Below are 72,089 nucleotides of genomic sequence, written 5' to 3' on the forward strand. Positions count from 1 at the left end.
AACTTGTTTTTCTTTTTTTTTTTTTCCTACTTTTCCCCCTTCTCTCTTAAGTTCTCTATAATTATTAATGTGAAAATTAGAAATTGTTCTTTTCTCTTTGAAACTATTAAGATGATAATTTATATGGTTCTTATTTTAAGAATATTTAAATAGAAATAGTACTTAAATTTAACAAAAGTTCAAATAATTAACTTGCAACACCAATAGATTTTAGAATCATCTCATTCATAGAATTTTTATAACATGGTAAGGTAAAAATCTTTTCTAAAGATAGTATTAACTGAGATAACCTTGTTTGCAAAACCAAACCTGATCTCAACTATTCCCAGCTGTTCCTTTGTTATCATTATATATTATGTACTATTTTTAGTTTTTTGAACTTTTTTATAGTTGTGATTATATACAATCATTGGATTTTAAGAAAAATAAAAACTATTGCTTTATAAATATGCAAACACATTCTAACCATCAGATTTAAAGAAAAAAATCCATTCATACTCAAATCCTGAGTGCAAATTTCTGAGATATAGAAAATTCAAAATGACCCTTACAAATGAAAACTGTGGTTCAAAGTTATTTTTAATTAGCCATTAAGTAATAGATTATATTAATATGTGAATAGTTCAATAGCAGTGTGTACTATTTATTGGCTTCAGTTTTTGCTCTATCATCATCACATTGGACTAGGAAACTTAGAAACAATTGAAAAGAAAAACTTTCTTTAAATATACTCATGTGGGTGCACATACACACTCAACAAGTGAGAAAAGTATTAGCAAATTCACCTAACTAAAATAATTTACAAGATTAAAAATCTCATTTACCCCCTTACTTTTATGGATGGGGTAAATAACGCTTCTCCTCACCTCCTGAGACCTCCTGCCAAAGTTTACATTTATTACTCAAACATTCTGTGAAGTTCAGACCAACTGACCTCCAAGGAGATCCTCTTATTAAAACGTCATGTAGCTACACAGGCTACATATTTATCAACACCACTGTTGCTTTAGGTGCATGTAGAAATGTGTGGCAAAACTATACAATGAATAGAGAAATAATAATTTTCATCAATTTAACACTAAAAAACCCAATTCTGTTACTAAGTCAGACTAAAGCAGTCTGACTTAGTAACAGTAAAAATAGAATAATTGTTGAAAATTTTGCAAATGAAGTTTAGCCTGATGAATTAGAAAAATCAATATAAAACTTCCCCAAAGCTGTACTTTTTTTTTTAGCATTTGATATAAAAAATGTTATTTCCACTGCTAAGATATCATATTTTACATGCATTATCCTTTTTAATTAAAAATATCCATGTTGATTTTTGTTTAAATGGCTGGTGATGAACACATATCAAAGTAGTTAACAAATTATGATCAGAAAGTATAAAGCCTGGAATGATAATTAAATACCTTAATTAAAATATGAAAGACAGTGTATAAATAAGGTGACTAAAATATAATGTATCATGATACTGGAATTTAGATATCATCCCGCTAAGGAACAGATAATGAATGTGTTTTTAGTGGAGGATTTTTAAAAATCTTCTCAGTCAATAAATCCTCGATTGCATGAGACTTGGAGAATAGTATAAAATAAAAACACATTTAATGTAATTAAACAATATTCAATTAATGAACATTTATTCAGTATGCAGAATCCTGCATTAGACATAAAAAGAAATAACAGCATGTGAGCTTCAAGTATCTCACATTTTATCTTTCTTCTTCCCTTACACAAAAATGAATATGCTTGTGAACCATGGCATATGAAGCGAACAGCTTAAGAGAAGATAGAATAGCCAAAAAAAACAGGTTCCCAGAATAACCATGTGGAACAAAGCCATTCACCAACCAAGACTATCACCATAGGTTTGTTACCTAAGTAAGTGAATAAACATTTATTTTTGCTAAGCCACTAAATTTTGGAACCTCTGTTAACTCAGTTTTTCCTTCACTTTATAATGGTTTGCACACACTTGGAAGAAAACTAATATTATAAATTTCTTAGTATTTTACTAACATGTTGTACATTCATATAACAGCTCATGAAGTAATTTCATAATAGATACTGTATAGTTACAGCAAAAACTCATTTTTATATTGCAAAAGAAAGGGTATATGTTCAGCGAGAGTTATCAAGTAAATGAACTTGGCTTAAGTGAAAATAAATTCTTGCTTTTCATTCTAGCATATATATTGTAAGGATAATTTTCTTCAAAGGATAATCAGACAACTGATTCTCTAGTTACAGGTTCAATTATAGATGTTTCAACCAAAAAACTATATAAATGGGATAAATTTCCTTTTGTATTATCTGTACTAATTCATATACTGCAATAAAACCATGTTTATTTTTATCTGTAGATGCTAAATATATTTACATATTCTGACATCATAATTAAGAACATCATTTGAATAGAAAGGTGTGACTAATGACCCACCAAGAGATATCCATGTCCTAATTTCTAAAGCCTGTGAATGCCACCTTTTATGACAAAAAAAGGACTATGCATTGTGATTAAATGTAAGGTTTTGAGATGGAAAATTACTCTGGATTTTCTGGATGGACCTTAAAATGCAATCACATGTATCCTTACAAAAAGAAAAAAATAGAGATTAGACACACAGGAGGAGGGAGGGAAAGTAATAGGATCAGACAAGCAAAGACGGGAGTTTTGTGTCCACAAGCCAAGGAATGCTGGAAGAGGCAAGGAATTGGTTCTGCCTAGAGTCTCTAAAGATATTGTGGCCCTACTGACACCTTGTTTGCAGCTGAGTGAAACTGATTTTGAACTTCTTGCCTCTAGTACCTAAGGTAATAGTACATATAATACATTTATATATTTATATTTTATGCTATAAATGTAATAAAAGTAATGTGAAAATACTAACAACAATTGTAAATTTAGAGATAAAATGACAGCAAATATAGATTCACTAAAATTAATTTTAGAAGTTACTAGTGTATGTGACTGTTCATAATTTTCCCATACCTTGGATTAGTCTTCATATTAGAAATTCTGAATAGGTATTATCTTAATTTTTGGCACACCTAAAACAGGGCAATTATAGGATACTGAAAATTTTCAGGGCACTCAGCTGTTAGAATGCAAGAGAACTGGTGCCTGAGGAATTTAAGGTCTCAGAATTGATTAGTCCAATATAATAAGCATTTAATACATTTTGGGATAGCTAAAGCATGTGCCCCCTTATATAAACTCTTTGGAATATGGCTCCTGCTTACCCAGATTTATCATATACTGCAGGAAGGATTAACTGGATTCTTTTCCCAGGCCAGCAAATTCACTTTCTTAGTCCTACTTGGGCATGGAAACTAATTGTACTCATCAGTGAATTATGAGTATCTCAGCCCAGTATTTATTTGTTGGAGAAGTTTGTAAATAAAATATCCTACTCCTTACAAAATCCCTTTTATGGTTTTCATATAAAAAATCTATAAAGCACTATGCAGAGGTATAAAGAGATAAAATAATTTAAAGACCAGCATCATGGGAAAGATTTTATAAGTATGTATGAAGTACAGCCAAATTCTTGGGAATAGGAGAGTGATAGGTACTGGCTGCATGCTGAGTTGGAACAATTTTAAGTGACTAGAACTAGGTAGTTGTGACCAAATTGTAGACAAGGTAAAGAGAAGACCCACCCAGAGAAAGATAAGAGGTACCTGGATTATGAAAAAAAAAAAAAGAAAATGGTTTCCAAAAATGGAAAGAACACACATTATATTCCAAAAAAAGTTGGAGGGAAGAATAATATGATGTAAAAAAACCTTATCTGTAAAGTTAGAAGCTGAAGAAATAATGAAAACAAAGATATAAACCCTTATTTTAGGTCAATGGTTTTTAAACCTATATGCACATTAAAATCGTCCCAGAGTTTTAAAAGACAGTAACAATGTGTCTAACCCCAGAGCAAATATATTAGGATCTCTATAAGTAGATCAGTGGGCAATACTATTTAGAATCTCTCTGGGTGATTCTAACGTGCAATCAGGTTTCAAAACAACTTCCCAGAGATTATTTGAGAAAAAGAACTGCAAACCAACAATTCCACACCCAGCCAAGATACATTTCATGAGAAAGGATTGTAACTAAACAATACTTTACAAATTATTTCTTATACCAGGGAGAGTGGAAGTGGAGAGGAAGCTGGTGAACACTGAGACTTGCACAGAAAATGTTGTATGTGAGCAGATAATGATAGAAGGACTAAGAATGTGAAATATTGTGGTAAATGACTCAGGATGAAAGTGACAGAGTAAAGGAATACTCATTTAAAAAAAAAGAACCAAAGAAAGTATAAAATGTCAGAAAAACCTGGAATTTAAGCTAGGGAGAATAAAGAAGTAAAATTATAAACTTTTTATCCTACTGGATGTAGGCTACAGTAGTTTGGGAAGCAAGCTTGATGGATTATGTTTAATATTTCCTGAAATATTTCAGGAGAAAAAGATGAAGCTTTTACCAACTAAGCAAAAAATTATCAGGTACTATATTATTTACAGATTTAAACTTCTGCGATTGACATAAAATCACTCTCGATTTTGTGAAGAATATGAAAAGACTCAAGTGATGATGAGAATGAATATTCTGACAAGAAAGATTCTTATACCTTAATTTAGCTCTGGGACTGCTTGTTCTATAATCAAATTTCAATGTTTTATACAAGATTAGAACAAGAGTTTTAAGTGTTACTTCCCAGCCTCACCCCCACTTTAAGCTCAGTGTTTGTATCATGGAACCAGCAAATTAGTGAATAAATATGCCAATCCTTTTCTTCCTTCCCTTTGTCATTAGTTTTCTGCAGTGTGCCAACAAAAACTAATCTCAAAAAATAAAGCCAGGGCTTCCCTGGTGGCGCAGTGGTTGAGAGTCCACCTGCCGATGCAGGGGACACGGGTTCGTGCCCCAGTCCGGGAAGATCCCACATGCCGCGGAGCGGCTGGGCCCGTGAGCCATGGCCGCTGAGCCTGCGCGTCCAGAGCCTGTGTTCTGTAATGGGAGAGGCTACAATAGTGAGAGGCCCGCGTACCGCAAAATAATAATAATAATAAAATAAAATAAAGCCAATCTACGAAAGAAGTACAAAATTTTATTCGAGCTAAATTTGAGGATTATAGCACAGGAAAGAGCATCTCATCTCAGAAGGTTCTGAGAAGTGTTCCACGTGTTAGAAATCAAGGTACATTTATTTAAGTTTTTTTGAGACAGGGGACTGTACATTAAATGACCTATCACTGACAGTTTACACAATCCAGCTCTAAGTGTCATCTGGTCCCTTACAAGATCAAGAAAGCATGTTATCTTTTAAGGATTTGTCTCGTTGATCTAGAGGAATGTTGCTCGTTATGGTTGAGCAAGTATTTCTGCTGATGGGGAAGGTTTGGCTGATGCATAATGCAAATACACAGTGCACAGTAGTGCGGAGAAAGGAGGCCAAAGGGCAGAGAAAATTTTTATGTGTAAAACTTTCTTGTCTTGCCAAAAACATGAATTCTATTTCACAAATGAAAAACTTTGAAACTTTCTCTCACCTATGTTTCCCTCTTAAGCCATTCTAGTGCTTATTGAGTGGTCCCATTTTGTCAATTCACCACAGATATTTCTTACCCAAGCCCTTTTGAACATACTCAAACCTGTTTTCCTTATTAAGTAGCTTATACGTAGTATTTTCTCCATTGAAATACAAAAAGTAATAAGCAATTTTGATGCAAGACACTGTTTCTTCCACCTTCCCTCCCTTCTTTCCTTCCTTCCTTCCTTCCCCACCCCACCCCCACCTTCTTCCTTCCTTTCGTAATTTTCTTTCTTTCTCCTCTTTCTTTTTTTTCTCCTACTCCTCCTTCTCTGTCCTCTTCTTTTATTTTATAATTGCCCATCTTTCTTCCCTGGAAATATTTATAAAACTATAATTTAAAATATTTACTTTTTTTTTTTTTTTGTGGTACGTGGGCCTCTCACTGTTGTGGCCTCTCCCTTTGCGGAGCACAGGCTCTGGATGCGCAGGCTCAGCGGCCATGGCTCACGGGCCCAGCCGCTCCGCGGCATGTGGGATCTTCCTGGACCGGGGCACGAACCCGTGTCCCCTGAATCGGCAGGCGGACTCTCAACCACTGCGCCACCAGGGAAGCCCAATATTTACTTTTTTGATAAAGAAAAGAAAGAAGATGGAGAAATAAGATTGTTATATAGTTTGGGGAACTATACTGACAAACTAAAAGCTATAAACGCCAAACTATTCTAACATTTAGATGCTTCCTACTGCAAAGAATAATCTCCTACATTACATGATTAAGTCATTTTGTGAAGGCTATGCACTGCTAGCAACTATAGCATAAGAAGATAATTCTAGTAAAGAACATGTAAACATTTGGGCCATGACAAAGTGGCAAAGTTTTATTAACTATATTTCAAAGTCAACTGCATAAAATTTAGTAGTATTAAAGGACCCTTTTAACATCCACATCAAAAAATCTACTCTACAACTGGTTTTAAATCATGGACATCAGCATTTCGATCTGGGAGTGTTAATTCACTAATCAATAAAATAGGAAAGCTTTCTTTCCAAAGGTAATGTTTATGTCAATCTCAACAAGTACAAAACAAAACTGAACTTATCTTCTCAAATAAGCATACTGCTTTTTATATATTGCTTTAATTTTCTCCCTGAGAAGCTAAGGTACAACGTTTTTGCTTTTGTTTTACTTGTTTAATTAGATAAGGAGCATAAAAGAGAGTCATTATAGGTTTCTTCCATCATAAATCTCATCCAAAGAGAAGCATTACCTAAAGTAGAAAAAACTACCATATCAATTTCTTTTCACAAACAATGGATATGGTGTGTCTATGGGACTTACAGTGTCAGTAATTAAGATGTTTTCTTCATTTATTTTGGTTCATCACATATTTTAATGTGATGTGCATAAAATATATGTGCAGAGTTTCCAGAATAATAAAAAGCAAGCATTGATGTATTTACTGCCATCATAGCAGAAGCCCCAAAAGTGCCCCTTCCTGAACATGAATCCCCACATTTCCCAGAGGAACTACTTTGCTCTGATTTCTATTGTCATCTTACCATGCTAATAATCCTAAATTTATGCATTTATAAACTTTGTATGCATACTGTTGCTTCTTTCCAAACTTTATATAAATTTAATCATATTGCATGTATTTTCACTCAATATTGTTTGAGTTTCATATGCATTGCCTATAGCTGTATTGCATTTAATTGTTATATTTTGTTTCATTTTAGAATCTACCATAATCTGTTTATTACTGTTACTGTTTGCTTAAAATATTTGTCAGATTTGGGCAATAATAAACTATGTGTCTGTTCACATTCTTGTACATGATTCTGCACACATGTGCAAGAAATTTTCTAAGGTTTGTACCTAAGAGTGGAATTGCTGATCTGTAGAGTTTGTGCATCTTACACTTTACTGGGCAATGCCAAATAGTTTTCCAAAGTTCTTAGACCAATTTTACTCCCTCATGCAGTATGTGAGAGTGTGTGTGCCCCACTCCACTCCTATGCTTAGAATTTCATAATTAAGTATTTTTGCCAATATATAGGGAGTGTAATAATACCTAATTGTGGTTTTAGTATACTTGTCTCTTAAGACTAACACATCTTCAGATATTTTATTGGATATTTGTATTCTTCATAGTATGATATTCCTACTAAATTAATTTGCTGTGTGGTATTTGTATTTTTTTCTATTTTTATTAATTTTTAAGAACTTAAATTTTTTTTGTTAGTTATAGTCCCTGAAAATATATTCTACCACTTTGTGGCTTGTCTTTTCACTCTCATTTTAGTGTTATTTAATGAACAGATGTCTTTTTTTTTTAATGTAGTTAAACTTATTTTGATGTTTATGCTTTTAATGTTTTGTTTCATATATTCTTCCCTATCTCAAGATTTTTTTAAAGTTACTTACATTTTGTCCTAAAATTTAGTAGCTTTGCTTTTACATTCTTTACCTGCATTTTTTGTATGTTGGGAAATAGTAATTCAATTTTATATTTTTCTATTTAGCTACTTGATTTTCTCAGCACTGTTATTAAAACAAAAAAATTTGATGCACTGATCTGAAAAACAATATCCTTGTGTATCAAATTAAGATATATACGTGGGCCTTCTGAGGTTTTTATTCTATCAATTTATCTATATGTTGATTCTTGCAAAGCAAGCCCCACCTTTTTCCTTTTTGTCCAGAGAGAATTGGCTATTTACACACACACACACACACACACACACACACACACACACACACACACACACATCTGGTGAGACTGATTTAAATTGCATTGAAATATAAACAGTGGACATCTATTATATTTGATTCTTGCAGTTCTTGAATATGGAGAATCTGATGTATCTCTCCACTTATTAGCTTTCTTTTATGTCTCTCAATAAACTTATACAATTTTCTTCATAGAGGTCCTTACATTATTTGTCAGATTTATTACTGTTAGTTTTGTGTTATTTCCTGGTTGTTTCTGTAATCTAGAAATAAAAATAAATTCTATTAGAATTAAAATAGTAATTAGAAAATTTCCTAAGCCCTCATTACGATAATTTGTATGAAGATTCTTTGAAATATCTATGTATATATATAAATATAATCATATCAGCCAATAATAAGGATTTTGTTGTAGACTTTTAATCTTGACACTGTTTATCACTTTTCTCTTTTTTATATTGTGCATTTACAATTGCAGTGTGATACATAGAAGTTATGTTAGCGAGCATTAATGTCTTGTTCTTGTTATCAAAAGGTAAACTTTCAATGATCCCCTAATAAGTACGCTTGCTTTGATTTTTTGAAGGTACTCTTTATTAGAAAAAGGAGTTTCTCCATATCAATACTTAGCTTAGAGACATTTTTTAATCAAGAAAGGATAATGACTGGCAGTTTGTACCTTGTGTTCAAACTTCCAGTTATAAAATAAGTAAGTCCTAGGGATGTAATGTACAGTATGGTGACTATAATTAATAATACTGTATTGCACATTTGAAAGTTGTTGAAAGTAAATTTTTAAAGTTCTTAGCACAAGGAAAAAAAAGTTTGTAACTATGTATGGTGACAGATGTTAACTAGACTTATTGTGGTGATCATTTTGCAGTGTTTACAATTATCGAATCATTATTTTGTACACCTGAAACTAATATAATGTTATATGTCACTTGTACTTCAATAAATAACAAACAAAAATAGCCACAGGACATAGTACTCAATATTTTCATTGCCTAATATGTATGTAAGTGACCTTAATACTGTCTTAGGAAAATGTGTAGACAGTAGAACCTGCCCAGTTGTCCTATTGGAAGGATGAATAAAATTGATTTCCATCATCTTCCTCCACCTAAAAAAAACGAATAATGGCTTTTATTACATATATTTTTTGCATCTATGAAAATTAATAAATATTTCTTTCTCCTTCACTCTATCAATGTTGTGGTTTACATCAATTGATGTCTTTGTGTGTGACCCAATCTTGAATCCCAGGGACAAACCCTATTATTTGATAAGTTATTATCTTCTTTATAAATTTCTGGGATTGATTTGATAATGTTTGTTTAGAATATTTGTACCTTTGTTCATGAACAAGAATGGCTATTATATTCCTTTCTCAGGCTGTCCAAGATGTTAGCATCAAATTTTTTCTATTAAAATTTTCTATAAATTTTCATCAAATGTGCTGAAGTGTTCTTTCATTAGTATTTTATTTAAAAATTTGTATTAGTTTTTTTTTTTTGAATGTTTGGACTAAATAATTTGCGAAGCCATATGTTACTGTAATTGAAATGTGAGAGGAAATTTTATTGCTGTGATACAACTTGGCAAGTTTGGAAAGTTATATTTTTCTAATATATATATTCTAATTTATAACTAATCCTCAAATTGGTTGTTCTTGCTTTTTCTTTTTTCTTTATCCTTCTCTCAAGAGGTTTACCAAGGTTATTAGTATTTTCAGAACTCTTTGGGATTTGTTGATCTCTTCTATTATTTGATCTTTTCTTATTGTACTAATTTCTATTCATACTTGTCCCTCCTTCCTTCCTACTCCTCTGTTCAAGTTTAGTTTGCTGCTTTTTATGCATTTTTACTGGATAGATGCTTAGCTCATTAACTGTTACCCTTTTTTTCTAACATTTGTATTTGAAGGTAAATAGTTCTCTCTGATAATTTTTAGATATAAGCCACAACTTAAGATATATATTATTTACCATAAGATCTATATGAAACTTTTATAATATACAATATTATTTCTTCTTTGCCCATGTATATTTTTTAAATTCAAGTATAGTTGATTTACAATATTGTGTTAATTTCAGGAGTACAGCAAAGCAAATTGGTTATATCTGCTCCTGAGTGGGCAACAGGGGGTCCACATACTTGCCACCACTGCTGTTTTTGTGATTTCCTCTCAATAAAAATTGTTCCGGCAAGTCTGGTATAGGATCTGCTTGGGCATTCACTTTTGGTTCCTGGATACTCTTTTGTCTTAAATACTGATTTCTAATACTAACATATTCCTAGCAATTTTTTCATACACATCGTTTGTTTACTTTCAACCTTTCTTCATCCTTATATTTTAGATATCATTCTTGTAAATGGCATATCAACATCTTTGTCTTTTAATTGAAAGATTTAACCAATTTAAATTTAATTAATATAAAAAGCACTGTGCTTCAAAACAAGTGTTCATCTTTCAGTGTTAGAGATTGCTAATTATTTTCTAATATCAATTCTTCCCTTCTTTATTAATAACATCCTAAGTAACATCTTGGTGTGTCACTCCCCATACACAGAATACATTTCTCATATGCCTTTACCTCTAGAGGTGGCCATATAATTTTTTTTTATTGATTTTATTTCTATTTTTATTTTGCCTTGCGGCATGTGGGATATTAGTTCCCTGACCAGGGATCGAACCCGCGTCCCCTGAATTGGAAGCACAGAGCCTTAACCACTGGACCTCCAGGGAAGTTATATTTTGACTGACAGATTGTGATGGCAATTGCTACACACAACTTTAGGTGTATTGCTTCAAATAACTTCTATTCTAGATTCTCCCATTATTTAAGAAGTTCCCTCTATATTCTTGGATGGACATTGGAAGCCAGCTAAATGGTAAAAAATGAGATTAAGACAATTACTCTTCCATCCAAGCCTACTATATCGAATGGCTTTAATAAGCCAAATGAAAGAATAAGGTAAAGAACACAGAAGGTAGTAACCAAAAGTCAGTGTTTTCTAAAAAATTTTGTCAAAATGTGACCTCTAACTGTGCTTATTTGCATTTGGAACTTCCTGTCTGCCAATAAACTGATAGTCTTCTTATTTTGCCCGGTAATTTATTGCAAGTGTTTGATCCTCTGAATCCCAAATTTGCCTGCAGGAAAAGATGGGTTGCAATATCTTACATCCCCAAGAGCTATATTCTCCAATGCCCACATTAAATACTTCCAGAATAAATGATGGGCAAGAAACATCCTTCAGAGGTCAAAGCCAGGGACCACAGAGAGCAATGGACAGAACAAGATCCAGGCTGTCACACGGGCTAATTCATTTTCAATGTTTAGGGCAAGAAATTCCCATAATTTCTGTAATATGATCATTATCATGGGTTGATGATTAATTTATGTTTCCCATTATCTCCTTTTTAGAGGAAGATTTTAATTGTGATCATCTGTCTGCTAGTCTACCATTTTATATCTGGTTTGGGGGGTGCAGGTAATTCCTCCTTTATGTAGAGGATCATTCATAAACTAAAGATCCTGACTTGGAGTAGGATAAAGTAACTTATTAAGACATGTTATTGTCATTGTCTCATTTGGAAAGTGAGGGAGTGAGAAAAGTATACTTGGGTGGCTAAACTGGTAAACCATGGAAGGAATTCAATACCCACTTTCCCCATTTCCCTTAAATAACAGAGGTTCTGTGAGTTTAATTGATCTCCTAGTAACTGAGATAGATACTGCATGTTGCAATGTCCTTTGCAGGTGGGTATATGTAATTATGTTTTGGGTGATGGAATGTTAGTGACATGATCACCTTCCTGACTCAGATTTAAAGGAAGGGATTATGATCTCTATTAGTTTCTCTCCTTCCTACCCCGTGGAATATGGATATGGTGGAAATATAACACCTTTATTATGCAAAGGGGTCAAGGCCACATGTGAAAAATGGCAGAGCAACAATATACAAAGTGCCTGTGTCCCAGATACAATACAACCACAATAACAACACTGGACTGTCCATAATAAAACTCTTACTTGACAGAAAAACTTCTATCTTGTTTAAGCCACTGCTGTTTTTGAACCTTTGTCACAGTAACTGAGCTTGTACCATAACTAATACAGAGTTCAGTACCTATGTATGGGTCCTGCTACAATGCATCCACAATACATATGCCATTGTCTTAATCTGTGTCCTAAGTAATACACCTTCTGCCAATCAAATTTTCTTCTGTAAGCCATTATCATATAAAAATTGTGGAGTGGTCTCTCTATATCTCCTAAATATCTTTCAATATGACTCTCCTCCCCATCAACAGCTGGTCATTGTGTTAAATCTTTTATATGTGCTATTTTATTTAATTTCCTCAAGAGCTCATTATGAAGATATCATTTCATCCCATTTTACAGATTAGGTAAAATGTGTAAGAAATTTTCCCAATATCTATAGGCAAAGCTAGTAAGTGCTGAGTCAGATACCACTTGGGATGAACTCACTCCAAAGCTCCCATTCTTTTTTTTTTGCGGTACGCGGGCCTCTCACTGTTGTGGTCTCGCCTCTCCCGTTGCGGAGCACAGGCTCCGGACGCGCAGGCTCAGTGGCCATGGCTCACGGGCCTAGCCGCTCCGCGGCATGTGGGATCTTCCCGGACCGGGGCACGAACCCGTGTCCCCTGCATTGGCAGGCGGACTCTCAACCACTGTGCCGCCAGGGAAGCCCAAAGCTCCCATTCTTAATCAATACTGTATCATATGCTAGGATATTTTACTTATCTAAATATTACATTGGAAGTAAAAAGAAGCTTATACTTAGCTACTAACCCAGAAATAAAGGTTTCTTCTTTTCCACTTATGACCACCTAGAGAGATGGGATAGGGAGGGTGGGAGGGAGGGATATGGGGATATATGTATACATATAGCTGATTCACTTTGTTATACAACAGCAACTAACACAACAATGTAAAGCAATTATACCTCAACAAAGACTAAAAAAAAAAAAAAGTAAAGTGACTCATTGAAATTGGCTTGTTCTATCCAAAAACGCTCCAGTGAATTGTTATCCTTAGGAGTATATTTTTAGCTGTATCCATTTATAGTTCCAGTCATTCATGATAGCATTTTCCTGAAGATATTGATTTCAGAAACAAAGACAAAATAAAGGTAATAAAAATCAGTGGATTTGATATACTATCTCAGCAACTAAAGCAATTGGGGAATGAAATGAGCAGTTAATATGTATAGTGTGCTGCCTAACAGAAACACGTTGATGACCATCTGTCAAAAATATTATAATTCTGTCCCACAGTGATAAACTGAACTACATAATTGCTAGAGATCTAGGGTCATTTAAAGTCCTTACATTTTGTGGTCTCTCTTGCTCTCTACATATATATATAGAGAGAGAGAAAGAGAGAGGTAAATACATAGATACATAGATAATAGATTTGAGCCGTGGATTCCGATGGTGGGGATTATGATCCTGGTAACACATAACTTCAGTTTAAACTATGTGAGGGCCATAGATCAAATCTCTGGACTCTTGTGAGGCAGAGGTTTCAATTGGGATCTTAGTTAAAGCTTGAAAAATTGTACTCAGAATTAAACATTAAGCTAAGCAAAATAGTTTTTATCATTGTAAAGAGACAATTTGAAATTATTACTGAACTCTGTTTGGGGTTCAGGTAGAAAAGATTTGTCTCAGAAGTAAATGTAATCAAAACCTGTGCTTCGTTTGAGATTTGCTTTGACTTTCCACTGCCACATAGTCCAGAAACTTCAAAGTTGTCTTCGTTATATAATGAGGAAAACTAAATAAAGAAGATTTGAAAAAATCTTATTTGTGATTATGTTCCTCCAGCCAAACCAACAAGGGGGTCTCCTTGTGAAAACAAGTTTACCCCAAAAAGCTTACAATTACTAATTATTTTTCTTTTTTTAATTGAGGAAAAATTGACATATAACATTATATTAGTTTCAGCTGTATGAAGTAATTATTTGATATTTGTATATATTGCAAAATTATCACCACAATAAATCTAGTTGACATCAGTCACCATACATGGTTTCAAAACAATTATTAATTATTAAGCACTTAAATAATGAACTGACCAAAAGCAGTTTCATGTCCTATTGTATTACAAGTAAAGAGTGAGACAAATACAAACATTTTTACATTGTCAAACTTGAAAATGTTATTCATTGCTATTCATGAAAAGTTAAATAAAGGATGTATTTTGGAAACCAGAAGAGAAAATAGATGAAAGAAGCATGTAATTTTTAAAAATATTGTGCCTGCAAATATTTTTTAGAAATTAAAAAGATTTGAAATCTTAATAAGAACTATTTGGCGGTTTAAAAACTTGTTCAAATAAAATAACTAGTACAATAGCATGCAACTGGAGAGCAGGTACGCGATGTTAAAGCTATCAGTCTCTTCTTTTACTTAGGAGTAGGATAGAACTCTTTATTAGCTTCAGACCTCCTATGGCAATTATGCATGCTACAATAGTAAAGAAAATTATTGAAAGTATATCCTTAAATATACATCTTCTAAGGAGGGAGTGGGGGGTTAGGGTAATAAGAACTTTAAAACACAAATAGAAGGACACAGTAAAAGAGAATGCTTTTTCCATATAAATAAAGGATAAAGCACAGTAAATGTAAGACACACAAATAAATTAAGAATACAAAATAAATTAAACAAATTCAAATATAAAATTAATCACATTATACTTTTGTTTCTGGTTATAATGGAGTAGCCTGAAGCAATACAACTCTCCTGAGAATAATTAGAAAACACAGACAAAACATTTAGAATCCATTTAAGGACATAAGAGGTCTTCTGGAGAAACTGGGACCACAGGGACCAAGACTCGGGAGCCAGGAAACGATGGGGAGGTGAGCTGATATTCTGTAGCCCCTTCATCCATCCTATATGCAGGATAGAGGTTGAGAACAGGAGCCTTTTGTGGGCAGAGGGAGGCTGCTCAAGAAGAAAATAGAGCTCTTTTGGTGGCCTCCTTGATTCACTAAGATAAAATTAGAGACTGAAGAACACAGGCTCAGTAAGAAGGGCGAGATGCAGAACTAAGCCTGATACACACTCATTTTCATTGCATGGGCAGAAGCTGAAATGTTTAATAACCTCCCACAAAATACTGCTTGGAATACTCTGCAGTCTCACAACGTTGAGTAGACAGGAATTAGAATTCAGATTGTGCCAGAGGGAGGGACCCTGTGAACACACACAACATTCCAGTTGGATGCTCTGGAATAGGGGAGATTCTGGGGCTGAGACTCACCAAAACTGAAAATAAGATTTCATTCCAAAATTTATGTTCAATAAACAGTCCTAGAAAAATAATTTACTTATACAGGTATAAAAACAAAAACCAACCTCATCTAGTCTCTGTCTTACCTATGAAGAAAATAAATTTGAGAGGAATAAAGGCCACATTATGAACATAAGAAAAGGAAAACATTTAGAGTACAACAAAGGAGAATATGTAACAATACAGCTTTCTTAAGAAAATAAAAGGACAAAATGTAAAAAAATTATGTTATCTATTATACAATTAAAACTTATCAATAACAAAAGCCATTAAGCAAAGTGAGTATACAAATGCCCCTCTAGGAAAACATATTTATAGGTAAATAATGAACAATTTTAGCAGCCATGACAGAAGCTGTTATAAGTTAATAAAAAATTAACAAACAAAGAAGAGTTCAAAGTACATGAACAGACAATTCACCTACAACAATTCTCTTACAACAGAGAAAATCAAAATTTGATTAACAATCAAACTGTTAATCAATAACAATTGGAGAAAATGTTTAAATTCCAGTGACATGTAAATGTAAATTAAAACAGTATGTTACTATTTCACAACCATCAGTGGAGCAAAAGATAAATAATAATAAAAAGCCATTATATAAAACTGTAGTGAGCTTATTGGGTAATGGACCATTTAAATTTTTTCACAGGCAGTTCATATTAGCACAATTACTTGGGAAAAGCATTTTAGTGATTGCAGAACTGTTGACTATGTAACCCAGCATTGATTAATCTAGATTTCTACTCTGGAGAGAAGGATCACATGTGGACAAAGAAATATATACAACAATATTCATTTCTAGTAATGTCATAAAATATTGCAAAAAATAATTTTCTCTGAAAGAACAGTACCTAGGAGTATGAATAAAGTATGTTTTAATCTTGCATTAAACTCTAATATTATAAATAAGAGGATAGACATAGAAAAAAAATCTCAAAAATATAATTGTGAGCCAAAAGGAAACTGAAAGTGACAGATAAGTATGATTCTACCATTTATATGAATTGTTAAAATGCCAAAAATAATTATTTATTTATTTATGTATCTATGTATTTATTGATTGGATATATAGATATGTAGAAAAAGTATACAATTACCATTGCAGAATTTTTATAAAAATTAAAACTAGTATAATAATGTTTAAATAAGGCATAATATACTTCATTAATGAGATTATATAGATTTATTTACTTAATATTCAATATACACATATATTATAAATACATTTGCATAAAATTTTATATACATCAAAGCAATATATTAACTTTTATAATTGTTTTATGTGTATATTATATATTATAAATTTCTATATTTATATAAATTATGTGTATTAAAAATTGATAATTGTGGGTAAATTACTTTTTTCTTTATACTTTTATATAGTAAGCTTGTGTTATTTTTATAATCAAACAAAATAATAAATTAGATTAAGTGCTATAGAATTAGTATAAATATCAAGTTGAATAGGGTTGTATCTAAGTCTTAGATTACATTTTTTTTTTGGACAGAGATTCAGTGTTTGCTCTCCATGATTTGTTTCCCAGTGGAGTACAGTTGCCAATTTAATTTAGAGGTGGGCCATGTGTGAGTCTATAAGATTAATTTAGAAAAGTTAGTTTACGAAGTCAACATGGTATAATGATAGATTTTGTTAAAATGTAGAGATGTTGCTGTTGTTGTTGTTTTTCCCTTTGGTTGTATAGCAGTAGCCTATGACAAAAGAGGAAAAAAGGGAGAAAGAAAAAGAGAAAAAAGAAAAAGCATTGTGGAACATACAAAATATTAGGTCAGTAACATATTACAGTGTAACTGTGTTATGTACAGTGTTGTAAGAAATGGAAAGCTTAAAAATATTTTGAAACCTACAAAATCAGAACCAACATGGGTTGAGATCAGGCAAAGTCATTTGAAAAAGATCTCAAGGTGATTCTACTCCACTGCTAGGGTTGTAAACCACTATACTAGAGCAATGGTTCTCAAACTTTCATGGCTTCAGAATCTGTTGGAGAAGTTAAAACACAGCTGGTGGGCTCTATAGCAACCCCGGAGTTTCTCATTCTTTAGGTCTGGGGTGAGGTCGAAGAATGTGTATTTCTAACACGTTCCCAGGTAATACTGATGCTGCTAGCACAGGGACCACACTTTGAAAAGCACTGTATTTAAGGTTTCCTTAAAACATTAGAATGATTATGGTAGAATAAATTTTGAATAACATTTTCACATAGATTTGTTCAACTATGTTTTAATTTATAGTGCATATTTCCCAATCAAAAATGAAAGTCTCATGTTACTGCCAGAAATAGTAAATTCAAAATATATGCTTTCTAGTAAAACCGATCAGTACACACGTGTCCTTTATTCTCCCCCTTAAATGAAAAGCTTATAGATCACGCGTTTTGATTAGAAAAAAAAATTGATTATAAAAAGTCTACTAAATGTTTTTCTGGGAAAAGTAAATCCCAAATGTAATTCCTTGGGTCATGTTAACTTTTCCAGCAAATATAAAATGAAACCAATGACAGGAAAATCACAGTATAAAAAACAAACAAAGAAAAATTTATGTCAAAGTACCCATGGGCCTTCTAAGTCCTGATGATATGTACACTTCCTTAGCTAATTCTCTTATCCTGCCATGCTGACACTGTCTTTGTCAACATCCTATCATATTTAGAATTCATATTTCATGTCATTCTTCAAGATCTTTTATAAAGTTTCCCAATAGATATGAGGAACCATTAACATTTATTTTCCTTGTATTAACTGCTTCAATTAAAATCTAGTCCATGGATTCAGTAAGTTAAATAAATATGATTTATTTTATACTATAAAATTGGCACAAAAATATTTTAGAAACATATATATGGATCTATTGATTATGTCTATTCAAGCTATAAAATAAATCGTATTACATATGTATATATATAAGCAAAATAAATATATAAAAATCATTAATTTCTAAAAAGTTTATTTTAATAAATTATACATAACTATCAACTATATTTATAAATTATATTTGCATATACTTTTATTATAATTATATATAATTTATAAAAAAACATGTTCTTTGAAAATTATTTGTATTGATTTTCTTATATTTATTATGCTATTTTATCATTTCTACACAGAAAATTTCTTGATATAGTTTATATGCATTATTGAATCTCTGTGTAGATGGTACCATATTTCTTTATACTTGAAAAAGATTCCCTTTAAATGAAATTGTACCCCCCTCCAACTGCTATGACCAAAATAATCAGTTAAACATCCACCAAACTGGGGCAACACTGCCATCTGCTGGATAGGTTTATCAAATTCTTAATGGTTGGTAATGAATGTGAGCATATATTTGCACTTAAAGTTTAACAAAATTATGCAATATCTTACATGCATTAATATCCATATATCTAGAGTTGCTTCTCAATTAATTCAAATAAAAATCAAGTATATTAATTTCCATGAGACAAAGTGATTCTATGATAGAGAGGTCTTCTGCCACAGAAAAAATTCTGAACAGTTTTAGAAATTGTGAGACAACAGTGACATCTGACTCACAAACAACATAAACATGGGTGTTCATCTTCCTTCTTATCCCACCAGACAGACACTAGATTTGTGACCAACATAAATAAAAATGTGGTGAAATCCATATCACTGCTTCAAACTCAAAAGGACATTTTATAAGACTTGTCACCAGGGATTTCTGCTAAGTGCACTCAAAAGAGTAACAGACACCTGACAGAAAAGGAAGACATTTGACTTCTTTTGCTTTGAAAATGGAATATCCTGTTTTGAGAAAGAATGCTATGCATTCACAGAGGAATCCTGATAAACCCAAAGGAATCCTGATAAACCCAAAGGGCAGTATTGGGCATGTTCTTAACTCCGTGAGGGCAGAGTACCTCTCCTTCTAAACAGTATTTCCTAGCCTAAAGCTATGTTCCTCAAGTGATATAGGGCATCACTAATTATTCAATGAATGATAAAAGGCAGCCCTAGGAGGCAGAGTATTTGAGAAGTAGGCATTACTTTTAGACTGGGTAGCCACAACAAATCAAAAGTCTTTTCATGTTTGACTGTCACAAATATGGTCCTTTTCCAGAATGAGCAGTTACTACAAGGAGAGAATTATTTCTAGGACTTTTACCTAAAAAGCCAGTCTTCTATTGTTAATCAAAGGAGATAGTACCATGAAAACACTTTCACTGCCATAAACAGAACAAAACTTCAGAACAATTTTTATTTTGTCCTCCAGATTCAAGAGAATATATCTTGGCTATAAAGCTAGAGCAATTGATCATAAAGAGAAAACAGTCTAAAAAGATGGAGAAGTTTTTTTTTTTTTAAAGTTTGATAGGCATGATTTTGTCCAGTAAGCATCAAACAACCTATTGGAAATTACAGAAAAATAATGACAACTGACAAATTAATGGGAAAAAAAAAGATAATTACAAGAAAATATAAGACCTTTGACAGATGAAGAAAATCCAACCTATAAACAAGATAAAACAGAAGAGGAAATTCAAGTTATTTATAACTCAAGTTAATAATAAAAACTCTTCAAAATGAAGACTAACATGAATCTATGAACAAAAGTAAAAGATGCTAATACAAAGTGTTATTTCATGGAAATGGTTTTATTCCAAATATTCAAAACTTGTGTAAGCATCCAAATTATGCAGAATGGAGATGAGCAAAATACACAGAAAAAACAAAACAGACTGGAAACCTTAAAGGACATTTCTAATGCAAATACAACTCAAGAGCTTTTGGGGGGTGGTAGCTGAGGAGTTATACAAAGAAGACTCCAAATTCAAGAATTCTCTACTCAGCCAAACTACCTGTCATGCACTAAGCAAACAGACTTCCCTGACTCATAGTAGGTGCTTATAAATTATTCACTGATTAAAATCATTAAAGCAAGACTTTAGTAAGTATATCACTCAAGTAAACTTCCTGAATAAATTACATAAATAAAATCTCTCTTTGAATGAAAGATGAATCAAAATGCAAACTGAAGAGGAAGAGAGTAAAAAGAGCTTAATGTTGGCAATAAAACCAACTAAATATAGAGTCATGTCTACATAACTATACAATAAGCCTATAAAATATATTCTAAAATGTAAAAGTAATCAATTATGAGTACCTTTTAAAAGAGAAGACAGATAATATAAAAATACAATTAATATTTACCAGCACTTAAATATCTCACATTTAATTTTAAAAAGCCTGTTGGGTATATGGGGAAATTTTGTAGAATTTTAGTATTCATGTTTTACACATGGAGTCAATGGATTACTCTTTCATCCTTCACATTATCAACAACAGCAACAAAAATAGTTTCTGTGTGTGTGTATACGTCTGTGTGTGTGGGTTTCTGGTTCACTGAAAAGGCACAATTCACACAACTCATTGATTGTAATGGTAAATCATTTTCTCACACTATCTCCTGGAATTTGTATTTAAGGCTTTGTTTGTTTTTTCCCTGCTCCTGGATGGAAAGCTGGTCAGTGTCCCTAACTTTATGATTACTTTTAGGCAATTTAAAACATTACAAGCACTTTAGACCATAAAATATATTTCTAATTCAAGAATTTAAATGTCTAGTACCAGGTAAAAATCAAACAACACAATATGATCTAAAGTTGAGACTGTTTCCTCATTTATATAAGCCACTCTCAAGAAAGTGGGGTTATGACCAAGTTGTTCTCTTTCTTTCCCCTACATAATGCTTCTTCTCCCCCAGAAAAATAACTGTGGTATCTGATAATGTTGACATAGGACCTAGAGTATAAAGGTGCAAAGGAAGGGCATCAGGAAAAATTTCACTTAAGAAATCTCACCATGATGCACACAAACAATCTCAGATTTAGCAGGTGACTAATTGGGTGTGTTGTCTTGAGAAAAGTTGCCTCGTTCTGGGGATCTCATACCTATAGTTTCCTGTAGAGCAAATTCCCACTGGATATTCCCTCAGTTCTCAGCACCCAGGAATCCTTTTAGATTCTCTCTGCTGAGCTCTATTTCCCTCTCTTGGGCAAAACCTAAAATGATGCCTTTCTGGCTCTCGTTCTTGAGTTGATTCATATGACTCAAGAGAAATGCTCTCAAATGCTTTGCCTCACAAACTATGAAATGTCAAACACCAAAAACTCACCTTTATTCTGCTTCAATAAACTACTTCATCAGTCTCTCCCCCTTTCTTAGTTGTAAATCAGACGAGCTCAAGGTGTTCCCTCAAGTGCAGAGAAACACAATTTAAGCACTTCATGCTGTCTCTTTAGAGCCTCTTTTTGTTGGTTTAGGGTTGGAATAAACACCACCACTCACGGTTCTGTTCCCCACTCCCTCCAAGGGACTCATGCACAGCTCCACAAGCCCTGAAGATACTTGGAAATCTCCAAATCTCAACCCAGGTGGTCTCTCAGTGTGAGTGATATGAGGAGCTGTGGAGTCATTTATATCAGTGCTACTACTTTTGTTTACTGACTCTTATACTAATTTTTTAGCGTGTGATTTTTACTACTAAAATGTAAGAGCCATATGACACAGATTCTTGGTAATTTTGCTCATGGGTATTTTCCTTGTGGTTAATGTTAATTGCCATTTTTAAATTGTGGTTAATGTTAAATGGTTAATTGCCATTTAATAGATAATATTTATTTGTTTGTTTTTGAATGGATGTAAAATAGAAAGATACCTGGCAATCTACTTATGTTATTGTCCTTTTAATATATGCCATATAAGCAGAAATCTTTACTGAAACTTAGACTACATAAAATACCTTTTTAAAGTAAACTTTGTTTTTTGGAGCAGTTTTAGGTTCACAGAAATATTGAGCAGAAGGCACAGTGATTTCCCGTATACCTCTTACCCTGACACATGTGTAACTTCCAGCATATCAGCATCCCTCATGAAAGTGCTGCGTTTGTTACAATTGATGAAACCTACATTGACACATCATTATTACCTAAAGTCCATAGTTTACATTAGGGTTCACTCTTAGTGTTGAGTATTCTAGGGATTTGGACAAATGTATAATGACATATATCTATCATCATAGTATCATACAGAATCATTTCACAGCCTTAAAAATCCTCTGTGCTCTGCCTATTCATATCTCTCTCTCTCTCTCCAAATGCCTGGTAATCACTAATCTTTTTACTGTCTTTACAGTTTTGCCTTTGTCATAAAATTGGAATCATACAGTATGTAGCCTTTTCAGATTGGCTTCTTTCACTTAGTAATATACATTTGAATTTCATTCATGTGTTTTCATGGCATGATAGCTCCTTTCTTTTTAGCACTGAATAATATTACATTGTCTGAAGTACCACAGTCATAAAATACCTTTTGATCCAGTGATAATATCTTTTTGTCTACTTTTTGTTCATTCACTCCCTAATTTAAATTAATAAGTATGTGCTTTTAACACTAAAATATATAAAACACCGAAATTTGCACCTACCATGTAAACCTCTTTTTTTTTACAATGTTAATTTTAAAAAAATCCATGTGGATTTTCAAATAGGTAGTCTAATACATATCTGAAAATAAGTTTTTCACTTTGTGTCAAACCTCTTCCTCTTGTTTCCCTTGCTCAACAAAGAGTATACCATACATGCAGTTACTAAAGCCATCAGCAAGAGCATTAACCATGACCTCTGTCTCCCATCCTCCCCATAACAAATAATTTACTAAATCATGTTAATTTTAGTTCCTCTCTATTGCTAGCACCTAACTTTTGGTTCTGGATCCTTTGGCACTTAGTTTATGTCACTCTCACTGATAAACTAGACTAATATAGTTTTCCAACTAATACCTCTTCTCTAATTTATTCAATTCTTTGGAGCTAGAGTAATCTTGGAAATACACAACATCGATATTTATGAATTCCTGTAATGGCTTCTTTTTGGCCATTTCCATCCTCTTAGTAAAAAAATACAAATCTCTTGGAAAAGTTGACAACACACTGAAAGAGCTGACTCCTGCTCTCCTGTCCAGCCTTATTTCTGAACACACTACCTCCTCCCATATTATTCTCAGGCCATACCGAATGTCTTTCAGTTTCTAGTTCTTCTCTTAGAGTTTTTGCATGTGCTATTTCCACTGCCTGGAACATACTTCCTTCTACCTAACAAACTTAAACTTGCTAAGAGCTGTTTACCATTCCTGCCTTAATGTGGAGGCTATTTTCTCCCAAGAGCCTTCGCTGGTCTTCCTTTGATTACACTAGACGGTAATTAGCAGTGTTCCAGGGCTTTACATATATTAACTTACTTAATCCTCATAACTAAGATTCCCACAAGGTAAGGTGACAGATTTGGTTTATTCAAAAGGAAGGTGACTTTGCCATGCAGGAGGTTTATTAGTGATTGCTCCTATGAACAACACCTGAGGAAGAGAAAAGAAGGAAGTCAGGTTGAACAGAAAAAGGAATCAAGCTGTGATGTAATCTCAAGACACTCCTTAGCCAACTAGATGGTGGTTGTGAAAATAGAATGATTGTGAGAACTGTCTGAGTTGAAGTGACAGAGACCTGGGACTTTATCACTTGTGTTGATCAGCGATTGGATGCCAGACACCCCAGGCTAGGGGGTTAGTGAGGCAGCTCTCTTCAGCTGAATTCCTCCCTAAAAGAAGTTGACAGATGAGGGCTACGTGTTGACAACAGTCCCAGCAGCTGTCATAACAAGTGTTAGACAGTATTCTTATCCCAACTTTACAGATGAAGAAATTTAGGGACAAATATGTTGAGTAACTTACCCTGTTTACACAGCAAAATTACTAGACTGAGGATTCAAACCAGGGAGTCTGGCCCCCACTTCGTAACATACACAAAATCAGTTCCTGATGGATTAGAGGTGTAAATACAAAGAGGAAAACAATAATGTTTTAAAATAAAATATAGGAAAACAACATATTGTACTTGGAATATTCCAATATTTAAAAAAATAGGACTCTAAAGCAATAATCATGAAGGAAATACTTGATAATTTGGACTATATCGTATAAGCCATCATCAAAGAGAAACATCAAATGATTAAAAAAGACAAGCCACAGACATAATCTTTAAAATAAATAGCTTACCAAAGTCCTTGCATCCAGAATACAAATAAAATTGCTAAGAAAAAATATTGAAAAATCAATTTTTTAAAAATTGACAAAAGATTTAACAGGTTCTTCACAAAAAGAAAGTCCAAATGGTCTATAAACGTCTTGAAAGGGCTCTACTAACATAATCATGAGTAAAATACATAATAAAACTGCATTGAAATGCTGAAATATACCCCCAGAATGGTTAAAGTGAAAACAAAACAAAACAAAGTAGAAATAAAACAAATAAGTTGTGGTCGTAGAGCAATTGCAACTCTTGTGCACCGCTGGCAGAGAGCAAAAATCATTAGAACTGCTTTGGAAAACTGTTCAGCAGTATCTACTAAAGATGAACATATTAAAATCAACAAATTTACTTCTAAGTAACCCAGCAAAAATGCATGTACATTCTCAAAAAAACATGTACGAGAATGCTATTAGCAGCGTTATTAGAAATGGGCCCAAATAGAAATCTATCTAATTGCTAATAGACAGTGGAATGGATGAATAAATCCTGGTGTATTTATACAATGATATTCTATTTGCCTGTGAGAACGTATGGATTGCTATTATATTAAGCAATATGAATTGAGCCATAAAATCCAGACAGAAAAGAATACATGTTCTGTGATTCCAGTATTATAAAATTTATAAACAGGCAAAACTAATCTATGGAATTAGAAGTAAAGATAGCAGTTATTCTGAAGGGATGGGAAAGTAATAGTGGAAAAGAACACAGGAAGAGACCCATGGGTGTTCGTAATTTGGGGGTTCTTGATCTAGGTGCTTGTTATAAAGATAGGTTCAATTTATGAGAATTCATCAAGTTGTGCACTTACATTTGTGTGGTTTTCTAAGTGTACTTCAGTTGTGCATTTTAGTTCAAAGGAAAAGTAATCCCAGGCAGTTTGGCTCCAATGTTCATGATCTTAAGGACAAAATCCATTTTTCATTTTCTATAATCTGGTAGGAAGGTAAATCATTATAATCACTTTGTATCACAAGGTAAAATCATATAATAAAGTTGATGGTTCAAATGTGATGCATTAGTTTTGTCCTAAGTGTGCATCTCAGAAAAATTCTTGAGCATATCCAACAAATGACATGTAAAAAAATGCCCAGATCTACATTATTTGCTAAAAAAAGGAAAAAAGATTAAAGACAAAATATGTCAACTATTCATCAACAGGTCAACAAGAAAATAAGTTGTGGTATGTTAACACGTTATATATCAGTGTCATACATCAGTGAACACAAATAAACTACATTCACACACAACAGTGTGGATTAATTTTAGCAATAAAATGTTGACTAAAAATCAAGTCCCAGAAGATTACACAAAGCATGATAAAATTTTAACAATCCCCAAAACAATAAAAACTAAACAGTATAATATTTAGGCATGTATATAAGTACAACTAATTTTTAAAAAACAAAGGGTAAACACTAATTCTAGTTAGAGGTTTTTGTACCTCAGGGGAGGCAAGAGTGCAGGACATGAAAAGAGCACCTGGTAAATAAAACATACCAGTAATGTTCTACTTCATGAGTTATGATACAGATTTACAATTGTTCATTTTCAATTATTCATTTAGCATTAACTTATAACTTACATATATGTTTCATATATTTTTGTATATATTTAATATTATATGTTGAAAATGTTGATGTAAAAAGTAGAATATCCCAAAACACCTTGGGCTGTGATGGGAAGGAGAGAGATGAAATAAGAAAATTTGAAAATAGACTTTAAGGGGGCTTATCTGCAATAAAAGAGCCAGTAGACAGGTAAAATAACAAAAGAGCCTTTTATATAAAAGTGGGACTAATTGTCAGAGGGAGATTTCTGGGTTTATCAGAGTGGGCTATTAAGAATCTCACATGAACAGGACCAGGAAGACACATTAGATTCCTTCTTCTCTGCATCCCACTTGCAGGCTTCTCTTATTGGACCATAAATTATCCTTTCCCTTTTTTGTGTGTGCTATATCTGAATATGTATGGAGTTATTACAATAATATAAATAATAATAAACTTAAAACCTTTTTAGCATTATGACTTTGTTTATAGGACCATGTGTTCTTACTTGTCACATGATTCTTTTTTTTACCATGGTGTTCTTAATATTTAGCAAAATTCTTGACAAATGCTACACATTTTTAAAAACCAGTTAAGCTGATGAATTCATAGATACAAGGAGTAGAATAGGGAGTGGTTGGTAAAAGGCTACCAACTTTCAGTTATAACATAAAGGAGGTCTGAGGATCTAATGTGTAACATAGTGACTATAACTGATAACACTGCACTGTATAATTGAAATTTGTTAAGAGAATAGAACTGCAATATCCTCCCCCACCCCAAAAAAAGCACACAATATATGAGGTGATGGATGTGTTAATTAACTTAATGGGGGGATCCTTTCACAATATATATGTATATCAAATTATCACATGTATACTTTAAATATTTTACAATTTTACTTGTCAATTGTACCTTAAAAAAGCTGAGAAAATTCTATTAAACTGATATAATTTAATTCATCAATCTCATATAGATCATTAGTTTGCACCATAAGAAATTATCAGGTTTAATAATTTTTGGTCCACAAAATGGCAATTTTTATATGAATCATCGATTATTAAGAGAATAGCATCTCTTCCTAAAAGAGTTGTTTAGCTTCCAAGGTAATGACTCCAGTTCTCTTACAATGAAGGGGAGAACTGATGATATTAAATAAATATAGAAAGAAAAAGTGTCCAATGATGAGAATGTAAGCTGTAGAGCTATATTACACTTTGGAATATTACAAATTAATCTTTCAAACACAATTTTGAACTCCTAACACTTAGCTATTATTGATACTCCTTCTTAGAGGGGAAACTTTTGGTGTAAGCTATGAAAAATTACCCAAATGAGTCAAAATCTGACCAGAAGTTGCACAGTAAAATTTAAAAATCATGATAGCATTTGAAGCATAATTTACTTGAAGAAAATATAGAAACATGAGGTTACTTTATTAATACATAGGCATAATTTCAACACAGAGGACCCTTGGATTCGAGTTCAAACTTCTACATTTTTACTATTAAACTGTGAGTAGAAGATCAATCGACCAATCAATTAATCAGTGGATACAGAAATGAGCCTATTATTGCAAAAATGTTAAATGATACAAGCACTAAAACTAATAAAATCTCCATATATAATGGCATCTTTTCTTTTTGCATCTCTATGACATTAACTCATAAGTAAAGTGATTGATATAATAGAAGTAACACAACTTAATGAGTGTCTTCTTTGGTTTAATAAATCAGGTTATAATGAAATAGAGTGACTTTATTAAATATTTTCCTCTTCAGATGCCATTGAATATTTCTAATTTCTATTTTGTTTAGAATTCAAGTTACCGTCCAGTGTCTGTGAAAGGGAATTGAAATCTTTTCGCAAAGATGTGTAGTTCAGGGGTTTCCTGGTGGCGCGGTGGTTGAGAGTCCGCCTGCTGATGCAGGGAACACAGGTTCGTGCCCCGGTCCGGGAAGATCCCGCATGCAGCGGAGCAGCTGGGCCCGTGAGCCATGGCCGCTGAGCCTGCGCGTCCAGAGCCTGTGCTCCGCAACGGGAGAGGCCACAACAGTGAGAGGCCCGTGTACCGCAAAAAAAAAAAAAAAAAAAAAAAAAGATGTGTAGTTCAGTAGCAGTATACCGAATTCTGATTAACAGTCAACTACTAAGCCAGGGACTCTAGCTGCACATCAACTTTGATGTTTTTAATTGCAACATTTATACCTAAATAGCTGCTTAATGATCTGTGACCTCAGCTTCAAAAGAGAAAACATTTCAGTGATAACTGACTTCTGGTACTCATGAAATTTTCACGGATTTATGAATTTTGACACCTTAGCTCAAACTCTGCTTGTTCTATGAGATTGATGCCACATATAACGTTTATTCAGAAAGTGCACATAGTGCTAGGCATTCAGATTTAGGCAGACAGATCATTTCTCTGATTATACTAGCTTGATTCCCTGCTATAGCCTTAGATATTTCACTTTAATTCATGATGGTTAGTAGTAAGATACTCTGTATTCTGTGTTTTTTACTCTTTTATTACATTAGAGAAGTTTTTTTTTTTTCATTCTTTTTTAAGTAAAGCTTCACTCCCTCACAAGTCAGTGTTTGAGTGCTTTTTTCCACTTCTATTTTATCTTGTGTCCAAATCAATGGTCCATGATCAAGAAGTTCTGTCTGGAGTTCTTTTAAAACTTTAGGAACTACATCAAGGTCTCTATGGAAATGTGGTACTCAAATGCCAACAAAAATTAGATTCCTCACTCTTTCTCTGCCTTTTTTCATGTCAATGCATGATTATTGAACTAAAGTAACAAAAAACAGCATGAAAGTTATTCAGATTTTGTTGATTCACTCCTGTATGTTAGATACAATTAATTAAGTGCAATTTGATAAATAATTATATATCATTTATCATGCAAATCACTGTTTATTCATTCAGAAGCTGTTCATTCATCATCAACAATGTACTAGATAACTTACTAAATGGCAAAACACAACAAATAAATTAGCATGCACCTGAATTATTTGGAGAAATTGTTAAAACACAGGTGTCTGGGACCCACCCCCAGAGTTTAGAATTCAGTAGGTCTCTTACCAGCTGATACTCATGCTGCTGGCCTGGGAACAACATTTGGTAAACCACCTATTAAATGAAGGCGTGTATCCCAAATGAATATTTGTCCATGGAATCCAGAGGCAACTTTGTCAAAGTATTCACTTCCTTTTTACCTTTATGGCTGCATTACCTAATCATACTTGCTGAAATGACTATGAAATCATACATACTTCACTTGCTGAAATGACTATGAGATGAGAGAATTCTTTCCAGGTTGCAATGTTCAGCACTTCCTTGGGGATTCATCTGTAACTAAGATTATTAAAAATGCTTGCAAATTCCAATACTATCCACTTGCTATGTACTGTCAGGTGTAGTGTGTATGTGTGTGTGTGTGTGTGTGTGTGTGTGTGTGTGTGTTTCTTGTAAACTTTTTTGAAGCATAACATACACACAGAAAGATATACAAATCACTGGTATATAGCTTGATAAAGTTTCATAAAGAGAGCACACATGTTCTAACCAGCATCCAGATGAAGAAAAACATTACCAGTATCCCAGAAACCTCCTTATGGTGCTTTCCCAGTATCTCCTCTGAGAGTAACCATCATCCTTACTTCTAACACTGTTTATGGAGGTCTGCTTCTACACATTAGATAGAATCACACTGAATGTACTTTTTGTGGCTGCTCCCCTTTTTGAGTTTTGGTTTTTGGTTTTTTGGTTTTTGCTGGGTTTTTTTCCTCGCTATCATCTCTGCAAGGTGTATCCTATCATGTGTTAAATGGTAGCTTGTTCTGTTTTCTATCTTCTGTTGTATTGTATGAATATACTGCAATATATCCATACTCTTATTAATGCACAGTTGAGTTGTTTCCAATGTTTGGCTAATGCTGTTATAGAAATAATTATTCATAATTTTCGGTAAACATGTATACAGATTTTGGTGAGGCATATACATATGCTGGAAATAGGAGGGTGCATTTGCAGCTTTAAGAGATGCTGCCAAGCAATTTTCCAGAGTGATTTTAACAATTTATACTCTCACCAGCAGTGCTCCAGGTTTCTGGCTGCTCTGAATTCTTGCCAACCCTTCTTTTAGTTTATTTGTTTTGTTTTGCTTGGTTTCTTTTTTTTTTCAATTGAGCTATTCTGACAGGTTTGTATGAAGGTTAGTATGTTCACATGTGTACTGCAGTGTAGATAATAGATATCCTCTTTTATATAAAGTCGCTCAAAATCTTTCTTTTGTTCTTCCTTTTTGCTATTAGGTTCCCTGCCTTCTTTTTTTATTGATTCATCCAACGGATCATTCATGATATTAAGATGTATATTCTACTATGTAACTTGCTTTTCTCTCTTACTTCTGTTTTGTTCAGAATTTTACTTTTGTTAAAATTTCTTAATTTCAATGTATTATATATTATCATTTTTTTCATTTTGGTTTATTGCTGTCTGGGTATTGCTTAAGAAAGTTTGGTCTAATCCAAGATCATGAATCTATTCAGTCAAATTTTTAAAAAGATTTATTATTTAACTTTTACATTTAGAGCTATATACAATTTATAAAGTTTTTGTGTGTATGTGTGAGGAAGAGTAAAAGATCCATTGTTTTTCCAAAGTAACATTTACTAAAAATGCTATCTTTTACCCACTGCACTATAATGTTTCTTTGATCATGTCAGGTGACTGTATATGTGTGATCTGCTTCTGGACATTCCCTTTTGTTCTATGAGTGTATTTTTATATACTTGTGCTAATACCACACATTATGATTGCTATAACTTGATAATAATCTATATCTACTAGTGTAAATCCTCCATCTTTATTCTTGTTCAAGGCAGCCTTGTCAGTTCTAAGTCCATTGGACTTGCATAAATATTTTAGGATCATCATATTCATTTCCACAAAGCAAATACAAACAACAAGCAAAAAACCTGCTGTGATTTTGACTGACAGAACAAACAAAAATGAAAATGGTTTCTATTCAAATATCCTTGTTCAACCAATCTTACAAAATTTTTTGGAGGTTAACAACTTATTATCAGTTTCCCTTGTTCTTAATTTAAATGAAAACATCCTGTACTTTATTTATATTTTTCCCACCAATATTAATATTTTTATATTGTTTCTTTTTTTTCTTAACACCTTTATTGGCATATAATTGTTTTACAATGTTATGTTAGTTTCTGCTCTATAACAAAGTGAATCAGCTATAAGTATACATATATCCACATATCCCTTCCCTCTTGCATCTCCCTCCCAACCTCCCTATCCCACCTCTCTAGGTGGTCACAAAGCACCGAGCTGATCTCCCTGTGCTATGCAGTTGCTTCCCACTAGCTATCTATTTTACATTTGGTAGTGTATATATGTCAATGTTACTCTCTCACTTCGTCCCAGCTTACTCTTCCCCACCCCCGTGTCCTCAAGTCCATTCTCTACTTCTGCTTCTTTATTCCTGTCCTGCCCCTAGGTTCATCAGAACCTTATTTTTCTAGATACTATATATATGTATTAGCATATGGTATTTGTCTTTCTCTTTCTGACTTCACTCTGTATGACAGATTCTAGGTCCATCCACCTCACAACAAATAGCTCAATTTCATTTCTTTTATGGCCGAGTAATATTCCATTGTATATATGTGCCACTTCTTCTTTTTCCATTCATCTGTAGATGGACACTTATGTTGCTTCCATGTCCTGGCTATTGTAACTAGTGCTGCAATGAGCATTGTGGTACATGACTCTTTTTGAATTATGGTTTTCTCAGGGTATATGCCCAGTAGTGGGATTGCTGGGTCATATGGTAGTTCTATTTTTAGTTTTTTAAGGAACCTCCATACTGTTCTCCATAGTGGCTGTATCAATTTACATTCCCATCAACAGTGCAAGAGGGTTATCTTTTCTCCACTCCCTCCCCAGCATTTATTGTTTGTAGATTTTTGATGATGGACATTCTGACTGGTGTGAGGTGATGCCTCATTGCAGTTTTGGTTTGCATTTCTCCAATGATTAATGATGTTGAGCATCCTTTCATGTATTTGTTGGCAATCATTATATCTTCTTTGGAGAAATGTCTACTGAGGTTTTCTGCCCATTTTTGGATTGTGTTGTTTGTATTTTTGATATTGAGCTGCATGAGCTGCTTGTAAATTTTGGAGATTAATCCTTTGTCAGTTGCTTCCTTTGCAAATATTTTCTCCCATTCTGAGGGTTGTCTTTTCATCTTGTTTATGGTTTCCTTTGTTGTGCATAAGCTTTTGTTTCATTAGGTCCCATTTGTTCATTTTAATTTTTCTTTCTATTTCTCTAGGAGGTGGGTCAAAAAGGATCTTGCTGTGATTTATGTCAAAGACTGTTCTTCCTATGTTTTCCTTTAAGAGTTTTATGGTCCGGTCTTACATTTAGGTCTTTAATCCACTTTGAGTTTATTTTTGTGTATGCTGTTAGGAAGTGTTCTAATTTCAATCTTTTACACATAGCTGTCCAGTTTTCCCAGCACCATTTATTGAAGACACTGTCTTTTCTCCATTGTATATTCTTGCCTCCTTTATCAAAGATAAGGTGACCATATGTGCATAGGTTTATCTCTGGGTTTTCTATCCTGTTCCACTGATCTATATTTCTGTTTTTCTGCCAGTACCATACTGTCTTGATTACTGTAGCTTTGTAGTATAGTCTGAAGTCTGGGAGCCTGATTCCTCCAGCTCCGTTTTTCTTTCTGAAGATTCCTTTTGCTATTCGAGGTCCTTTGTGTTTCCATACAAATTGTGAAATTCTTTTTACTAGTTCTGTGAAAAATGCCATTGGTAGCTTTACGGGGACTGCACTGAATCTATAGATTGCTTTGGGTAGTATAGTCATTTTCACAATGCTGATTCTTCCAATCCAAGAACATGGTATATCTCTCCATCTGTTTTTATCTTTTATAATATCTTTCATCAATGTCTTATAGTTTTCTGCATACAGGTCTTTTGTCTCCTTAGGTGAATTTATTCCTACGTATTTTATTCTTTGTGTTGCAATGGTAAATTGGGAGTATTTCCTTAATTTCTCCTTCTGATTTTTCACTGTTAGGGTGTAGGAATGCAAGAGATTTCTGTGCATTAATTTTGTATCCTGATACTTTACCAAATTCATTGATTAGCTCTAGTAGTTTTCTCATAGCATCTTTAGGATTCTGTATGTATAATATCATGTCATCTGCAAACAGTGACAGCTTTACTTCTTCTTTTCAGATTTGGATTCCTTTTATTTCTTTTTCCTCTCTGATTGCTGTGGCTAAAACTTCCAAAACTATGTTGAATAATAGTGGTGAGAGTGGGGAACCTTGTCTTGTTCCTGATCATAGTGGAAAGTGTTTCAGTTTTTCACCATTGAGAATGATGTTGGCTGTGGGTTTGTCATATATGGTCTTTATTATGTTGAGGTAAGTTCCCTCTATGCCTACTTTCTGGAGGGTTTTTATCATAAATGGGTGTCAAGTTTTGTCAAAAGCTTTTTCTGCATCTATTGAGATTATCATATGGTTTTTATCCTTCTGTTTGTTAATATGGTGTATCACATTGATAGATTTGCATATATTGAAGAATCCTTGCATTCCTGGGATAAACCTCACTTGATCATGATGTATGATCTTTTTACTGTACTGTTGGATTCTGTTTGCTAGAATTTTGTTGAGGAATTTTTCATCTATGTTCTTCAGTGATATTGGTCTGTAGTTTTCTTTTTTTGTGACATCTTTGTCTGGGTTTGGTATCAGGGTGATGGTAGCCTTGTAGAATGAGTTTGGGAGTGTTCCTCCCTCTGCTCTATTTTGGAAGTGTTGAGAAGGATAGGTGTTAGCTCTTCTCTAAATGTTTGATAGAATTAGCCTGTGAAGCCATCTGGTTCGGGGTTTTTTTTTGTTGGAAGATTTTTAATCACAGTTTCAATTTCAGTGCTTGTGATTAGTCTGTTTATATTTTCTATTTCTTCTTGGTTCAGTCTCAGAAGGTTGTGCTTTTCTAAGAATTTATCCATTTCTTCCAGGTTGTTCATTTTATTTGCATTTTGTTGCTTGTAGTAATCCTTCATTGAGCTTAGTGTATGGTACTCAGGGATGCCATAGATGCTACGCTTTTTGTTTATAAGCTGTGTGAATGTTAATATTAAGGATTTTTCCTAAATAATTCTTAAGACTCTTTATTGGGTCCATGATATTTTAAAAATCTGTTTTTTTGGAAAGAAGAGTTATTAAATTTTTCCTGTTATAAAGTTTTATGGCCCATTTTTTAAAATGAAAACATATCCTTTTTGAACCATAGTAGAATGGAAGACTTTTTAAGTGAAATTACCTGTGATTCTGTGTTATTGTTTGTTTCCTGCAAATTAGTTTTTGGCCTGAATTTTAAAATAATTATTCTACTACAAAAGCAGCTACATAAATATTACTGTTTTTTTTTAAAAAAGAAACTTTGTATTAAAGTAGAAAGTTTTCCAAATTTTCTAAGATTATTACATTAATTCAATATTAGTTTCATGTCCTGGATTATGTATAGTTTCCATGCTATAACTTAATACTTTTATTTTGTATGTTTTAGTATTTATTAATTAGCTTTTAAACTTCATAAGCACTAACATTTCTTTAAGAGAAAATTAAAATACATTTTAAAAAACACTAATTTTTAAATGTTATTTATGATAAAAATGAGTAAAGCAAAGTTTTGCAAAATGAACACAAAGTCTACATTTCTAAAATCAATTGTTTGAGAAAAATTACTCAATTCTACTCTAATGAATAATAGGTAGCAGAAAATAAGATAGATTTTCTGTTATTCTTACCACTCAGATGTTTATTATTTTCTTTTAATTTATTATCTAGTTCTACAAAAGAATCACATTATTCAATAGTTTTCATTATCAAAAGAATGGCCACTCTGCAGAGTAAAGTGACAGACAATATATTTCTCAAGATGACAATTTACACTATGAGAGCAGAAATGAACTATGAATGTTCAAATGTGAACCTGTGCATACTAAGTTTCTAAACACTTGGGCACACACAATGAATGAATAACAACAGTCTTGATTTGTTATGCAAGAAAAACCTTGTAAGCAGGAACATATTTATTCAGATACGTTTACATGTAAGTATGTAGTATAAGTATGTAAGTAGGTGAGAGGGGAAGTTTACCATAGTATGGAAGTGATATGATTCACCAGTTTTTTCACTGTTGTTTAAGGAAAACATTTAAAGTTGTAACCATGGAGTGTGTGTAATGAATTCATAGCTTAATTAGGTATCATCAAATAAGAAAGAAGCCAGGAAAACTTTGCTTTTATAATAAAGAAAAACAGTGGCACGACTGAGAACTGTTTATATTATTTTCTATTCCATGTTACATATGGGGTGCTTTAGTTTCAAAAGCTCCAGGTTTCTGAAATTTCCTTCTGAAGCTCCTTCTGAAACTCTCCTCTTTTTTTTTTTTTTTTTTTTTTTTTTGGCTGCGTCGCCTTGTGGGATCTTAGTTTCCTGACTAGAGGTTGAACCTGGGGCCCTGGCAGTGGGAGCACAGAGTCCCAACCACTGGATCGACAGGGAATTCCTTCTCCTCCTTTTGACCAGGAGATGGTGTTGAATTTGAAGGTAAGAAGAGCTTATTAAGTGAGCTATACTATTTCCTAAAATATATCTTTGGTTTTGGTTTCAGTTAGTCTCCAGTAAATATACTTCCTTTTCTGCTTTAAGTTCCATTGAAATCACATTCAAATTAGAAAAGCTAAACATTAATGATTTTAGTACTCTGTGAAAATTATTTGGGTAAAAATATAAATTCAAATGATCTGGTGGGAGAAGGAAAGATAATGTATCCTACTGCATTCATTTCAACCCCTTCCTGTGAAATACTTAATGAAATATATTAGTAAGGGTTCTCCAGAGAAACAGAACCAATAGGAGACAGATAGATAGACAGATATAGATATAGGTATAGATATAGATATAAATAAGCGGAGATTTATTGTAGGAATTGGCCCATATGGTTATAGAGGCTGATAAGTCCCATGATCTATAAACTGGAGAACCAGGAAAGCTGGTGATGTAATTCAGTCAGAGACTGAAACCCTGAGAACCAGCAGCACCAATGTCAAGGGTAGAAATGGTTGTCTTAGTACAAGCAGAGAGATCAAATTCACCCTTCCTCCATTTTGTTCTACTCAGTCTCTCAGTGGATTGGATGAAGCCCTCTCGCTTTGGTGAGGTCAACCTTCTCTATTCAGTTTACTGATTCAAATGCTAATCTTTCATAGACACCCACACAGGCACACCCAGCGAAAATGTTTTACCAGCTATCTGGGCATCCCTTAACCCAGCCAAGATGACACATAAAATTAACCATCACACCAAATAAAATTCTATAAAATTCTGAAAAAAATTAAAACCCAGTTTTGATTAAATACAGTTACAAAGAAGTATGCTAGATTTGTATGAGGAATTGGGAAAGTTGATAGTCAAAACAAAACCTTGAGAATCCAAATAAAGCTAAATTCCTTGGTTGCTTTTTTGTCTCATAATTACCCATGAAGATAGTTTCTCCATGACTTGCAACCTCTGAGAGTTTCAGTGAGACATCAGGTATATGCATATGCTACTTTATTCAGCGCATCATAACCCAGTAACATAGTGCTTTCTTGTGTGTCATTTCACAGGCAAGTGTGGCTTTTTCCAATTCAAGTGTAGTTGATACTTTTTGCTTTGGGTTTGATTTTAGCTTGCAAATTAATATTTTTCCCCTGTTTTATCCAAGCTCGGTTAGTAGCTTCTAGTACATAGCAAATGTCTTTTGATTTCCTCTTTTTCTATTTTTTCTGGACACGAGAAACAAAAGGAATAATAGGGAAGAGGACAAACAACTGCTGGGAGCTCACTGCTGTGCTCTTCTTTACTTTGACCCTTGACCTGGATTAGCGATGGAAAACTCCCACTATGTAGAGTGGGACAGTCCTTGTTTATGCCTCATTTACTCTCAAAGAATCTGAGATTGGATGATATATTCTATGACCACTTTATCTATGGATAGAACCTGTGCCCAGGAAATTTCTCGAATTCTTGCTAAATGGATGAAGAGTAAGTGTTTTTGTGTTTTGTAGTCCATCTTTTTGCAACTTCAGATTGAAAACCATCAGGAGGTTATAAAATCAACTTAATGGACTATAATTAGATATTTATTTATTTATTTATTATTAATTTCAAAATGTAGGGTTAGAGAAGCTAGAAGCAAAGGTTTGGATTATTGTATCCAACTACTGGACAGCCAGAATAAGTGTTTTATAATCCTTATCTGACTCAATGACCCTATATTTTTTCTATATTTTAGACCTTAGTCTTGGATAAAGATTTAAATGTCGCTACTGTGGAAAAAGAGGTAATTATATTACAAAGTGTTCTGGATATTTACCAAGAAGTGGAGAATTTAGTAACTGAAAATTATCTCTCTAAGAACTTTCCTAACATTATTGTTTATCTGACATCTTAGTCCTTCTTCTGGAATTGCCCTAGGCTGAAATATGTTGGCTTGAACAATGTTACACCAACTCCCTGGGCAGCCTATATCCAATGATAGTCTAATAAAGGGGTACGGAGTTCCACCTATCTTATCTCAATTGCAACAATTTTCAAGATACATTCAAACTCCTTGTAGGATTAATTGGAATTATATCCCAATTCGATTGCCCTAGTCCCAATTCTGCTTCTCTAGAAATATTTTCAAATAAACCTCTTGTACGCAGATCTCAGAGTTTGTTTCTCGAGCATCTAGAACAGAGTAGTTCTTTTTTTTTTTTTTCCCCATTATTAGTGTGAAATGTGCCTTAGAAGGACAAGAAGTAGAAAATCAAACAGGCAAATGTCATCCCTATGATATGAATTCAGTACCTTTTAGAGGACTTCAAGCCTTTTTAAATTTATTCATCAGATCTTTAATGATGATATGCAAGGTGCCTCACTAGACTTTGGGGAATGTACTAACTGATACCACATTAAATTCATGTCCACACACAGCTTAAGTGGACCATTGGTTCACCTTGCAATTATAGTATATCACAATATATTTTACTAGTCTACTCATTCCTCTACTTTCTTAGACTATTTCACATGGTCTCTTCTGTCATCACATTAGACCAATAAGGGAATTCCTACCTTCAAAACATATACAGAATCCTACTAATTCTAACTATCACTACTTTTACCAACAAGGTTTTAGCTATCATCACCTCTCACCTGAATTATTACAATCCCAAATATAGTCTATTCTCAAAAAAGTAGGCAGATCTTGTAGCACTTCTTTTTAAGTAATTGTATATGTTTCTCATTGTTGCTGCAAATTACCATAAACTTAAACAACACAGTGGCTTAAAACAACGCAGATGTACTATCTTACAGTCTGAAGGTCAGAGTCTAAAATGGGTTGGCAAGACTTCATTCTTCTGGATTCTCTAGGGATGAAGCTATTTCCTTGTCTTTTCTGGCTTCTAGAGGTCACCACATTCTTTGGCTTTTGTCCCCGTTATCCAACTTTTGCTACCATCATCACGTCTCCTTAGTTGACTTTGAGCCCCCTGTATCTCTCTTATAAGGACTCCTACGGGGCTTCCCTGGTGGCGCAGTGGTTGAGAGTCTGCCTGCCGATGCAGGGGACACGGGTTCATGCCCCCGTCCGGGAAGATCCCACATGCTGCGGAGCGGCTAGACCCGTGAGCCATGGCCGCTGCGCCTGCGCGTCCGGAGCCTGTGCTCCACAACGGGAGAGGCCACAGCAGTGAGAGGCCCGTGTACCACAAAAAAAAAAAAAGAACTCTTACGATTGCATTTAACCTACTTGGGTAAACTCCCCATTTCAAGATCCTTAACTTAAACACATCTGTAATGTCCCTTTTGACATGTAAGGAAATATATTCAAAGTTTTCAGTGATCGGGAATGACTTCTTTGGGGAGGGGTCATTATTCTACCTACCACAAATGTTATATTACTTATGCTCTTCTTCCACACCTTCACCAGCCCCTTATTTATTTCCAATATATTTACTACATATGTTGTGATCCTCTATACAGTAAACTCTAGCAGGGGAGGGATTTTTGTCTCATTTTGGCCCTCAGTGAATTCCAAGGATCTGGAACCATGCTGGAAACATAGCAGTGCTTGTATTTATTACATTATAATGCCTTATTTGAAACACTCAAATCTTAGTGGTTTAATAAAGCAGAAGTTTACTTTTTGCTCATGCAGCAATTCCTACAAATGTGCTTATGCATGGGTTAATGTGGTACCCTGCTCTGCACAGTGACTTTTAGCTGCACCAGCTGAAGTCCATGGCCATTTCCATTCTTGATATAAAGAATAGAGACTCTGTATAATTGTAAAACATATTTTTATAGTCTCAGAATAAAAGTGGCATTTTTCACTTTATGTCATATGTGATTGACCAGAACTAGCCACGTGACCCTGATTGATTTCAAATAAGCTACAAAATGTATTTTTCTGCTAGCCCAGATAGGAGAGAATAACTAGATATTGTGAACACAAGAACACTGTATAAATATTTGTTAAATGTTGAATGTGATGAGAATAGGGAACAGTAAAAAGAACACATACTGTTATGCCACAAAAATTCTTCTTCCCTAGACAGACAAATCCCAAACACGTAAGTCAACCTCCTGTTTCTCAAACTGGAATTTAGGGAGCTTGGGAGCATAAGATAATATTTCTTAGATATCACAAGATTTGTCTTAAGATTGCACTGGGTTTTTGAGTCCTAATCCATAATGTATTGATGTCTGATTCAGTATAAAACTGGCTTTTAAAATTCAAATCCCCAGGAAATGCATTATACTCTAAACTTTGTATGAGCACCTAGTTTTGAAAAATGCAGACAGAATGAGAAGGAAAAATGGGCAATTAATCATTATGGGAAGTGAATTTCCAGTCTAGACAACTTAAGACTCAAGGTTCAGAAGTGATATATAAATTTTATCTAGAATGAGCTTTATTTAGTTTAAATTCACCAGAGATGAACTTTCATTTTTGCACTTTACCTACTTCCGGAGGTAACAGCCTACAGGCATCCCATCATTAAGTGTTAATGATACTTTCTTATACATTTGCTATAGATTTCAGTTCTCTCAATAGTCTCAAATAAAATCCATAGTCATTACTTTCTGTCCCTCTTTGTTGCAAGCTTCCATCTACTGTTTTCCAAATATAAGACTTGAAAGGACTTTTAAGGTCATGTAAAGCATTGATTCTTGCCTAGAAAGTATTTAGTATTCAATGAGTACCACCACCATCACTATCAAAACAAATTGTTCAAATTTCATATCTAGGAGTCAGAAAACTAGGATGAGACAGCAAGTGAATGATTCTCACATCCCAGCTTTTTTTGCTAAGCCAAATCTAATTTCTACTTACTCTGTCAAGTTAGTGTAATAGATATCAATCTGTTTATTGCTTTTATAATGCCTTATACTCCAGACAAAAGTTTAAGTAAAATTGACCTATACATATTTAATTCAGTTCAGTCTTACGTTTCTCATAAATACATTTCTTTCTTATTTTCTAGGATAATTGAAGCTATTCTCTACTTCCCAGATCCAAACCACTTCCTATATTCTTCTATATTCAGTCTGTGTTTCTAAATAAAATCTTCTTGGGGCATCATCTCCCATCTTTCATCTCCTCTAAGACATCCCCCCACATAATAAGATTAAGTGTCATGAGAAAAGAAAATGGTCATTAATGCAACTAGGCTGAGATGGATTTTAGCATATATTCTGTCTTAGAAAAGAAATCTGGCTTTCAATTTGAAAAGATAAGACAAACATTTGACATGACGCCCAATGTGGTTGTGGAGTAAACTCTCAACACAGGTAAAATTCTTGTTATATTTCCAGGTACTGAAGGCAGCAACAATTCATATCAATTTAATCTATGTCACTTTGAGCTATAAATGTAAATATGTACACATATATGTTTATGACTGAAGAATCACAGAAGTCAAATAAATAAACACATATGCTTAAAATTTTATCTTGATTATTGAAATTTAATAGCACAAACTAATTAGAATATATTTTATATGTATACATATATTTGTAATTATCAATTTTTATAAATAAACATGGTAAAAATATATAATATAAGTGACTTAAATTGTATATTTGTGAGTACTCATTTTTAACATGAAATATAAGGAGAAGAAAATGGAAAAATATCATTAACTCACTTACAATGCTTAACAATCAAGTTGGCATGTTAAAAGAATGCCGATAGTATTTCTTCTCTAAATTCATATAACAGACATAATTTACCTCAATTATATTTATGTCTTCAATAGATTCAATTAAGAAACTCATCACCAAAGCAATTTATCTTTAACAATTTTCAACTGCTATCTCTGCTGTTCTAGGGATTTCTCCCAAAATTAGTCAAAAATAAGTCAATAACTAAGACCTGAAATCTGTGTACCTAACCACCAAAACAAGTAAGTACAATTGCTTTTCTTTTAACAATAGAAAAATGTAGTGAAATATGATAAATTGATGTCCCTATATATAATATATGTTGGTGTACATAAACCTTGTCAATTATTAGATATTCCTTGATGAGAGTTTTAATATATTCTTACTAACTCTGAGAAGATGAATCTCTTTACTTTAGATTATACTGGAAATTTTCCTCCTTCATATTATTGGATCAGTGGTTCCATAGTTCCACATCAAACCTTCTTTTTTCCTTTTTCCCTTTTCTCATAACCATTTCTCTATAAATCCATTAAATCTGTAGCAAAGCTGAATTTCATCAATCTTCTCTTTCTCCTGAACTAGACTGACGTGAAAGCCAAGACTGTCTGGAAACATAAGGTGTTTCTTACAATGAGTTTCAGTTATAAAGTGATCAGTATTAATTTTTTATATAATATACCATACTCAATATTTCACATTTATGAACAAATCACTTGAAATTATTTAAAAAATGTATTTACCATTCCTCTTGCCCTTCTATTTATTGCTACAAAAATTCATATATTCAAAATGCAAGTGCTAAGAAATACGGCTATTCTATTATTCATCCTTTATATACAAGTAACCTCTCAAATTTCAGCTACATGGCATGAATGCTTTCAGATTTTAATGTAATCTAGAATACGGAGTCTCATTTTAGTAATCTTGATTTATCATTTGGCCTTAAATATGGTCCACAGAGAAATGCAAGGAGACTGGGATTTATTATGAAAGAATACTTGATATCCTTGGTAAGTCAATGTCTTAAAGCCATGTATTATCTTTCATCATTATCCAGAATGATACATGGTGCTCACATCCTCCCATTTATGCACTATTTTTAGTGTTGCACAAGTTAATGACTGCTTTCATTTCTGTCTCATCAATAAAAAGTGCTCTAGAGATTCTCAGGAGATCAAGAAATCATCTTTAGGCCAAAATTCATAGCTCTGTACTCTTTCTGAAGTATAATTCATGTTTCTTTATGTATGTATTCTTTCCACTCTGATGTTCCAGGCTGTGGTTAGTACTTTTTTGTTCAAGTTCCACCAAGGTGGACCCTGGCCACTAAGTTTTATTTCATGGTCTTAACCCCATGGAAACCGAGAAGGGCAAAGCTTTAAATCGAGAAATCACTCTTCCTTTTAAATTGAAATAACTGAATTTTGTTTCTCTCATTCTGTAAGAAATACTGATATGCTGACTGAAGCAGTGATCTCCTAGAAATTGAACTGACCATATGTGGAGCAGACAGATTGCATTATGGGTCCTCAACTCTTCAGTTGCTCCAAAGCATTGAGTTGCACTTCTCTTTTGTGAAAGTAATTGAAGATAAATGCATTTTTATAATTCATGCTACCACTAGAAATAAACTACAGACAGATACAGGGGGCTTTTTTTAAAGTATTTGAATTGTTATTCTATAAACAATTCAGAACAGCAGCATATTAGGCATGAATCAGTAAATAGAAGTAGAATGTTCTTCTCTACAAATTCTGAGGAAGTGATATTTGATGGAAAAGAATGTTTCAAGTCTAAAAAGTTTATTTATTTGTTTATCTGACCTTGAAACAAATTGTGCAATCAAAAGGTTATACACTTGAAATGTGTGATTTTGGCTGCTTAAAAATTGTCTTTGATTAAGTGTATTTTATATCATGAGGGAGGGGAAAATCTCCCATTCTATCTTTTTGAGGTCTTGTGGCTGGACTAATAATAAAATTGACACAAGACAGAGTAAGAGTAGAAAAAGAAATCAATTTTAATCATGTGCAAACAGGTCTCATGGGAATAGGACCTATGGCCAAAGCAGGCAGATTTTGTACTTTTTAGATAAAGAAACAGTAAATTTGTGAGGAATTCACAGGACAAAGTAACCCAGGTTTGGGGTGCTCAGAGACAAATCTAAACTGAGTTTGGGCTTAGGTAGTAAATTAAAGTAACAAGTTTGTTTAAACAGACTTCTTGGTCTGAATTAATCTCTAGCGATAAAGGTATCCTACCCCCAGATGCAGGGAGTGCACCTTTCACATGAGAGGCTTATTTCCTGCTTTTAAGGAGGCAGAATGGAGGTTCATAGTGTCTCTTTTCCCTTGGCTATTTCTTAAATAACTTTAATTCAAAATAATCAATATGCCATTGAGGCTCATTTTGGGTCCCAAAAATATCAGTGATCTCACCTTTTAGCACAAGGTGCTATGAGAAGTAGATGTTAATCCTGATTCCGTGGATAAAACCCAGGTTCTGAAACATCAAATTCTGTTTTAAAAATTTTTATTTATTTTTATTGAAGTATAGTTGATTTATAATGTCATGTTAGTTTCAGGTGTACAGCACAGTGACATATATATGTATGTATATATATTTTTCCAGGTTCTTTTCCCAATATTATTACAAAATATTGAGTATAATTCCTTGTGCTGTACAATAGGCCCTTGTTGATCATTTTATATATAGTGTGTGTATATGTTAATCCCAAACTCCTAATTTTGGCATCTACTAAGTGTGGTTTGGAAAGAATATTTGTAGAGGAGAAACTCCATGAAATGTAGAAAAACTATAATATTGAAAACTAACATATAGTGAATATAGGTTACTTGCTATTTTTTTTTTTTCAGTTGAGGATACAAGCTCAGAAAGCTTATGCAAATTGTCCCAGGAAAGGTAATATTTGAGTCGAGCCTTGAGCCATGATATAAAACTACACCCACCTGACCTCAGAGACAAATCTCATACCTCTTATACCATACTGCCTGTCATCTTTTTTTTATCTTTTTACATCTTTATTGGAGTATAATTGCTTTACAATGGTGTGTTAGTTTCTGCTTTATAACAAAGGGAATCAGTTATACATATACATATGTTCCCATATCTCTTCCCTCTTGTGTCTCCCTCCCTCCCACCCTCCCTATCCCACCCCTCCAGGCGGTCAAAAAGCACCTAGCTGATCTCCCTGTGCTATGCAGCTGCTTCCCACTAGCTATCTACCTTACGTTTGGTAGTGTATATATGTCCATGCCTCTCTCTCACTTTGTCACAGCTTACCCTTCCCCCTCCCCATATCCTCAAGTCCATTCTCTAGTAGGTCTGTGTCTTTATTCCTGTCTTACCGCTAGGTTCTTCATGACATTTTTTTTTCTTAAATTCCATATATATGTATTAGCATACAGTATTTGTCTTTCTCTTTCTGACTTACATCACTCTGTATGACAGACTCTAGGTCTATCCACCTCATTAAAAATAGCTCAATTTCGTTTCTTTTTACGGCTGAGTAATATTCCATTGTATATATGTGCCACATCTTCTTTATCCATTCATCTGATGATGGACACTTAGGTTGTTTCCATCTCCGGGCTATTGTAAATAGAGCTGCAATGAACATTTTGGTACATGACTCTTTTTGAATTATGGTTTTCTCAGGGTATATGCCACCTCCTAGAGAAATGGAAATAAAAACAAAAATAAACAAATGGGACCTAATGAAATTTCAAAGCTTTTGCAAAACAAAGGAAACCATAAACAAGATGAAAAGACAACTCTCAGAATGGGAGAAAATATTTGCAAATGAAGCAACTGACAAAGGATTAATCTCCAAAATTTATAAGCAGCTCATGCAGCTCAATAACAAAAAAACAAACAACCCAATCCAAAAATGGGCAGAAGACCTAAAGAGACATTTCTCCAAAGAAGATATACAGACTGCCAACAAACACATGAAAGAATGCTCAACATCATTAATCATTAGAGAAATGCAAATCAAAACTACAATGAGATATCACCTCACACCAGTCAGAATGGCCATCATCAAAAAATCTAGAAACAATAAATGCTGGAGAGGGTGTGGAGAAAAGGAAACACTGTTGCACTGCTGGTGGGAATGTGAATTGGTACAGCCACTATGGAGAACAGTATGGAGCTTCCTTAAAAAACTACAAATAGAACTACCATATGACCCAGCAGTCCCACTACTGGGCATATGCCTGCCATCTTGAACATGCGTTTTTATTAGCGAAGACTAGTTCCATAGGCACTATCCTAGTGTGACATGATACCCTCATCTAAAGAACACTTTCAAATGTCAATGCAATATATCCGTTTTTGTTTTAGGAATATTTAAGAATTGTTAAATTGTGTATTCAGCCAAATATAAATAGGGAAAATATATAAATTAAATTAGAAATTATTGTTCAAAATCAGTAAGTAAGGAGTTCATTTTAATCACTAATTAGCATCTAACTTAAATCTATAAAGTGTGAAATGTGAAATAAAATGAAGTCACTTATGTCAAGGGATTTTAAAATTGAGCCCAGAAGTCATTAAGGAGGTAGACCTTATACAATCCTTGCTGGGTGGAACCATGAACTTTTGAACTGGGCCAAATCACAGATATTCAAAGGATTCTCCAAGAACACCTGTGACTTATTGTACTAATGGACTTTTCCTTCCTTTAGTGATATCCTTAATTATGTTTATGTGATATTAGCCTTTATGTGATAGCTCTCAATTATGTTTAGTCAAGACTTGCTTCTACCTCCAACTCCAATTAAAATTCTTGTAATGCAAACCTCCCTTCTTTGCCTTTAAAACCTTCCCTGGACAGACCTCTTGTTTGTAAAGACTTTAGTCTCTTAGACCTTCCCTGAGTTCCAAAGAGTATATTCAAACAGTTGCTGACTAGGGAAATGAGGGAACACAGAAACAAAAGAAAAGTGAGCCCAACAAAATCTTTTCCATGATTGTCAGCTTAAACTAATTGTCTTGATTTATGACCCCAGACTGTCCAGATGACGTTCTGTGGGTTCAACCAGCTGCACCATGTGGATTTGAAATTGATGACACTGGGGGAGTGAATTAAGAGCTGAAATCCCTAACCATCCTGAAGGCTCTAAGTAAATAATAAAATGCCCCAACCATTGCTTTTGCTCTCTCTTACAAAACAGTTAAGGGATCACAAGACCATGATTTACTAGTTTGCACTGCAGGTACACATAAATCAATCACAATCACCAGTGACACATCGAGTCACAATACGGTGCCAAGAAGTTTACAACTGATATTTTATCAGGAATCTGAAGTCAAAAAGACTACCTTGCACACCTACCTTTTTTGCCTTTAAAAACTTTGTGCCCTGCTGATCCGACAAGATGGATTTGAAATGAGTCTAGGTCTCCCATCTTCCAGGTTGACACCTCCTCGACTAATAAACGTTTCTCTTCTCCAAACTTAAAAGTTTTGGTTTGTTTGGCTTCACTGTGCGTCAGGCACGTGAACTTGGGTCCAACAACATTCTGAAACCACCAGCCAACTCAGTGGACTTCCTTATGAAGAATGTTAAATTAGTATAATTAAACTCAGTAAATTCATCAGTACAATAGTGCAGATCTATTATGAAAAGAATCAGTAAAGAGGTTGGAGCACTGTGTCTGTATATACTGGCCTGCTCCCAAATCTTGGGAAAGCTACAGCCTCAGATGTATTCTGCTTCACTTCCTAGTTAACTTTAATCTTAATTCTCCAGTTGGTTCAGAAGTCCAGTTGGGTTCTGGAGTCTTCTTTAAATGAGAAACATGAATCCAAGAATCAACACTTTTAAGCTTTGCAGCACAAGTTAAGAGTACCTGACATGGTCCTTTCCATCTAGGTTGTAAAGAATCTTTTTGAAGATGTCATTTCCAGTAGACAAAATTACCTCGTGTAGATTGTGATGTTTGTGGTCTTCCTCTCCTGGGAACACACTGTGGAAAGATGGTCCTACCAGGGTATGGTTTTTTGTCTAAGGCTCTGATTAGTTCTTTGCAATATTGAAGCTTGTCTCCTTTAATTAGTTTAGTATCAAGAGCAGAGAGAGCCAAATGCAGAGGTCTGCCAATGGTGATTTCAAATGGTGACTTACTGTGTTTCCCAAAGAGAACAGCTCTCAGATTCAAAAGGACCAGAGGAAGTGCCTTAGGACAAGTCAATTTCAAGGATAAATTCTGCCAATTGAATCTTAATAATGCTGTTGTTCTTTCTACCAGTCCTGAGGACTAGGGGTGATAGGCACAATAAAAATATTATAGAACAGGCCAAACCTCACAGATCTACTTCATAACATGGCCAGTAACAATTTTGTAACTGCCAAAGTGTTAGGTAGTTAGTTAGACATTAGCAGCAAGGAGATGACAGGGGCAAAAAGACAGAGGAAGTGGTCAAGTTATGCCCCAACCATCTGGGGTTCCTCCTCTGACCCCAACCAAAACCGTGAAACTATGGTCGGGTGGTGGGCAACTTTTTCCTGATAAAGAGGGAGCATAGTAACATGAGGGAACTTCCCCGGGCTGAGCATGCCCAGGCTAGACAGACGTATAACCTAGAGTAAACCCAAACTCACGATACCATCATTATAATAAAATCTGCACATGGTTTTGCTCCCCCTGCCCCACCCCCACCCCGTGGTCTATTCTTAGCAAATCAAGGGTAAGGGTATGCGCAATAATGAACTTGTTACGTAGCTCGGGACTGTCAATCAAATAATGATCTCCTGTCCCTCACCCATGATCACACCCCACGTCCTCCCTGAACGCTCCTTATAAACGAACGTTCCTTCTAAACACCCTTAAGCCTGTACAGGAGCGCTGGTTTCACTTCGCAGAAACAGCCCGCTCTCACCCTGAGAGTGTAACTTTGCTTTAATAAATTTTGCTTTGCGCTTAAGCATGAAGTGGTGGTCTACAATTCTTTGCTTGCTGTCACAAGGACGGAGATTGCTGGTCCGGTTCTTCCATTGACCTCCTCAGTTGAAGCTATTTGACAAAATGCACGCCAACCCGGTAAAAAAAACAGTAGCCCATTGGCAAGGAAATGCTTCAATACAATGAAAACACATACAAATCATAAGAAGAACAAATTTATAGACTTAGGAAGGAAGCAACTGGATAAAATCCATTCCTCAAAGGTCAAAAGGCCCTTTAGGAAGGTTCAAGTGTCCAGGTGTGGTTTGAGTAGTTTTCCCTGGGTTATATTTAGAACATACAACATAAGTTAATTGTGCCATCTTGGTGGCCTTAGAAATATTACCCCACCAGTTTCGTTTCATGAAACTTATAGGTTTATCTACTGACCAGTGGGTCTTCTGATGACTCATTTCCATCAGGAGTCTTTACCATGGACTCTGGCAAGACAGGTCTTTTATTTGGGCCATATCATAAGTTGGTTGATGGACTTAAAATACAACTGCTATCAGCTCAGTGAAGCCTCACTTTTTGCCGTACCTTATTTCCATCACTCCCCACCCCTACTCCGCCAACCTCCACACCAGGGTTAAAGCTAATGTCCTGGTTTGGGCACCTTGGTATTGAATTTGTTCTTCTTTCATTTCTATCTGTCTGGAGATAGATAGGCACAACCCCAACAGTCCCCGCCCCCTTTCTTGGTTCTCCCCTTCCCAAAGGAAAGAGGCAGAGGAAGGATTTTTCCCTTGAAATTTTAATCACAAAATTATAACACACTCAAAGAGAAACTCACCATCATGAAAAAGCAGTGCCTTGTCAATTGGGTTTCACCTTTATGTGGTGCCTTAAATTGGTCTTTGATTACTGTTGATCAGAGATCAATGATCAATTGTCTTTGATCATTTTCATTAAATTTTATTTCTGAATGTAGTCAAACTTTGCTGTAACAGTTTCAGGTTTGGTGGCTTTTAAGGCTGCTGTCCTTGTGGTCTGATCAGCTAAATTATTTCCCTTGGTTTCTTCTGAATTTAATTTTGAATGCCCAGGCACCATAATAGTGTCCAGGACAGATGGAAGTTGGATTGATTCCAACGACTCATTGACTCAACTTCCATTCTTAATCTGCTTTCCTCCTGAGGTCAAGAATCCTCTTTGTTTCTAAAGCATGCCAAAGTCGTGCGACTATCCCCAAAGACATAGTGACTATCTGTATAGATGTTCATAGCTCTATCTTCTGATAAGGTGCAACCTCTAGTTAAAGCATGGAGTTCTGCCTGTTGGGCTGAAGTAGTGGTCAACAGTGGAGCAGTCTGTTAGTCCAAGGGAGGAGGTGATTGCATACCAGGCATGAAATTTTCCTTCTCCACTTTTTAAAAAAGAACCATCAGTAAACCATGAAATCTCAGCATTAGCAATAAGAGTTTCTTGTAAGTCAGCTCTAGGGATTAATATCTGATCAGTCACACAGTAATGAGGAGTTATGTCATTAGGTAAAGGAAGAGGGCTTACAGGGGTAAGGTTGTTGTAGTTAGGAAAGGGTTATTTGAGGGGAAGTTAGTAACAAGATTTCATATGACATAAGACTGCTTACAGAAAGGTATTGAGTGTGATAAGAATTGAGCAAGGCTTCTACTGCATGAGGAACATAGATATTGAATAGAGAGCCCATAACTATTTCTCAGTTGGTTTCATAAAGGCGGCTGCTGATGAAATAGCTCTCATGTTTGTGGGAAGACCTCTGGCTATAGGGTCTAATTTCTGCCTGTAGTAGCCAAGGTGGTGGGTATTGACCTCCATGCCTCTCTTATAAGCACTCCCAAGGCATTCCTCACCTTTCGGTAAACAAAAAATAAAAGGGAAGCTGGTAATTAGGATGTCCTAAAGCAGGGGTAATAAGAAGTTGCTTTTCAGGTTCTGGAAAGCCACAAAGACATTTTCTTCCCAACCAACAGGATCTGGTCTTTGCTTGATTATTGCCTCCTGTGTTTATTTAGGTTGACAAAAGAGAAACATCTGTGATTTGATATAGCCAAATTTCTGGGTACGTAAATCATTTCTGATACAAACTGAAAAGTATAGGATTTTGGCTTACATTTTTTATTTAAGCAAAATATTGCTTAAAGTAGAGATATAAAATACGAATTATTTTAACCATTGTTGAATGGAAGCTTCCCTAAGAGACCCTATGCTAATTTAATTGATCATCTATAATACTGGTACTCCAAAAGTAAATTCTAGATGATCTTCTGAGATAGAGTAAATAATAAAGGGAGAATCGCATCTGTTTGCTCTGGTGCAAATTCAGAGTCATATTTCTTTTCCACCAAAATGACCTTATCTTTAAATAATTTAATATGACTGTTAATACTTGAACAAACAATGCAGGTATTCATTTACTGTTTAGCCAACAGTCTCAAAAGGTGATTTATTTGTTGTCTCTAAAAGTATCTTCCAGAGACCTATTTTTGTCAATAATAGAATAATTTTTCCTTACCTAAAAAACATAACAAAACATTTCACTATTAATTTTTTTCTCCAGAATTTACTCAGGAAACAATTAGCTTCATAGTTTCCTTGAACCTGGTGAAAGAAAACAAATCTTGGTTATAACGATTTTTAATTGCCAATGATCATCTCTCCAAAATTGTAAAAATACTTAGCATTTATATAGAGCTTTACAATTTTCCAAATGCGTGTAGAGAGAAGTATGCACTGTTTTAGGATTTTAATAAGGAAACTAAGATAATAAGAGAAACTGAAACTGAGTTATGTGGCAACAAACAAGAAATAAAAAGAAAATTTAAAGAAAATTTTTATCTTTTTTGGTTGAAGAATCAGTTTTCAAATGGTGGCATTATCTTCAAGAAACAGAAGAAATAAAGTAGAATAAAAGTTAAGAAAGTGTGCCCTTGTTTTAAGAGTTTAATGAAGTTTTAAACATTCCCAAGAGTGCTAATGAAACATTGATGAAGTGATAGGACAGAATCACATTTTAAGAACTAAATATATTCTTTGTAGAATAATAACTTCGTGGTAAATTAGCAAAATTAGTGCATTTTCTACAATAACTTTTCTGTGTAGTCCCTGAAGCTTTTGTTTACTAGAATTGTAATTAAATAAACAGCAAAACTCAAAGCATATTTTCATAATATTTTAATTATAACAAAGAAATTGATACACATTTTGCAAAGGAAACATTTAAAATTATAATTAAAGCTACTTAAAGTGGTTAAGTTATAGTAGTTATTCAGATTACTATTTTTAACAAGTATTCGTTTTTATTTGAAGATAGAGTTACTATTAAGGAACTGGTATTTTATTAGATATTTTTATAAATTTGCTCCCATATTAGTTCTTCTGGAAGTTGAATTTCAGTTACTTTTCAATTCATTTTCTTAGTTGGTTTTTATAGTTAATTACAGCAACAACATTAGGAAACCATTCGTTCTTATTAGACCCAATTGAAAGATTTGTTTAACAAATTTAATAACTTGTAACAGACTCCACTAACTCTGATATAATTATAAATAATGTTTCAAATTTAAATTCAATAATCTTCTGTAGTTCAAAGTTGCATTGGTAAATGATATATGCTACAGAAACTGAGATTTACATCTGAAAAGCTGAAGTAAAATTCAATGATTATGGTATTCCTGGGCAGCTTTACGAAAAACTAATTTATCTCCCAGGAGAATAAAATACCAATCCAAAGGCAGAGTCATTAAGAGCAAGAGATCTAGCATTTTCAGATGCTTTGCAATATTTCTGAATTGTGCTAACATTAGAGAAAACTGAGTAAGATAAGTTCAGCCAGTCTTTTTACTACAAATGTTAATGCTTTACCTGGGCCTCTTAATTCTAGACATTAAAGGCAAACGTTCCAGATTTCCACTTCCGGATATGATGGAGTAGCTGTTAACAAATGAATGTCTTCTGAGAACTAGAAAAGCTGGATAATATAAAACAAAAAACAATCACTGTGAGTTTATTAACAAGTTTCCAGGCCAGCCACAACTTGAGGGGTCAAGATACCAGGGAGAAGGGTTCCTCAATGAAAAGTGAGTCAATATTATGTGCATTGTTTTGCCCTTGGAATATTATAAAGCACTATAATTTTTAGCTATACCCCATAAATTTTGTGTTGTATTTTCATTAATATTTAGTTTTAAATATTTTCTAATTTCCCTTGAGATTCCTTTTTTTAACAATTAGCTAAATTTTTTGAAATATCTATTTATTTACATATATATTATGAGAAGGTTTATCTTTGCACAGACAGCTTTGAAGAATGTGAAATAACCAAGGAAGAGTTACCACAACCTTTGCTACAAAGAGAGACTTTCCTACACATTGCTAGGTGCTCATTTCAGTCAATTGCACTGTTAAAAATTAGTGTGGAAGCCACCTCCACTATCTGTACAAAGAGCACTAAAATACATCCCTATGCTGTGCCCCCCAAGCTCACTTATGGAATGTTCTACTCCTCCATTGAAGTACTGAGCGCTTGTATCTGAGGCAAAAGGGCCCCATATCTCTACTTCTGCATATCATACTCCTTTGTCTTCGCTTGTCCATGGCTGAGAGGGAAGGCCTCCTGAAATTTTGTGCCTTAGGTGCCTTACTTTCCACACCCCATTCTTGGCCCTGCTTAGTCAGTTTGCCAAAAAATCTGTTAGGCATAAAACAAACCATTTGTTTTAGTTTTATTGATATTTTCATTGCCATTGGCTCTCTGGAGTGAAACCTTTCCAAATCAAACTTAATCTTCAGGTAGAACCTGCATATTAACCCCTTACCGAGGTCAGGGTCAGCAGAAATATTCTAGACAAAGAGAACTATCAGATAGGGATAGATATTGTTACCCACTACTTTTAATTCACTCCTTAATGATTTAAAACTATAGACTGTATATATATACCCCAGGTACTGAGAGTAGAAAAGTAAATGGTCTTAAGGCTACATGATATGTGAATTGGGGCATTAGGAATGACCTTGATAATTGAATCTGGCTTAAGGTCAAATACTCTAAAATCGTATCAATTTTTAATAAATTTTCTCCAACATCCAATCAAACCTCTCTGATTCTGTCAGAAAATATTCATTAATCTAGATATACATTTTTCTTTTTATACAGTAGGTTCTTATTAGTCATCAATTTTATACACATCAGTGTATACATGTCAATCCCAATCTCCCAATTCATCACACCACTACCCCCACCCCACCACCACTTTCCCCCCTTGGTGTCCATGTTTGTGTTCCACATCTGTGTCTCAATTTCTGCCCTGCAAACCAGTTCATCTGTACCATTTTTCTAGGTTCCACATATATGCGTTACTATACGATATTTGTTTTTCTCTTTCTAACTTAACTTCATTCTGCATGACAATCTCTAGATCCATCCACGTCTCAACAAATGACCCAATTTCGTTCCTTTTTATGGCTGAGTAATATTCCATTGTATATATGTACCACATCTTCTTTATCCTTTCATCTGTCGATGGGCATTTAGGTTGCTTCCATGACCTGGATACTGTAAATAGTGCTGCAATGAATATTGGGGTGCATATTTCTTTTTGAATTTTGGTTTTCTCTGGGTATATGCCCAGTAGTGGAATTGCTGGATCATATGGTAATTCTATTTTTAGTTTTTTAAGGAACCTCCATACTGTTCTCCATAGTGGCTGTTTCAATTTACATTCCCACTAACAGTGCAAGAGGGTGCCCTTTTCTCCACACCTTCTCTAGCATTTGTTGTTTGTAGATTTTCTGATGAAGCCCACTCTAACTGGTGTGAGGAGATTCCTCATTGTAGTTTTGATTTGCATTTCTCTAATAATTAGTGATGTTGAGCAGATTTTCATTTGCTTCTTGCCCATCTGTATGTCTTCTTTGGAGAAATGTCTGTTTAGGTCTTCTGCCCATTTTTGGATTGGGTTGTTTGTTTTTGTAATATTGAGCTGCATGAGCTGTTTATATATTTTGGAGGTTAATCCTTTGTCCGTTGATATATTTGCAAATATTTTCTCCCATTCGGAGGGTTGTCTTCTTGTCTTGTTTATGGTTTCCTTTGCTGTGCAGAAGCTTTGAAGTTTCATTAGGTCCCATTTATTTATTTTTGTTTTTATTTCCATTACCCTAGGAGGTGGATCAAAAAAGACCTTGCTGTGATTTATGTCAAAGAGTGTTTTTCCTATGTTTTCCTCTAAGAGTTTTATAGTGTCCGGTCTTACATTTAGGTCTCAAATCCATTTTGAGTTTATTTTTGTGTATGGTGTTAGGGAGTGTTCTAATTTCATTCTTTTATATGTAGCTGTCCAGTTTTCCCAGCACCACTTATTGAAGAGACTGTCTTTTTTCCATTGTATATCCTTGCCTCCTTTGTCATAGTTTAGTTGACCATAGGTGCGTGGGTTTATCTCTGGGTTTTCTATCTTGTTGTGTTGATCTATGTTTCTGTTTTTGTGCCAGTACCATATTGTCTTCATTACTGTAGCTTTGCTGTATAGTCTGAAGTCAGGGAGTCTGATTCCTCCATCTCCGTTTTTTTCCCTCAAGACTGCTTTGGCGATTTGGGGTCTTTTGTGTCTCCATACAAATTTTAAGATTTTTTCTTCTAGTTCCATAAAAAATGCCATTGGTAATTTGATAGGGATTGCATTGAATCTGTAGATTGCTTTGGGTAGTATAGTCATTTTCACAATATTGATTCTTCCAATCCAAGAACATGGTATATCTCTCCATCTATTTGTATCATCTTTAATTTCTTTCATCAGTGTCTTAAGTTTTCTGCATACAGGTCTGTTGTCCCCCTAGGTAGGTTTTCCTAGGTATTTTATTCTTTGTGCTGCAATGGTAAATGGGAGTGTTTCCTTAATTTCTCTTTCAGATTCTTCATCATTAGAGTATAGGAATGCAAGAAATTTCTGTGCATTAATTTTGTATCCTGCAACTTTACCAAATTCATTGATTAGCTCTAGTAGTATTCTGCTGGCATCTTTAGGATTCTCTATGTATAGTATCATCTCATCTATGACAGTTTTACTTCTTCTTTTGAAGAAGAGTGACAGTTTTACTTCTTCTTTTCCAATCTGTATTCCTTTTATTTCATTTTCTTCTCTGACTGCTGTGGCTAGGACTTCCAAAACTTTGTTGAATAATACTGGTGAGAGTGGACATCCTTGTCTTCTTCCTGATCATAGAGGAAATGCTTTCAGTTTTTCACCATTGAGAATGTTGTTTGCTGTGGGTTTGCCACATATGGTCTTTATGATGCTGAGGTAGGTTCCCTCTATGCCCACTTTCTAGAGAGTTTTTATCATATATGGGTGTTGAATTTTGTCAAAATATTTTTCTGCATCTATTGAGATGATCATATGGTTTTTCCTCTTCAATTTGTTAATATGGTGTATCACACTGATTGATTTGCATATATTGAAAAATCCTTGCATCACTGGGATAAATCCCCCTTGATCATGGTGTATGATCCTTTTAATGTGTTGTTGGATTCTGTTTGCTAGTATTTGGCTGTGGATTTTTGCATCTGTATTCATCAGTGATATTGATCTGTAATATTCTTTTTTGGTAGTGTCTTTGTCTGGTTTTGGTGTCAGGGTGATGGTGGCCTCATAGAATGAGTTTGGGAGTGTTCTTTCCTCTGAAATTTTTTGGAAGAGTTTGAGAAGGATGGGTGATAGATCTTCTCTAAATATTTGATAGAAATCACCTGTGAAGTCATCTGGTCCTGGATTTTTGTTTGTTGGAAGATTTTAATCACAGTTTCAATTTCATTACTTGTGATTGGTCGGTTCATATTTTCTATTTCTTCCTGGTTCAGTCTTGGAAGTTTATACCTCTCTAAGAATTTGTCCATTTCTTTCACGTTGTCCATTTTATTGGCATAAAGTTGCTTGTAGTAGTCTCTTAGGATGCTTTGTATTTCTGCAGTATCTGTTGTCACTTCTCCTTTTTCATTTTCAATTTTATTGATTTGAGTCCTCTCCCTCTTTTTCTTGGTGAATCTGGCTAATAGTTTATCAATTTTGTTTATCTTCTCAAAGAACCAGCTTTTAGTTTTATTGATCCTCTATTGTTTCTTTTATTTCTATTTCATTTATTTCTGCTCTGATCTTTATGATTTCTTTCCTTCTGCTAACTTTGGGTTTTGTTTGTTCTTCTTTCTCTAGTTCCTTTAGGTGTAAGGTTAAATTGTTTATTTGAGATTTTTCTTGTTTCTTGAGGTAGGCTTGTATAGCTACTAACTTCCCTCTTAGAACTGCTTTTGCTGCATCCCATAGGTATTGGATCATCGTGTTTTCATTGTGATTTGTCTCTAGGTATGCTTTTATTTCATCTTTGATTTCTTCAGTGATCTCTTGGTTATTTAGTAACATAGTGTTTAGCCTCCATATGTTTGTTTTTTTTACATTTTTGTCCATGTAATTCATTTCTAATCTCATAGCATTTTGGTTAGAAAAGATGCTTGATATAATTTCAATTTTCTTAAATTTACTGAGGCTTGATTCATGACCCAAGATGTGATCTATCCTGGAGAATGTTCCATACATGCTTGAGAAGAAGTGTAATCTGCTGTTTTTGGATAGAATGTCCTATAAATATCAATTAAATCTATCTGGTGTATTGTGTCATTTAAAGCTTGTGTTTCCTTATTAATTTTCTGTTTGGATGATCTGTCCATTGGTGTAAATGAGGTGTTAAATTCCCCCACTAATATTGGGATACTGTTGATTTCCTCTTTTATAGCTGTTAGCAGTTGCCTTATGTTTTGAGGTGCTCCTATGTTGGGTGTATATATAATTGTTATATCTTCCTCTTGGATTGATCCCTTGATCATTATGTAGTGTTCTTCCTTGTCTCTTGTAACATTCTTTATTTTATTTATTTTATCTGTTATGAGTATAGCTACTCCAGCTTTCTTTTGATTTCCATTGGCATGGAGTATCTTTTTCCATCCCCTCACTTTCAGTCTGTATGTGCCCCTAAGTCTGAAGTGGGTCTCTTGTAGACAGCATATGTATGGGTCTTATTTTTGTATCCATTCAGCAAGCCTGTTTCTTTTGGTTGGAGCATTTAAGGCATTCACATTTAAAGTACTTATCGATATATATGTTCCTATGACCATTTTCTTAATTGTTTTGGGTTTGTTTATGTAGGTCCTTTTCTTCTCTTTTTTTCCCACTTAGAGAAGTTCCTTTAGCATTTGTTGTAGAGCTGTTTTTTTGGTGCTGAATTCTCTTAGCTTTTGCTTGTCTGTAAAGCTTTTGATTTCTCCATCGAATCTGAGTGAGATCCTTGCTGGGTAGAGTAATCTTGTTTGTAGGTTCTTCCGTTTCATCACTTAAATATATCATGCCACTCTCTTCTGGCTTGTAGTGTTTCTGCTGAGAAATCAACTGTTAACCTTATGGGAGATTGCTTGTATGTTATTTCTTGTTTTTCCCTTGCTGCTTTCAATAATTTTTCTTTGTCTTTAATTTTTGCCAATTTGATTACTATGCGTCTTGACGTGTTTCTCCTTGGGTTTATCCTGTATGGTTTTCTCTGTGCTTCCTGGACTTGGGTGGCTATTTCCTTTCCCATGTTAGGGAAATTTTTGACTATAATCTCTTCAAATATTTTCTCGGGTCCTTTGTCTCTCTCTTCTCCTTCTGGGATCCCTATAATGCAAATGTTGTTGCGTTTAATGTTGTCCCAGATTTCTCCTAGGCTGTCTTCATTTCTCTTCATTATTTTTTCTTTATTCTGTTCTGAGGCAGTGAATTCCACCATTCTTTCTCCCAGGTCACTTATCCATTCTTCTGCCTCAGTTATTCTGCTATTGGTTCCTTCTAGTGCAGTTTTCATTTCAGTTATTGTATTGTCCATCTCTCTTTGTTTGTACTTTAATCCTTCTAGGTCTTTGTTAAATATTTCTTGCATCTTCTCAATCTTTGCCTCCATTCTTTTTCTGAGGTACTGGATCATCTTAACTATCATTATTCTGAATTCTTTTTCTGGAAGGTTGCCTATCTCCACTTCATTTAGTTGTTTTTCTGGGGTTTTATCTTGTTCCTTCATCTGGCACATAGCCCTCTGCCTTTTCATCTTGTCTATCTTTCAGTGAATGTGGTTTTGTTCCACAGACTGCAGGATTGTAGTTCTTCTTGCTTCTGCTCTTTGCCCTCTCCCTTGAGATTCTTCTTTGACCTATGTGTTATTTAGAAGTGTGTTGTTGTATTTCTTGATAGATGAGAATGTCCTTAGTGAAAATTATTGTTATTTCTCAGTATCTACATGTATGTATGTATCTAACTGTTTTCTAATAAATAGATGTTGTTGTGCTTATAATTCAGTGCCCTACTAGTCTGAGGTCACATTTTGACATTTTGTATGATTTAAATAATTTTAAATATATTGGGAATTGTTTTTGTTTTATGACCCAGCATATGTCTATTATAAATATATCATATGAATTTGAAAAGAACGTGTTTTCTGCAGTTGTGGGGTAAAGTGTACTAAAGTAACTATTAGGCCAAAGTAGTTGGTAGCATTATTCAGATCTTCTAAGACAAATGACTTTTTTTTTCCTCTAGTCGTTTTATCAATTGCTGAGAGATTTATTCAAACTTAATAGTTGACACATTTTGTCTGTCTACTGTTGATATAGCTAACATTTATTTACATAATAAGCTTGAGTATTATGGGTTAAAGGAAAGGAAAGCATGGAAACACAGAGAAATAGTCAAGTTGGTAAATAAAAATATATTGATTAATAGTGATCATGCCTCATAACCTCCAGCACTGAAAGAAATTCTAGAATCCTACATATATAACTCATCTTATGTAAAATTCCTGCAGGCTATAAGTACGATGACAACCATATTTCATATAAAATTAGAAAAGTGAGAGTTTAGGAGATACATTTTACAATTCAATTTTAGGAGAGATTAAAAAAGGACTAAACATTTTATAGAGCTTTGGTATTGTATTGTTTTACCTCTATTGAAGGAGAAGAAAAAAATGTTAAGGAAAATAAGAAGTTGGTTATTAAAGTCTGTAAATTGGTTCAAGGTTTTGGAGAAACCCCCTTTGGCACTACTATTTCTCTTGAATTATGACAAAGTCAACTATATGATAAAGTTTTTGGTATATGAGAAATATCTTTTGCTTTGAGGGCAATCGAGCACCTTAAGGTACTCTTGTTCTTTTCACTGTGACTTCTCATAGTACTCAGAACTAACAGAACAGGACTATTTTTAAATTAGCATGTGTCTAACATTTTTATTAACTCATTCATGAAGGAACCAGCAATATGGTGGAGTTGATTCAAAGTGAACTTGGGAAGCTGAGTATATATAGCAACTGAAAGAAATTTATAGTAAAATATTAGGTTAGATGCTAACCTAATGGTTAAAAAAAAGTAGATGGTTAAAAAAAAAAGTAGAACTTTTGATGGTCACTAGACACCTTCAGTTTGGGGAAATCAAAATAAATTCTCACTCACATTTATCTCTTCTGTTTAACTTGCTGCCCTATGATGACATCTTTTCTTCTTGGGGAACTGCTGATTCCTGTTAGCTTTCCTATTCCTGGAGTGAAGTCTTTCCAGGATAGAGAAAAGTCTGGTCTTCTATAAGCTCATGTCTATTCTTAATTTAACCTTTTATTTGAAAGGCTCTGATAAACTATTTCCTAACATGATGTACATATGTCATAATGGCTCTAAATGCTATCCTTGGTAGAATATTAAAAAATTAATAAAATTTTCAACCTTCTTATCTATGTATAAGGTGCTCTGTTTAGCAACAACTATCTTCCTATTTTCAGAAGACCAGAGTAGTATAGATGAGGATGTATTAATTATTACAATTGTATGAATTATTTGTGTGTAAACACACATACACACATATTCACAAACACACATATAAAATTTCTTAATAGCTAAAAATTACAAAACTTGTAGACCTGAGGCTAATTAAATTATATAACCACTATCTGTATACAAATTATATAACCACTATCTGTGTATAAATTATATAACCACTATTCCAGTAGGCACATAAATTGGCTTAAATAATGAAAATAATAGTACCAATACTGACTAGGTTTACTGAGTTAAACTATGGAGCTATGCACTGTTACCATTCTCAGATGCATTTTGTTTTCAGTAAAGTATCACACAGGCCCACAATTTATGAAGTTTGATGAACTCCACTTAAAATGAACTCTCCCATCTTGAGTCGTAGTCTAGGAGGTTAATTTTTTGTAATAAATATCATATGTTTTTCATTAGCAGAATGGTCTGTAACAGATTTTAAGCTGTCATGATGCAAGATATAATGCAGAAGCTCACATGCTAGGAACTGAAAGTAGAAGAAACCATCTACAGTCATTCTTAGCTCCTTTGCAGGGAAGACTGGTAACAGAAATATCTGCTTTTACCCAACTTTCTTTTAACACATTTTGAGCCTGATGATTCCATCCACTAAAAAACATAATATTTTCAAAATTACCTTCTAATTTAAACTGATTTTGTGGCTATTTTTATGATGGTAAGCTTCTAACCTATTCTTTTACAGTGTATTCACATCCTAAATAGCAAATCACACTTATATGAATGTTCATAATGATAAACTGCCCAAGGTTATCCTCACTGCTGTCATTGGCAACATATATTATAGAAAGATTTGAAATATTTTGCCCTGTAATCCTCCACAGACATTTATTCAAATAGGGATTTCTCCAGAAGTAAGTAACATCTAGAAAGCAGAAGATATGAGGAACATCATACCCTTGAAATATCATTCAGTGTGAGTAAATAGTGTGGCTCTGGACAGCCAAACTACGATTATGGGTTAGAAATTACTGTGAAGCAGATTCAGTTCTAAATTAACAGAATTTACTGGTGATTCAATTAGTCAACAACTGTGAAATAGGATGTCTGCAATGGCTGCTGCAGAGAAAGTCCTGCACTGGCTAGTGTCTGCTGGTGTTGATGATGCAAAGACAGGATTGAAACCTGAAATTCAGATGAAAGATTTAAGTCTGGTATTTTTGAGTTGTGTGATCTTTCAGAAGTTTCTTGACAACTCTTAGACATAATGTCCTCAGATAGTAAATGATTACCAATACATGCCTCTCTCCATCAAAGGGATTGTCACATGACAATGATTTACATAAAAGATTATGAAAACAAGATTTCATTATTAGACTCTCAAGTTCTACTTCAAATCTTAGACACCAGGCCTCTAAGATGCTTATGTTCAAGTTATAGAGAAAATGCTTTCTACCAACAGATTCTCATGAGTTACCTTAATCTCTCTAATATTGTAAACAATTCATTGTCATTTTTATTTGGAGATTTGGAAAAAAGAAGCTCATAGAGATTTTACCATTTATCCAACATATCTTAGTCAGTGAGTATTTGAACTGGAATTTGAATCTAGTCCTTTAGATGTTAAAGTTCATGTACATTTTCCTATGATGTTTGTTTGCAAAGTAATACTTCTCAAGTTAAAAATAGAGGACAGAAGAGGGCACATGCTTTTTTGTTAAAGAAAATATGTTTATTTCCCTGAAAAACTTATGTGATTAGAGATGGGAAACTAAGAGGGAAGTCTAAAATTTCAGAGTGTCTTTATAATAAAGCCATGGTAATGGCAAAACAGCTCTCCTAGGAGCCTACTCATCACTTCTGGGCATCTTAGCACTGATCACGGGTAATTATAGCATTGCAAAATATTGGTGAAGAAATAGAGAAAGTGTAGGATGAATAGCAGCTAATTTCATATTATTAGGGAAAACTAGACTTTTCAGTTATTAGATAGTTCAGTTAATTATGGCACAGAGATAATAAGGTAGATTTATATCAGTGACCTTTGCAAGTAACACAAGGAAATCAGAATCATTATGTAATTATGTTTTACTTTTTACCTCAAATTAACTCCTCTTCACAAGCCAATGATATTTAACTCTTTCCAAAACTTAAATCCACATCTAAGTATCTCCATTTTGCAAATTACTTTACCGATCAAGATTTGTGTAATATGCATATAAAACTGGTGCTTTTAGCAATAATAGAGACATTGAGAAAGTTTAATTGGACATAGATAAGACTGGAACTTGGGAAACTAGTGAAAAATTAACTGTGGGAGTTTACACAGAAGCTAAGGAAGGCTTGAAGCATAGGTAATGAGAATGGAGAGAAGAGAGAATTTAAGAGAGAGAAACAATAGAAATCAGTGATCTATTAGGTCAAAGGTGGGATCAAGTTAATAAGGTTAGGTTAATAAAATAAATATTTTGGTAAAAAAGGAGAATTGTGCCATTTGCAAAAGAGAGAGATTAGGTTTTAAGAGAAGAAATTTGTATTTTGATGGAGCAGGTGTTGATGAAACAATGATATCAGATTTGCATATGGTATATTTGAGATACTTAGGAGAAATCCAGTTAGAAATTAAAAAAAAAAAAAAAGAATGCGTGTGTGTTCAAGAGCTCAGGAAACAAATATTGACTGGAGAGATATATATATATACATATACATATATATATATATATATATATATATATATATACACACACACACACACACACATATATATATATATTTTAAAGATAGAATCTAAACCAGCTTCAAAGTATTTTAAAATAATAAATGTCTCACTAGAATTAAGGTATAACCTAATAAAGTCTCTATTTTGAATTGATAGGAAACATTTAGTTCTGAGTGCTGTGAATTCACTATTAAAATATGATTCAGATGACATTACCTCCTTATATAATATTTGAGAGGTAGATACACATTTTTCTATACTTGTTTCCAAAATATTTTCTCTTCCTTCATTTTATTATATGCTGATTTCATTTTTATATTTTGATATGTTTTTTAAAAGTAATAAAAATTAAATTATAAATAAAATACATTAGCATCAAATATTAACCAAAAATAAATATAAGAAGATAATTCTGAGATTTCTATAGAAAAAATATACACACTTTTTTTTTAAATAATAGATGAAGAAGACTTCATCTCTGTTCTCAGTGACCTCAAATCATGCACTGGTCTCTTCCCTGGTTTGTACTTATCTATCTTCTGACCTTGGCCACGTTCATGTTATATTTTATCCTGTGGCATAACTGACTACCTAGTGAAAGTGTTCCTAGGAGCTATCTTCAAACAACATGCTATGTGGAAATGTCCATCACAGGGTCACTTTCTAGGAAACTTGACCTAAAGCAGTTATTGTGAAAAGTGGCCATAGGGAACAGATTCTAAAATGAGATTCTGAAACTGGGTTGCCTTTTAGCTGGATGAAAAAGTGAAATATTTCACTAGATGAACTACTGATAACCCCTCAAATGTTGAGGTAGCAAATTGTTAAAATTTCACTGATGGTAAATTGAAAAGGGATGTCATTGGAAGGAAATGCAGCCAGTGAAGTGCTTGGCCTGCTGAGGATAAAGGAATCTATAATTTAATCAAACTATAGTCAAAGTTATAGTCAACATGTCACAGGACCAGGTGGTAGAGAATTACATGGAATTGTATCTTCAATGTTTATGATCAAGCAGAAGGTAATATAAAATTGGATAAATGAGAAGTTATTAATATAGGTGCATTCCCCTGTGACAGCAGAATCTAATACACTGACAAGTCCACCAGGACAGAATGCTATTAAGCTGTTCATTTGGCATTTGGAAGCATATAAATAGTGATGGCCCACACTAAGTGAAGAAGAAATGTTAAAACTTACATAGTAAATGGTGGAAGAAGAGATTAAAAGGATCAACATACTGGGTATACAAGACTGGGTATACTATGTAAGGCAGAAAACTGTCCCACAGGAGGGACTGGAGGGCATTCTATTTAACAAGTGATAGGAAATGCACTATTAAGATGAGCAACGTAGACGAGGGTTGATGGTAATGCAGAATAGGAAATGTTATTACAGAATTGGACTCCCTGAAAGCAATTGAAATATAGAAATAAAAAATAATAGAAGCCAAGTGTCTGTGTTTAACATTTAATTATAATGAGTTGCAAAGTTTAAGTGTCAGTCAGGGGGACCTGGCTAACTCGCAGAGAGCTATGAAGATGGTTTTAGACACTGTGTTCCTAGGAGCAAAATAGATAAATAACCAACAAGGGTATTACTTAATCTGTACAACTAAAAGACATCAAGGAAAAATGATTTTATGGCTGTACTATCAAGATCTATTGTCCAATTTTTCTTTGAGCCAATTCTCACAGGTAAACTCATTAACTGAAATCAAGACTGGGTTCCAGTGAGAAAGAAACCCTCAGAATACAATGACAATTGTAAAGTACAATGATTTCCCCATTTCTTTGCCAATTTGACCTATGGCCTTTTACTGAGCTAATTATAAATAGCTTCACTTTACCATGACTGTGGTTATGAGGGAATAGTCTCCTAAAGGCAGTTGTTCAGGTGGCAAACCTGTGTACCTACTTTTTTGTGTGCAAAGGGAAGTAATGTTAAGTGAACTGGCTAGTTGGTCAGTGGCCAGGAAATTTAAAAACTGGAAGCTAGGGTACATAAAAGTCTTTGGAATAATCATGCAGGTGGGCCTATGAGAATGGATACAAAGTGTGAAGAACTTTGTTTTGTATAGCTTTGCCCAGCAGACACCGTCCACACAGTTATTGGAACTAAACACCCAAGTATACAGAACGGCTGAACCAACTGACATCATCCAGTCATTGTGACCAGTGATCTGCTACACGGGCACATGAATAGAGTAGGCACAATGGGAAGGACACTATGCATTGAACCAAATAATGTGGGTTTCCCCTCATCAAAGTTGGACCAGCTACTGTTGTTGCATTAAGTCCCACCATTGCTGGATTGCAGTGGATTGGTGGGATGTTGATTACATTAGACCTTTCCCATCCTGGAATGGCAGTGATCCATCTTGACCTGAATTGATACATATTCTGGGTATGGTTCTACCTTTCCTATAAAATGTTTGACTCATCAGGACACAATTCCACATAATATTACATTATAGAAGGTAACCAATCGACTTTACCACATAGGAGAGAAGGATTATATACATGTACATGGAATCCATTGCCTGTATCACATACTGTAATACCTGGAAGCTGTTGGCCCCTTAGAGTACATGAATTAAAAACCAAGGAGTGAATGTGCAAATGGGCCCAACAGTGACCAACATAGGGAATTTTGCTTCTGTTACACACAATCTTAGGCACTATTAATGTGGAGATCTAGGTTCCCAGAGAAGGATCACTCCTACCATACACAAAGTTAAGTGTCTCATTCAGCTTAAAATTATGGCAAACCACCTACTAACTTCTAGGGTCCTCTGGCCAAGAGATGAGGAGGCAATGAAAAGTATTACCATACTGGCAGGAATAATGAAACCTCATCACCAGGATGAAGTTGGGTAGCTGTTATTCCATGGGAGCAGGAAGGAATACTTTTGAAACACAGGTGATCTGCTTGTGTATCACTTAGTAATTCTCTGCTCAGGGTTAAAGGCAAATATGACAAAAGTATTTTTCATTATCTCACAGAGATAATCAATCATATACTCCACAGTTAAAAAAAAAAATCCCCATTGGCTTATACAAATACATCCCTTACCCTGTTCTTTACACACACAAAAACATATAGGAACACATTGGACAGCAAAAAATAATCTTAACACACTGGGTGAGGATGGGAAAATGTGGGAGAAGAAGCTCTTATGCTCATATGGAAATACTTTTCCTTTTCACAAAAATATTAGTATGTGTGGGACCAGTGAAAGTCTTCCCATTTTGATATCTGAAAAAATCTGGGATAGCAATGGTATTGTGTACCGAAGCAGGGTCCAAACACAGTTCAGTGGGGATTCTTGATATGTCTTCTTCTGTGTCAGCACAGAGGACTGACAACGTGTCTGGCAGCTTTACCTAACTCAGTAAGTAGCTGGCTACTCCCTTTGAAATGATGATTGCCTCAGCCAACCTTCTATCAGAGAGCAGTGATTATACTGTCAGGGAATTTGGAGTCAATAGTAGCATCCAAGACAGAATCCGAAAGCAAGTATATTGCTGGGCCGTGCTGCACTAACAGTGAGAAAGGATCACTGTCACACTGGGCTCGATGGGCTAATGGTATATGGTGGCATCTGGAGAATATTATTTTATATTTTAGTAGTGATATTTTAATGTTGAAATTATATTCCAGCTATTATTCAATTACTGCTGTACAAAATCCTAAAGAAAGTTTTTATGTAAAAGTCAAGAGCACTTTCAAAAAACTTTTCTGAAAGTAAAATAACTTCCATGTCAGGAAGGTACATCTCTTATATATTCTTGGTGAAATTTACATAGTGCAATGCATTTGCTACATGGATCTTCATAACTCGATTTACACACTTTTTTCAGCTTCGCTATTAAAATAAACATTAAAAAAAGAAGTTACATTTCAGATCTGGGTTGAATACTGGAAATCGATATTTTTTATTTAATATTTGGACATCTTTGGTAATCTTTTGTAATTTCACACTCAAGGGTCCTACCTTCTACTATCTTGGTTCACTTATAGCAGCATGTGAGAAGAGAAAAATCCTGGCACCTAACAAAAGACCCATCCATGAAGAGGGTGCCTGGACTGAATATGAACTTGTTCAGTCAGCTACTGAGGTAAACCTTAGAAACACTGATAGACAGTAAAGGATGAATAAACAACAAAAATAGTTTAGGGTCATAGAAAGATAATTTCGTATAATGGGAAAGAACATGTGCTTTTGAATAAGAAAGAATTAGGTTCAAATCACTTTAAACATGATGTGTATGATGTAGGCAAATTATATAACCTCTCTAATCCTCCTTATGTGGAAAACTGAGACTAATCAAACCTTTCTATGGCTTATTGTGAGTATGAAATGAGAAAATGCATGTATGAATAGTTGAGTAGTGCCCAGAAGCAATAAAAATACAGTAAAAGTTACAGTATTATTATATGTCAATATTTCTATTTGAGAATTAAGCCTCTTGGACCCTGCTTTACAACTTGACACTTAAGTGTCCTACCTTGAATTGTCTAAGTTCATTCATAGCAGAATTTGAGGGGGGGTGGAATGCTGGAAATTAACATAGGACACATATGGGCATGTAAACCTCTCTTATTCTAATATTTAATTAGAAGGTGATTCCTGAAAAGGAACATAGTATCATTTGGAATGATCAAAGTGTATCTATTTAAGGAGACTAGTGACAAGGAAATGAGCTTTAAAGCTAGATCCTAGGGTTGTGTTTGTTATTTACCTTTACTTCCATTTTTAATTAGAAAAGCAATCAAATGGGAAAGGTAGAAACTACTCAACAAAATTGATCTTTGAAATTAATTAGGCACGTGGGAAAAGATAAAAAATGGATCTGTTCCCCACATTATACACAAAAATTAACCCAAACAGATTAAGGACAAATGGCAAAACCAACTTAAAAACTTTCTCTGTAAAATATAGGTAAATATATGTTAAACTTTGGAGGAGGGAAAGAGGTCTAGAACAAGACACAAAAACCATAGACTTTAAAAGATGTGTTTCACTAAATTAAATTTAAGAACTTTTTTCATCAAAAGTCACTTTTAGAAAGTGAAAATGGCAAATTACAAACTAAAGGGATCATATTTAAAATTGTTATGTCAAAACTGTGTAAATAACAAAAATCGGTAAGAAGTGAACAAACTACCCAATACAAAAATGAGCAAGAGACATAAGTAAGCATTTTAAGGAAGAGAAACACATATGACCAACAAACATATGAAAAGATATTCAACATCAATGATAATTAAAAAAGCTCAAGACCATAATGAAGTTCTGTTTACACCTAATTATTTGGGGAAAAAAACCCAGAATGTGTGAAAATAGCTACGTGTTGAAGATGTCGGTCACAGGGTCTCTGTACATTGCTGGTGGTAGTGTAAATTGTTACAACTGCTTTGGAAAACAGACACTTTCTCCGGTACCTGAATATTCCATGCCTAAGTATATATCAACAGCAGAACACATGTACAAGAATATTTATAGGAACAATTCATAAAACTTAGAAACAACTCTACCTCTGATCATCAGGAGAATAGATTAATATACTATAGCATATTCATGCAATGGAATATTTAACAGCAGTCAAAAATTGAACTGTAGCAATGTTTCCAAACACGAATGAATTTTAGGAATGTAATAGGAAGATTAAAATTAAGTCCTCACATTTTTATAACTTAATGCCCTTTTTTATGATGCTAAAAGCATATTTTATAAATAAATATGTGGACACAAGATTATATAAAGAGGAGAACAAGAAAATGATAAACATAGAATTTAGGATAGTAATTATTTCTGGTGGGGGAAGGAGTTTAAATGGTTTGTGTTGGAACTATATACTTAGGTGTTGTTTATTGTCAAGGTTTTAGCCTTGGTTTGGGGTTTTGAACTCATTAAAAATAACCAATCAACTAATTAATTAGAGCAGACTCTTCATGATCAGTAATTACCATGTACCATGAACTAAAGTAAAACTAAGAAACACCAAGGATAATAAAACCTAAAGAGCAATCAAAGCTTATAGTGAAAAAAAATAGTAAAAAGGGTATACAATTAAAACAAAAGAAATTTTATAAAAGCATTGATAAATTCACAGTGAAGACTGAAGATTTCCCCATACTGTTTCGTCTTCTCTGAATACTCATCACTCCACTCCCGCATCCTGGGTTTAGCACAGAAATGATCACTCCTAATAACTTATTTATAATTCTAGGCAATGTTTATGAATATATGTCTCTACACTGAGACTATATAAAATGTATACATATACACATATAATATATATCTGAAATCTATATTTTTTATGCAAATGATGATTGCTGAGCCAAAGAATACATGATTTTTATGATTTACAATATGTTCCAAATTGTGCTCCACAAGTATTTCATCAACATATAGTCCGAGAAACAGTTTATGAGTGTGTTTTTCTCTCAAATACTATCATTAGTATATAAAATTATATGCCATCATATGTGAAACATTTTCCTCATTTAATTTACATTTCTTTTATTGTGAAAAAAGCATCATCTTAGTTGTTTGTAAGTTCATGTATATGTGTTTCTGTGATTTCTCTTTTGAAAATAGAGTTTTTCTTCATTTTTAGTTTTAAAGAATTCTTTGTTTTTTATACTTTAATTTTCTATCTAGTAAAGTGTAATAAAATGTAATCAAAATTTGAATCTTTTGTGAGATTTATCATCTTCCTGAATAAATTGCCATGTTTTAAAATGCTGTCTCCATTCCAAGTTTATCATTTTAAAATTCATGATTTTTCTTCTAATAACTTTCTGGTCCTATTTAGACATTTAAATATTTGATCCATCTGGAATTATTTCTGACACAAGTAGTGAAGTAAAGTTACATGTTATTTTTCTACAAATGGCTGGCTAACTGTCACAATGAATACTCAGTTTTCTCCCAAATGATTTGAAATGTCTTCTTTTACATCTATGGAATTGTCATATACATTTGCTCTCCCAATTATATCTAATTAATATATTTATATCCTCATTGTGTTAGTTTCAGCCTACACAGCTACAACATTGTGTTTGAATAAACAGAAGGATTAATTTTTCCTCCTTACTCTACAGAAATTTTATGAATATTGTCACTTATATTTCAAAATAATTATTTGCACTATTCTTTTTTTCTACAGGAATTTTATATTATTTTGTTAAAAGTAGGCTGCAAGGAAGGGGTTGTGATTGCCATTGAAATGTCATTTGTGTATAAATGTATATTCCCTGTATATGAAATATACCATAGAAAGTCTTCATATGAAAGAAAAGTAACAAGTTCCATTTAAATCTTTCAATTTTTCATATTATGCTCTAGAGATCCAAATAATTTTTGTTGAATACTTACCTAGGTTTTTTTGTTATGATTACTGTTAATAGGAAATATTAGCCATTATATTTGTTATTTTTAACTTATATAAAGCATTTGTTTTGCCTTTTTTGATTTAAAATTAGTAAATTTGCTAAATTGTTTCTAGTATAGATCGTCCTCAATTATGATAGGGTTATGTCCTGATAAACCCATTATAAGTTGAAAATATCATAAGTTGAAAATGCATTTAATACACCTAACCTACTGAACATCATGACTTAGCCTAGCCTACCTTAAACATACTCAGAACACTTACTGTTAGCTTACAGTTGACCAAAATTATCTAACACAAAGCTTATTTTATAATAAAGTGTTGAATATCTCATGTAACCTATTGAATACTGTACTGTACTGAAAGTAAAAAACAGTTATGGTCATATGGGTACAGAATTGTTGTAAGTGTATTGTGGGGTCACATGGCTTACTGGGAGCTGTGGCTTGCTGCCCTGCCCAGCATCACAAGAGATTATGGTACTACATATCGTTGGCCTCAGAAAAGATCAAAATTCAATATCATAGAACAGTTTCTACTGAATGCGTATTGCTTTTGTACCATAATAAAGTCCAGAGAAAAATTGTTAAGTTGAACCATCGTTTAAGTTTTCTAAGTAATCAATCTTGAAATACAAGAATTTATTTCTTTCCTTCCTCCTATCCAATATTTATAAATCTAATTTTTTCCCACTTGTATAAATATTCTGAGGCAATGTTAATTTGTTAAATAACAATGGTTATTAACTCACGTTAAAGTTAGTGCTGGTTACATGGCAGAAATAATGTGTATTTTACTATATACAGAGTATCTATCTGATTCTACTTGAATTTTGTCAAAATTTACATTAAACTTTCATTTTCCAATATTTAAAATGGTAAATTACAGTAGTGAATTTTCTAGCTTGATTTTTCTTATATTCTTGAAATCAATGCCATTTTAATATTATAATGTATATTTATATATTTCCTCATTTTATTTTCCAACATTTAATTTTTTTGCATTTAAATTCATTAGTGAATTTAGATAATAGTTTTTAAACTGCTAGTTTTATCATGTGAAGCAGTCTTAGGGTAGCATCAAAAATGAATTTGGGAAACTTTTCTTCTATTGTACACTGTGGCATTTTAAATTGAACCAGAATTTATCTCATTCCTGGAATGATAATTCATTGAAATAATTCACTGAAAAAACTTCTTGTCCTGGTGCTTAAGGAATGTCATGCCTTAAGATTTCTCAATATTTTCACACATATGGACTGTGAATATTTTATGTCTTTTAAGATAGAGTTTGGAAATGCATGTGTTTCTAAAAAATAGTACATCATTAGATCATTCAAGTTTCTTTGCATAGCATTGAACAAATGATATTTAAATTTACTTTACCTTTATCTATATATATTTACTAATTTTTATAGCTCATTTTCAATGTTCTTGGCTCCTTTTTTTAGAATATAAACCCTATAGTTTATATATCCTTCTTCTTCAAATGATTGCTTCATTCATTCATCCATCTACCTCCTTGTTTAACAAATCTATTGTCTACTTGCTATGGTTCT

The sequence above is a fragment of the Delphinus delphis genome, chromosome 4 (genome assembly GCF_949987515.2).
Source record: "Delphinus delphis chromosome 4, mDelDel1.2, whole genome shotgun sequence".
In the NCBI taxonomy this organism is placed as follows: Eukaryota; Metazoa; Chordata; class Mammalia; order Artiodactyla; family Delphinidae; genus Delphinus; species Delphinus delphis.